This window comes from Saccoglossus kowalevskii, chromosome 21 (genome assembly GCF_978046115.1).
Source record: "Saccoglossus kowalevskii chromosome 21, keSacKowa6.1, whole genome shotgun sequence".
NCBI classification, from domain to species: Eukaryota; Metazoa; Hemichordata; class Enteropneusta; family Harrimaniidae; genus Saccoglossus; species Saccoglossus kowalevskii.
The window spans coordinates 17,213,917-17,286,005 of record NC_140661.1 but is presented as its reverse complement, the minus strand read 5'-3'; the positions used below and the strand labels follow the sequence as shown (position 1 = coordinate 17,286,005).

Sequence of the window (72,089 nt, the reverse complement as noted above, 5' to 3'; positions counted from 1 at the left end):
ACAAAGTTTAAATTAAATTAATTTATTTTAACGTGATCTACCCAGACTAGAGAAAGGCTACATAGTTATTAAATTTAATTCAGAAGGATTAGTTGAGCTAATTATAATTGAGGTGCACCACTTTTTCGAAGCCAGTAAGTCTTGGTATGGAACAGTGATTGAATTGTCAAACAGACTAATACAGTCAAGAGATGTTTCAGTGAAACGATTACAATATCTCAAATGGAACTGCCACCACAGTGTCTATATGACGGAATATACAATATAAAGTGAAAGTATATCAATTACTGAATCATACTATTGGACCACCATTTCACACATTTATGACCCATCGAATATCACACATGATGGCTCTGAACAAAGGCTGGAACTTGTGAAGTGAATCAAACCTTTTGTTAAAACTTATATTAATCCTGCTGATGTATTTTCGAATGGGTAGCCAATTGGTACATTTCTGTAAATTGTAATTTCGTCGTTTTCGTTATGAGTGATGGACATTTTTGAATAAGATTCGAGTTGGTAAAACCTACAATAGAGAAATAGAATGAGCCTACAGGTCTAATCAGCAATATAGATATATATATATATATATATATATATATATATATATATATATATATATATATATATATATATATATATATATATATATATATATATATATATATTTAAAAAGAATCCATACTAAAGGTAGCAATGCAGCTTAATCTATCTAATTCCAGACGAGTAAAACATCCTGCAATTCTATCCAGGGAAGGGACGGATTTCCTTGCTCACTCTTTGTGAAATTTATGATTAGGCCAACACAATGCCGTTTTAAGTCACAAAGAAGATAGTGTACAGTCAGTGACAATAGAAGCAGTATAGAGAGGCAAGTTGGACAACAGAAGATGGTGCACCATTTTTCTGTGTGGTTATGGATTATTTTTGATCCGTATATGTGAAACAGAGACAAATCATTGTCAAATGGTATGATGTTTTTGTTCACGCTCTCTGGCATACAGGCAGTCAACATCGACAATGAGATTTTCTTGAACATAAATTTTTATGGTAATGCTTTAGAATGGTTTACACCTCAGAAAAAAAAAGTTTTGCGGGAAATGAACAAGTACAATGGCGGTAACTTTGTTTTGGTCAAGGCATGTCCATAGAGAACAATCAGACGAGGTTCAACTCACTATCAGGTGTCTTTTAATGGCTTCCACCCGACCTAAAACATACAAATCTGGCAGGTGATTACAAGACAGCTGCTATCGACAGAACAGAACTTGGACACCTATGCTGCTGACCATAAAAGGTTTCACCAGATAAGTATCAGGTGATGAATGAACAGGTGTCGTGGGATAATTAATAATGTTATTTAAAAACTTAGAAATCGTGGTTGTGGTTGTTGCTGAAGACCAACAAAAGATCTTCACGCTTCACATGATGCTTCAATTCATGAACAGTTACTAGCTACCTAAAATTCACTGGGCAACGATGCCAACTGATATATTTCGACGCACGTCGGGAATCATCAGGTACCGAACATTCCGACAGACAATCAGGTTATTATACTAAGCTGTTAATTTATAGAATTGTTATTCTTCTGGCCGGTTTATTTGTTTATTTATGTACTTGTCAAAAGGTCGTTACCAACCTTGCTGTGGTGTATGCCGTGCGTAATTTTGTAGCCCTTCGGATATTCGCGTTGGTGCGTGGTGAGGACCGCGTTTAGCGCTGAATTGTTGCAGGTGTTGACAATACTGCTAGAAAAGAGAACTATTTCAAGCATATAATACGTGTACCTGATAAACTATGGTTTCACGTAATTAATGCGTGGCGTTCGTTCAACTGGTTGGAGTACATTCTTGTTTCTCATATATATGCATATAATTTCATTAAACTGTACTGGTGACCATCAGTCTAAAGTATCCATGCGTTGGTCATAAACCCGAACACAAGGCGGTAAACATATTGAATCTTATTGGGTGCTTTGGGGGTTAATATTTGACTCGTGCGTGTTGGCGATCCATACGATTATTTTATGCTGATAATTGTAGTTTCTACCCAATATATGTCTATTACCCACAAATGAACCATTACATGGCATAAAGTCACAACCTGAAATGGGTGACTTTTTGACCTGGGATGATCTACTTGCAAGACATCAAAACTATGACATGTAACAGAAGGTTTCGTAGATCTGCTTCTACGTATTTGTGCTCACTTTTCAGGATTATCAACATGCATATGGAATGGTAACTGGATGGTATCAAATTCTGGTCGGGTCAAACTAACCAAAATAGAAATATATCTCACTGTGTATAGTTGCTACACATAATACTCAGGGCAACATTCAAAGTAGTTTGTTTTTATATAATGTTAATATCATATCAGTTTAATATACTTGTCAAATAAATGATTAGATTGTAATGTCGGATTACATTCAAAGCAAAAATACGAAGTCAAACAAAGTCCGACTACTTAACATGACTGTGCTTGTTTCCTAATTACAAAGTTGTTTCGACAGCGCGATAGAGTTTATTAAAATTAAAATAGTAAATAGTCCAAAAAGTGAAGGTTTTAACAAAATCAACAAATAGTGTCTTTTCATGCTGAATTCGGGCACTTTGTTGATAAAACATATATAACTGAAACATATATGAACTAAACAATTGTGTTTCTAAGGGTTTTCAATTGCAAACACAAATGGCACTGAAAACTAAATTATAGAATTATTATTATTTTGTAAATTTTTAACTTACAATAACACAATGGCATGCGCAGTCATTTGAACTCATGGGATGCAGCTAATGCACATACATCAAATACCGATCTTACTTGATCCGACTATACATTCCGATTACATTTAATCAGCAATGTTTCTGCTATAGCGTTGACGTGTTACCATGTTGTTTTGTGTCACAGCGGATATAGACTTTATATCTCAATGATTGTGTTAAACATGTTAATACCTCATTATGTCATGTTTCATTCTCAGACTTCGTGACTGTCATTTCGGTTTGCCCAGCAACGGCGTACACTACCGCATAATATATACGAACAAAATTTGCAACTGAAGCATTTACTTTTATGCGATGTCACAGAATTTACCAGGTGAATTGCAGGTAAATATCATGATTTATATTTTATCGGAAATTGAAAGAGGATTGGTGTATGACTGTTACTAATACAGTTAGAGAGTGCGTCATTACGTTAACACAATTACATACACAACTTTGGCGCTTATATCAATCACACCAATTATAATTGCTACTGTTATATGGAGAAGAAATGAAATACTACATGAAATCGACAATTCGCGTTTCGTACCGTAATTCGAAGTCGTGATAGAAAGGGGTCTTCTGTACGGTGTAGTTAGTACGTGACGTTTCTTTGGTTATTTGAATGTATACATTTCCAGTAATTTCAATTAGGCTTTCACGAATCACATACTGCTATTTTTCTGAAGTTTGCCGTCTGCCGATTATACTGTCGATGTTCCAGCCCTTGCGCGGTAACCGATAAGATATCGTTTTTATGGCTAGTGACCATTAATTGATCCTTCAATCCTAACACTAATCTTTGAGCTAAACGGCAGTCAGTGACGCGCAACGTCAGTTAACATGCCTATAACTACCCTTAGCATCTTCCGTATTATTTTCCGTAGATTGACGAAGTAATTCTGCGAATTTGTCGAGATTCAGGTGTTTTTGTCACAAGTTGGGTGTTGTCGCAGCCTAAGTGTGTTACGCAACTCCTTTTGCAGAAATGGATAATGGGTCAATGTAAAAATTGCACATGATCCATGTACATATCATATGTACATATTCGTTTGTGTTTAATGATACAGCCCAGTTAAGTGATTTCTTTTCTGAAAACTTTTGGAAAAAAACGAACACATAATAATTGTCTCAATAACAAGTTTGCTCTTCTGAATACATTACAAAAAACACCTTTTTAAAATTTGTAACGGTTGTATAAAAACGAAAAATAGTGCAATTTGGCTCCCACCAACAACGTCTCTCCTGTCAATCGACCTGACATGACATCTACTGAATGCACACAAGTTTGGACTAAATAACACAATAAATGATCAATAATATTCACATACTGTCACGAACTATTGCACAATGAGTTTGCGCATATTTACCCATGATCAATGTTGTTGACTACAAAGAAACTAAACGGGTACAGGTTGGGACAAAGAAGTTTTTTAGTTTTAATTAGTTTTTTTGTAGTTAGTAGTTTTTAGTAAATACCGAACAAAACCATCCGCTATCGAAAGTTAGCGATTTGTTTTTGGACTAATGAGCGATGTTGTGTGTGCAGTTAGTGATGACATTGCTTGAACTGTAAAGTAAAAGCAATGCCATACATTGCGACAGTTTATTTAGATTCGTACATAGAGTGCGATTACTAGTACAAATCATGCCCACAAGCGTGCAATGGTGTGTGACTGTAAATCTAGAACTTAAACTTACTATGTAAGCCGTGTATGAAGAGGAAGATAAACTGACAGTGTTAAAAATATCGTGAGGTCAAACTGAATTCACAGTTACTTAGTAGACACTGTGGAGTGTTTGGAAGCATATGTAAGTAACACGACATGTCGGGATGGTCTAGCCTTAGCTCTTAACGGGTGCCAATAACGCACAGAATACAGTACCACGGGACGAAATAAATGAACAGCAGAATACAATAAATTATTCAACGTCATGTCTTCAGTGTAGCCGCACAAGTTTTTGATTTATTCATTTGTTTATTGAGTTTTACTGTGAATTAAACATGTTATACAGAATACCATATTATTTATGTTCCCGGCCTTATTGTTTTATTTATATTTTTTCTTGACATTGTCTTGGAGACACAATTGGCATGATACAGGGACCATTTATTCTTAATGGCTATGCTAATCAATAGGAACCTCGTATCAGTTTGCTAGTTTGTTTCTTAAGGTTGCATCGTCGACTTTTTTTTACTTTCACCATTTCATTTTTATTCCCGTTCACATCTGTAAAAGTATAACAAATCCTTCGCAAAAAAAATTGTTAACTTTTGAGAAGTCTACACCAAATTTGATAATTGAAGGGGTTACGTTCAGTGACTTTAGTAACTCCACAGTAAATTGTTTGGTATTGCATACAAACAAGCCGATGGTTAACTGTAATCAGTGTCACCAACAAGATGTGTAAACACTAAACACCGTTTAATATGACAAGTACAGACACCCACACACCAATATTAAACCTGAAATGATCTCGAACGTAAATCGCCTCGTTTTGGGAGTACACAATTATGCATATCTTTACTGTCCTTTGTCTGTACAAGCCGGTGATGAAAAGCCCCTACGTTTTTTCCCCATTTCCGCAATTGAATTCACGAATTTAAGCGTTAACTAGTAATTCAGTTTCAATAGTCCGTCATCATTAACAGTACAAATGCAGTCACTCTAAATTTTACCGAATGAATCAAATAAGTTTTAACCAGATTAAGACAATTCAAGCTATATTATTCTACTTCATCGACCCGTAACTATTAAGGCCGGTGCAAATATATTACTCGTGCTAAGACTGCGTGTTAGGTCGATCAGGTGTGTACTAATTTACCTTTATCTGATCTCACTATCCCCCGTATAACATAATTTAATTCACGGACGATGTACATGCTACAGGCAAATTTCGAGTGTTAACTTTTCTATTGAGCAATGAGCTGGATACATTTTCACGTGCGATGTATATAAGTACATGTAATACTAAACCATTAAACATGATCTACGGAAAATGCATACATTGTCAATAGTCTATACAATGAAAATTCTTATATATATATGACAGTTGATGACATAGTAGTGACTAGAAACTGGACAATGTATCTAAAAATGATTATTCAATTAGTTAAATAATAATAGTCATGTGACTAATACAATTTAAGGTAAGTTGAGCAGTCACATCTATTATGGAAGGCATCAGTAGATGTAAACCTGAAAGATAAATTGAGAAAAAATGAAATGATTAGATGCAATTTAGTTTAATTGTCCTTACTGAGCAAGCCTTTTGGTAAGCCGGTTGACAGTTGACTGACTTAAATCCCGCATAAAATTACCCCGCTTTGTCTAGTTGTTAATAAAAATAATTTGAAAAATTAAAAATTATATTAGTTCATTGTATAATCATCAACAAATATGCAAATACACTCATTCTACCACCTCGTATGAATGCTTAGTAAATACTACCTTATTTAAACATGCGTGAAATTAAATTTGAATATACTCGTATGTGGTAAAATGATTATACAGGTAAACACGCAACAGAAAATTCCATCTAGCACACACGAAACAGCGCCTAGTCACTGCAGACTGACGTGTTAACCATTCAACCATACTAACTGACAAAGAATGTTACGTTGAAATGGATATCAGTAAACTCACCCCATTGTGACTAGATGGAGATATACAATCTGTATATAAATGTGCTATGTTCGTTTACACAAACATCACAAACATCACAAACACACATTTCACATCACGTTGATTTATAAATATTAATTCCATAAATATCCCTAAAATGATAACAAAAATAGTTAGAGTGACACAGTTGTCTTGCTTCAAACATCTTATTCGACGATGTATGGCATACAGAACGAGGATGACAAAGTGTTACGACTTTGGCCATTTGAGAACAGTATGATTTATATATATCGATATACATCTTTATTGAATATAACATGTAATAATATAAATAACCCATATTTGTGCAAAAAATACATATTTTTTTAAATACTGAGCGAACCGAGATAATGTACTTTCAGCTCAACTGTGAAATTATTGATGATGAATATATTATAATTTACAAAGTGCTCAAAACGTGTTATATATGGTAATGGCCCAATTATGGAGACATGGTGTTACAACTGTAAACTTGTATTTTCATTTTAATTTCTGTTTTGAATTAAGTTTTATTTTATGTTCATTTTAATTGCTGAATTAAGATGTGATACGTGGAAGGCGTTTATAATGTATTTCAATTACTAGCAAATGCTGTGGAGTATAACCATGTATATGTCAGAAGGAAATTCACAACATTTAGTACACTACACTACACTACACTACGTTACACTACGCTATACTACACTACACTACACTACACTGCACTACACTACACTACACTACACTACACTACACTACACTACAATACACTACACTACACTACACTACACTACACTACACTACACTACACTACACGAGATGGCAATTTATATACATAGTTACATAGAAATAAACAATAGTGTTTGTTCACAGTCTCTTGTATCAACTCATCATGAAATTTGCTGTTGTATGTTTTGATACCAGTAACCTGTGTGACGTTTGATCCATTCGCCGCCCGAGTGTAAATCAATAGTTACTTAGTAAAAGTAACCATACATGCTCAAACAGGGTGAATTATAACACAGCATTAAATAAATAAATAATAAATAATACAACTCTGGTCCCTAACACTTTGGAAGGTATAATCAACAAATATAATGTCTATGAATAAAATTAAGTATGGTTTTTTACGTATACAAACGTATAGTTTGTGCATTTATTGTCGTTGCCTTGAGGAAATTTTGATGCAATACAGATAATTAGTCTACAAATCGCCTAAAGTTAAATTTTCAATTCAAAATTGCTTTCGCGTGCACTCATCAATAATGGAGTACTTATGTAAAAACATTTTGGTTATAGACGCCACGTATTATTAGCATAATATTGTTTAACCGATGTGACTATGGAGGCTTGTAGTAAAGCTTTTGCAAAATCACAACTAAGGCGGCAAGATGGCAGGTGAACCTTATTTCTTCATTCGCAAAATCCTACCTAATCCTTTTTTCATTTGCATTGTCATTTACTTTATATAATATTTCACGCAGTCATGAAGTGAAATGTTTTTAAGTTTGTTCAGGTATACTCATTTTATTCAATTAAGTTTTTTCAGGAGAAATCTGGGAATTAGACGCTTTTTATATTATAAAAAAATTGCCTCTTTTCTGCGTTTTTCATGTTGTCGTGGTCGAAATATAATAACATGTACTATTCGAACAAAGTGGGCAACTTTATTGACGTTCTGCCCAAATATTACAATACAATGATATTTGGCTTCGGTTACATTTTCAAATCAAACACATCCGTAAATTTGACGGATTAAATGACATGCATTGAGAATTCATATTACGCTACACTACTTCCTTACTTAGATCACGCTTAGATTAATATCTCAGACAGCCACTCAATTTATTTTGGTTGTTGTAGACGGCGAAATACTATTTCTGTGAAATAATACAGTTACAGTATTGCTATTGCTAGGATCATAAGGGTGTTTCGTTTGTTTACAAATTAATAACAATGCAAATAGTGCCATGTCAGTTGCCCCTCTGCTGGACGTTTTCTTCCGAATATTGGTGTACGTATGTAGGTTTTACGTATATATACATATATATTCGTTTTGTTTGAGCAAGGCTAGAATTGCAAAGTCTGGACTTATTTTTTGTTTAATGTGAGGTAAATATTTATTCGCGTACATGTATATTTAGCATTGTGATCCAGTTGTCTCTTTCTGTGCAGTCGCAAATAACATGTAGTCCAGCATGTTAATACCCTGCACAAATAATTAATTTACTATTAAGTCACCTAGCTAAACGCATAAAGCTCCAAGCTACAAACAAACTTCAAAATAACATACTAAAAAGAACCGTTCTGTACACATACAGTAGTGTGGTGGTAAATGCCTACAGATATTTTACAGAAAATAACTGCATAAAAATTCCGGAATGATGGGTGGCTAAACCACTTCAAAATCAATTTCTATCCAACTCTGATCCTCTTCGATTTATAACAGACATATCGCAATATACATACCTTCATACACAGTTCTGATTTTTTTAGTAGTTCAAGTATTACAATGTAAATGTTATAGGTTGGTTGTATTTGAAATAAAAATTTCTGTGACTATTACAATGAGCATTTTGTTTATGTTCGAGCTGAACTCCATGCCAAATGACATTGCTTACATCATCAAAACATTGCATACATAAACAACCTAGATGTTGAACAAACAGCTCAGGATTAACGCTTAGATTGTGTATAAACCCCTGATTGACGTTCATTTTGAGTGCGCGACTTGATTTCTTGTTGTTTTAGGCAGCGCCACAATTGTGTTCTTAACATAATTCTTATTGTGTACAAAGAAAATACGTACCGCACTCTTTCTGATTGTCGAAACCGGCGATTTTGTGGAGCACCACAAATCAATGTATCACGCCTGAACTTCATTTCATACCGATTGAACCGAAGTTTACTCATTTCCAACACAAGTAGGCGTGACATCAACTCAATCAACCAGTTGTTTACAACACAATAAGTTGTACTGCACATCTCTGCTAATTATTCTGAACATTGCGTGTTGTAATCAATCTTCTAATTGAAATTGATTATTACATAGGGTTCAGCTTGGCTGATGTCACTTACACGTAGAGATACCAGATTCGACCCAAATGAATACACATAAGTTCGTTACGCGAGGTAACCCCTCGCTGCACCGTTCCCTCGTTCTCCCCCTCTTACAAAGGCTACAATCTCTCTATAATAAAAGTCAAATCACTAAAGCGTGGCGGAGTAAACATGTGATCAACCAATCGTTGCAGTCGTTGGCACGATCACGTGATTACCAGGAATGTGTATCACGGTAAAAGCCTTGCAAGTTGTCATTACTAAATACAATAAGTAAACAATCTATTAATAAAATTCCTAAAATGTATGTTTATAATCTCCACATTAAATATGCAAGTTGTTGATTCTAAACAATAGTCTAACAGCGTGTGAACCGAATGTGCGAACGTGAAGTCGCTATCATAACAGTAGAATGGATATCAAAGCCAAATGTTTCCTAGCAACTAATAATAAATCATCAATAATTGTGTTAATGATCTGTGTAAACTTGTTTGCAAGGTATGTACTGTTTTGATTCACTTGCGCTGATGATAGATTGAAATTTAATTAAAATCATCACGGACATCGACTGAAAAGATATTAATCATATGTAAGGTGAATCGTGAGAAATAAGAAAAAAACAACATTTTCATCTTAGTGATTAAGTGTCTGATGATATAACATTTACTTTGTAATTATTTGTAATTATTTGTAAGTGGCGCTAAATTATTTCTTGTGAATATCTCCTATTGGTTGATGTAACGCAGAATGCTGGGGAAAATTCCATATTAATTAACTATAGTGGAGAAAAAGGATTATAAAGAATTTAGCATACAATACAAATTAAATTAGTGTGTAACAATAACAATAGTAATTTGAAGGCACACTCACATCATTCACTGCTGATTGTCTCGAGTTTAAATCAAAATAGAAAGCACACAAAACATGCTTAAATGTCATAAATTGTCTAAACGAGTACGATAAAAAAAATCAATGGAAATGTTAACGAATATTCATTCGTACTTTATTCAGTACAGTTGCCAGTGTTCCAAATAACAGGTGATCTTTATATCCTATGTATACATTACATTTAATTGTGTATACGTACTCCAGTTGTATTGTATTTTAAAATGATCAACGTTTGGGTGCGCTAATTCTACTCTTTTCTGATGAGAAATTGTGTTCGTGTGTTGATATACTATACAGAGCATTGCCTAGTGAATATCGGATGATGTGAAATGAATACTAATTCCAGATACAGTGCGCCTTAAGTATTTAAACCTCATGTGTTATCTCATGTCATGGAGGACATATAGTTTCCAGGTTATCTATTTGCTGGGAAATATTATCTACAAACCCGAACCAAATGATAAATCTTGTTGGGGGTTTTAAACAAATCTCGAATACATATGACCTTTAATGTTAATATGTTATATGTATTGTGTTTAACGTAATTAGTAAGTACATGCACATATATAAACACGTACTTTATGGTATTCGAGTAATTAAGTAATACAAACTAAAATCGCGATTATTCTCAGTCAAAACCTTTAATGTCAAGCGGAACACATATAATAATCAGGTAATATTTTTGTAAAAGAATCATTGAAGTAGATTGCAATTTCAATAACTAATTTGGAGTAGCTAACTAACAGGCAATATCGACATACCATGGCCCTTAATGTTATCCACATATCTTGAAAAGTAGATTTAACATCATTCATTACGTAAACAACGAATATTGTAACTTGTGCGTTTGTGCAATGTTGATTCATTAAAACGTGTTCAAACAATTAAGTAAACAATTGTCACAATTACAATACGATTATTGATGGTTAACAATTGGTTATCAATTGTCTTTCCATAGGTTCTAATGTGTTTGTGCAAGATGACTACATCTGGAAGTGCATCTGCTTTTCAGACATTAATATCCTGATACAGATCAGTCGTATTGGGACCCATTTTTCATCTGACTGAATACAAAGATGGATTAAAAGATGTTATTAAACGTGTTCTCCATTTGTCATACTATTAAATAACTTCATTTATTTTGTTTATTTCAAATGTTCCCAAATAGTTCAAACCTAACAACCTAATGTTGTTAAATGCTATACCATGTTAACAATACGCATCAGACTATCATTCTTTAGAACAATAAAAAAAAATGCACAATAATAGTCAAAATATGTCTTGTTGTCATGGACACAACATGTTCTACACTTAAACATAATTTGCGTATTTAATTTATTTATAGTATTTAAATAACAGAGAATGGTTAAAGATGATGAAAAAACCCTCCCCTGCAAACATCCGATCAAGGGTTTGTTATTTATATTCCCGAAGCCTTAAACAAGCAAATCAACATATAATATCCCATTAAATGCTTGTTCTTGTGCATGTTTATTTGTTTCTGAAAAAACGAAAACAAATTAAAAACATATTGTTTCCGTTTTTAAAATGTGTGTCTGATTCCCTTCGTGGGTCTGTGATTATAGACAGATACTAGAAACGCTGCTCAACCAAGACGTCATCGTATCCTTGACAACAGTTATGACTACACTAGCCATGCGCGTAGTAAAGGAAATGGAAAATATCCAGTGCTGACTCACAAATCCTAGAGCTGATGTTACCGACTCGCACTTCTCTACAGGTAAAAACGGTGAACGTTGTTATGCGTTTTCATATAATGAAACCGCTTTTTGGAAGAGACTGGAGAGAAATGCAAGTGACCATCGTGACTTTAACAGGCACTTGGTCTGGAGATGTGTGCATGATCCGAACTTGCGTTTGAAATCGTCAACAAGGTAAGCCGGCCGTCTAATGTTGAATGGGTATATGGCTCCGTTCCATAACTATTCAGTGCAGATTGCATTATTGTTCAGTGTAATTTTACTATGCTCCATTTAACTATATTCCAATGCTTTAAGTTATATTATAAATTCCCAGTGATTGTGTTAACAGATTCATGAAAACGGAGTTATAATTTTCCAGCAACAAGGAATCAATAATTATGTTTGTTGTTTCGTGGCACGTTATTGTTATTATAAATTTACACTTTCAATTAAGATTATAAAATCAAAAAATAGTCATGCTTTAAAAAATATATTTCAGCATGCATTTTGTTTTAAAATGAAAATCGAATTTGATAGCTTACATATTTAACGATACAATACAAAGTAATTGACATTTTGTAACAAAATCATGTATAATCCGCGGTGATTGTCGCGTCTCCTTGACAATTAATTTACATTAGTCGGAATAATGAGTGAATCTCACACTTAATTGAAATGAATCATGCGAAGCTAGCGTTTTTAAATACCCAAAATCTTAGGTCTCGTATATTGTGACTGACGGAATCGAACACATGTATGAATTCACTTGAAAAGGTCTTGCAATGAGTAACTGTCGTATAAGCGAATTCTTACTCTTTTTAACATGCATTGACGTCAGCGTTGTGTATCGCGGGAAACAATTTAAATTCTCCTTGTGTAAATTTAACCCACTTATAGAGCAAGCAAACTCTATTTATATTTGTTGATACCCATTTCCTTTAGTTTTCAATAGGTCAATAGGAGAATATAATACAGTTGACATATTTGATGTTGCCCCGGGGTTGCAGTTTGTGGTTATCGAATTTGCAAACGTATGTAATTGATCACCTAAATAAAATCGTGGACGGAATAATGAGTCATTAAAACAATAATATACGACCCTTTTGATGTAAATGGTCAGTCGCTTAAATTTTTCTTGCGCTACAGTTATCGCCAGTGAAGATACCCTGGGTGAAGTACACAATTATATTCATGTCGCGTTGTTTACAAAAGTCAGAGCTTTTTTATGTCCGACTATGTGATCCATACAATACGGTAATAGGAATATTACTCACAAATGCTGTCGCATATGAACCATGAACCACACGTCTACGTATATGTACCTTGAATCAAGTGCGACGAGTAATGCATGACATCTCGCGTCGTATGATACTGTCAAGTTCATTCATTCATTCATGGGGGCACATGCCAGGGTGGCACCTTGCTGCGCCCACCCTCCACGCCCACTCCTTCAGCCTCCGAGCAAGTGTCCAAGCCTGGGTACAGCCTATGCCGCATACCTCGTCGAGAAACACGCTCATATGCCTCAGCCACGATGCTCTCGGTCTCCCCACAGGTCGTCCCCACCGGCCAGGGTTCCGTGCAGACAGAATTTGGCCGGCAGGGTCGTTCCCCGGAAAGCGAGCAACGTGCCTGAAGAAGCGCAGCTGGCGATCACGAATCAAGCAGGTGACCCTCACCATGCCGGCCTCCCTGAGTACTCTGCTGTTGGACACATGGTCCTACCAGCGGTACCCAAGGATTCGCCGCATGGAGGTTGTCACAAAGATGTTTAGTCTTTGCCCCAGCCCCTTAGTAAGTGTCCAGGTCTCACAATACAATACATATATCAATATATTTCTATTTTCGTTTTATGAATGGTGAAAAAAAATATTTCAATTATACGTTCGAGATTGTTGCTGTACTTAAGCGATCTTAACTCGTTAACTTCAATATTTAGCAGTTGCATTTGACTGCCTGAGACGTAATCGTCGACAGTAACGTATTGTAAGAGTAGTAAAATGTGCAATGTAACTTGTACTCGTACGTTGAGGTTCTAATACGTGCATGTACCGGTCACTGGTAGCTTTCCTTAGGCTGAACATCAAAAGGGTCGACTCCTACCCTGGGTGAGTGTGCCAAAGACTCAATGGGAAGGCCTATTCCACTGGCCGAGATTCATTCAGTCACGAATGCAACTTTGGGGAGGGGCTTGTTTAAGGTCCGCAGGTGCTTGTGTTCGACCGAGCCTGGTTGACGCCAGGATAGCGGATTAAAATTGCCATTTGATAGAGAGATGGCCACACAGCCCTGTCATGTAGTCCCAAACATGAATATGACTTCTGTGGCCAAAATGCACTATGTGTCAACACTAGCACTTGTGATTTGGACATACAAAAAAAAGTGGCGTTCAATGTCCTGAACTGTCGCCTGGCACAAAATAAAAATAAAAATAAAAAACAAAACAATACAAAACAAACAAACATTGCATGTATTAAATTACAATTTCAGAGGCGAGCGTCGTCGCGCTGCGCATGTGCAACATTTGTATTGATAAACATTGATTACCCACAATCGAATGCGCTCTTATAATGGAAATCACAAGTTTGACCTGGGGGTGACTTGCACTAATTTCCGCCGGTGATACATTCAATCACATAAAAAATACCTAATTAAAGCTTGGTAGCATCTCAGTTTGTACTCGTTGATCTGCGCATCTGTTGATCTACTTCAGTCGAAGTCGCCATCTTTATTTATATGAAACCCATATATCTCGCGCATGCGTGGGGCGACCGACCATTCAATGCCGGAGAGCATATAATACTATTATGAATATTATCCACCATTACACAGACAATTTTACCCCACGACTCATATTATATTTCACAGCAATAACAGCACCGACGATAGTAACATACTTTGTACGGATGTGTGATTGAAATCTATTCTCCACTTCTTTAAAGCACGACGAAACATATGATGTCATGTGTTTTAGTTCACAGACGGTGCAACACAACATACACACAATGTAGTTTAATCTGTTGAAAACTAAACGCGCCAAGCAAAGAGATGGAATCAGCGCATTGTTTACGATAACGATTACTTGCTAGGATTAAGGCATGACAGTTCATTCGGTATTATTCATCTTATATAAATTTCTCCATTCGTGACCCAGATTTATATCATAACTGTTTGAGCCAATAAATAATAATAAATGAAATATCTGCTAATTTATAAATGAAATGAAATGTAAACTAATCACAACGTTATAAAACGACTTAATAATAGTTGCTTTCGAGTTCAAGTAGTGCGGTGAATCGTGCTTCTGTCTGAGAAGTCTAGCTAATTGCGTGACTATTGTACCACTCACATGAAGAATATATTGGCACGATACAATCTCTTGTTTCAATGAATACATAACAGCGAAATGCCTGATATGAAGTGGTTTGATTTACACTTACTTCGTGCTATTTATAGGATGTTCTCATTTGTTAACTGTGTTGAATAACCTAATAATAATTTTATTATGACATATACAAGCGCAGGTACCAACTCTTTTTGTAAGAGTATATAACAATGAATAATATACATTATAGAATTAGTTATCAAATAATTATTTGTTTATATTCATTCCAAAAAGTCGTTAAACGTATAATATATTTTGAAAAAGAGTATATGTATAGATAGACCACTTTAAAACCACTATGAAAACTGCCACAGTGTTAGTGAGTGGCGCAAGCAATATATAATAATTATCGTGTATGTTTTTACACTCACGCAGAAGACGGAAGATTAAAACATGAAATCAAAAGCTAGTAAGGTGTTTAACTAGAATAACACATAGACGAACGTTGTAAATTACATATTTGCATTTTACATTTTCCAGATTAGTATAATTTGCTAAATAATTGTTATTACAGCGTTAGTTGGCAACCATGGCTAGCAACGTGGGATAATGTACATCCCATCACTGTTTATGGGAATCAATGGTTTGATTTAATAACACTCTCAGTGTTCACAGTTATAATTAAGAATTATAAAATACAACAAAAACAAAACAACAATAATATACTGTTAAATATAAACTGATACAAACTGGTTTATATAAACTTCAGTTGATATTATTATCATTGTCAATGATGTATATTGTAAATAATTTCCTAGTAGTATTTCGTACTATGCCGGTGATCTAAAAAAAATGATTTTCATGTCTTGTCAATGTATATTTCGAAGTTTAAACTGGAATCGCAATCTAATTAGAACATGCGAGTATAAATATGGAATTAATAAGAAATGATATTGGCTCTTATTTTAAAGGGATTTACGGCTTGTAATTTGAGACTCTGTAATCAATAAACGGATATTGTTATAGGCGTCATCTATTTATCTAGTTCTCGCAGCGTCAAATAGACTTCGGAGTCACCAATGGTTACGCTTATCGACCAATAACTGTTATGTATGTTATAAATCTTCCTTGATCAGAATGTTTTCTATATAATAGCACTAATTTTGCAAATGCATTATATATCATGTTACTTATTTAGTAATTAGTTTTCCACTAATTGATCCGTGTTTCACACCAGACTACTACAATTGGCTGTTGGTGCAGCTGATAATATCAGATTAGAAATTGCAATTATCAGTTATACGTAATGGCTGCGCTCAACAAATTGCCTCATTAGGGTCATGTTACTATAGCAACCGCAATTTAATTTGCCTTGAATCTCTGCATGTCGAAAGATATAAATATATATATATGAATGGTTAGGAGATTTTATTGGCCTGAAATGTCATATTTCCATTGTGCTGATCTTGAAACATCAAGTGCTGGTACTTGAACTCGGTGGAGGATATTGAGGTACTTATATCAGTATGGCGTCGGCGTTTGTGTAGTCATTCTGAAGTAGAAAGTCACATTAAATTACACTCAACGTATTTACGAATTATCAGGAAATAAATTGATATTATTGTAATGTGTATATTTGACCTGAATCGTGATCTTAGAGTAATAAAAACTAATCAAATGTAAATTGCCAGATAAGATGTCATCACGTTGTCAATACAAGTTTACAATGAAATGAAATCATTAATGTATATTCAGTTCGGATTATCTGCAAACTAACTTTATATCCTAAGAGCGCCCCTTTTCTCAAGGACACAGTTTTATTCAGTTTTAAGGTGTTTAAAAAATGGCCGCCGTTTTCAAGGATAACCGCATGTAGAAGAAAACAAAAATACAAATATCTGAACTTAGAAGTATTTGTACACTCTGAAAACTTTAGAATAACAAAAAAAAAATAGTAGGTGCAAGAAACTTAAAACTATTACTACACTATCAATAACTGTAAAACAGCTCAATATTCAATATGTTGTAAGTTTTTTGAGACAAAACAGTCAATGATTGATGATAAACAAAATATTAACATCAGTGTGTGTATCCATAGGGGCCTCATTCCTCGATGGTTGATGGTCACGTGACATGTAAATATGGTCATAAATTAAGAAATATTTCACTATTCGATAACTAAATTTCTTTTTCTCCTTCAAACTCAAGTCGCCAGTGTGAGCCCAGTAGTGGGTAAAACAACATATTCTTAGACTCTTTGTCCCTGTATGTACCTCCTTACGTGAATCAATCGTTGCATAATAATACATCTTATCTAATCATTGAACATGCCTATTCGCTTCTACAACATTGACATTGAAGTCAGTGATTTACTTCAAATTAATTCTATATTTGAAAATTTAAAAGGTTTCTAAATATACATAATTATGTGGACTCAAGGTTTAATATCACTATGTTAATTTATGCTATGAAATGGACCAAACTATGGAAGGTTTAGGTAGATGCACTCTCAGGTTGATTAACATAATGTAGTGTAATATATGCATCAGTAGACGTCCCTGGTCTGTAGATAGTGATAAACTCAATTGTATGCCTTATCCGATCTCCACGACACATATGTTGTTTTCCCCACTGACAAGGCTTCCAGCCATAGCGCGTGTACATGTAAAATCTATTACATACATTATTAAAAAATGCTTACAGGGGAATAAATTAACGCTACTCGAACATAGTCTAAATGTATTAATCTATTTTCCCAGGCTTATAAATGCGATTGTGATCTTGATCAGTTTATGACGATATTTCTTCCAGTTAATAATTTTATAATTTTTGTAAAGTCGGGCGGAAGCATGTATTCAAAGGAAATGTATAACATAATCCAATACGCGTCAATCACAAGTGTACAAGCATCAAAAGTTCACCAGTCCAAGATTAAATATGTTAATCGCCGATAATATTCCGTATACTTCTCTACACACCGGGTGTGAACCATATGCCCAGTGGTGGATGAATAATACCCATCTATCATGTCATTTAGATTAATATGAATGAATTACTCTTCAAATTCAAGGCTAGGGAACTGAACTGAACCATTCATCGAGCAACAAAGAATGTTGTAATCATAAACCATTTAACTACTTATAGCCATACGCATCACATGGAGACGTGCACAGAGCAACATTTAAACGTGCTCGTTATATCACGCTTGTTAACATGGCAACGCTATCAACACTGGATGCACACATGCTAGCTTATGGTTGTTGCATATGTTAATGAACCCTTTATCAATTGACATTATATTACATTACATTAATAGTATACATGTGTATTTCATTTACAATAAACAAAACAAATCCTGGCAGAAGCTGTTTAGTTCAGAAACTGTTTAGGTCCCATCACTGATACGTTGCAAACAAGCAAAATATTTTTTTTTCGCTCTATATGGAACATAACACTCTGGGAAATGTAGTCATCTGCAATCGGATGCCGGATTTGTCGCCTAATAAAACTATTTGAAAGACACTTACTCTAAAATGTTGATTGACTACATTCGTAAATGTTGCTGTCACTGCTGGTGGGTGTGTACTTGCCCCCGATGGCAATCGTAAATGCAAATGTTATACTGAATACTTCTGGCTTTCTTCGGTAGTGGTCGTCAGTGATATCAATGATTCGGCCTGCGCATTTTCATATAGTTGCTGAAGGTTGGCGTTCAGTACACTGTATTATTGGGGTGTTTAGTGTGGCACACTGATTGCAGCGGCGAGGTTCTTTGCTGTGGTCGTGAGCTCAAATCCAATGTTGCGTGTTGGTATTTTTTTGGTAGTTATATTGAATATTGTTTGAAAGAAGAATAAATATATATCAATATGACCGAACGTTTCAGGGGAATATTGACACGCAAATCAATATACTATATAATTTAAGATGAATTCAGTTTTTGTATTTATTTTATTACATAATCTTAATCTGTTGTTTAATTCCATTAAAGTAATTTTAAGAATTGTCCACACATATTTATGTCAATGTCTATTTAGTCTGGCGTAAACTATGTGTTTAAACACAGACTATTTGATTTTTAATCAGATTGATATATGACCGTTGTCACCAGCGTTTCAGGATATGCTCACCTTTTCCATACACCTGAAATAACTTCCTGATTCATACATTTTCCTGTCATTGATTTGACAATGTATTACAGCGTACATGTATGTGTTGCCGATTATTTGTCAGTTTATGTTTTGTGTTCCCGACTTTTAAATTATTCTCATTAACTATGGATACCGATTTGTACATATGAAAATGCGCATTAATTGTTTGTGATGGCAGTGAGAAACATACATGTATAAAGTTTCAGGGATTTAAATATATTCATATTCAAAAACACGTCATTATTGCAATGTTTATAATTCCAGAAAGCTATGATAATGCTGAATACATCATTTAGTGTAAACATATATTGTCATATTGGATGCCGCAATATTTGGTTCACCATGACGGGTGCCAGCTCAGCGAAACTGAATGGGATATCAAGTACAGAAACCGATATGTACACAGCATGTTGGTGTTATTTGATGCGAGGCTTAGATTTTGAAAGCAAATTACAATACATACACTAAAGCGAATCGATGTTTTTGTGAGTCTCGAGTCTATGTATGATACAAAGAACATAATAAGAACCGACTGGACGATTTCCTTACATTTATGGTGATGGGGAATGTATACATGTCAATATACTAGCTACTTTGTATCCATAAGTCGGAAGTTACGAAAACACGCGTCTGTATAATAGGCTCAACGGGAGTATGCCAATCCGTGTACCGAGTGCAAATCAGCTACTTTTCAATTACATTCACTTACATTTCAGGCTATATATTTCAAAATGTTATTATTAGAAAGCCTATATGCATGCTGTATTAAAATTGAATGCTGATCAATTTCTTGTTTATTCATTATTTGGTATTAATATACTTTATTTAATCCTGACGCCAACTTAAATACGTAAATCGACTCAGCAAAAATAAATAAATAAATATTTATACGTTTATAAATGACGATCACGATTAAAAACAGTTTAATATTTTGAAAGAATTACATTCTAAATAGAACGTTAATCTTAAAAAAAAAATTCTTCGCTATATCAACCCGTAAATCGGCGATGTCCACTGTTTATATGTATTTCTAGCTGTCCATTACAAAACCACAATAGTGTAAGACAAAGAAGCAAATACATATTAATAGAATGACGCCTAGTAACGTTTTATGAATTCTAGACAGGAAGCACGCATTTCAAAAATTCCGGTAAGTATTACGCATATATACTAGGAATGTCATGCATGATTGCTATCTGTAAAGCAAAGTAAGACGCACATACAGCTTAACATGTATTCACAGTAACACTCAGAACAAACGTATTGTTTTAAGATAGTATTGGCGACAATGTGTTAACGTCCCCTCATTCATACCTACATTCTTTGGTCTACGTTTCCAGTAAACCTAATTGAACACAAAAACAACGTTGGTAATTGCCTTCGTTGCTACGATTATTACTACAAATCACAAACATCTTGTCGGTGTCAATAGTAGAGCATCATTATTTTCATTCGAGCGAAATGGCGGAGATATTGAGATGACATATCCTGCAATAACTAAGCTATTTCGCGTGACGCTTATTATTGATGGGCTTCGAGTTTTCGTTGGGAATCCAGCAAATTATGTGTTTAATCTGAACCTACATGGTTTACTCGATACAAAGTTCCCCTGATTCAATAACGAACAAAGTGAGTAGGTATTTGCTTCTATTCTATTTTTGCGCTATTTTTGAATGAATATGGCGATACGTCTATATACAATACGTATCGCACAGCTATTTCAGTTGAGCCGGTCAATACAGTAATTTCCGAAGTAAATGGTGTTTTTATTATTACGCGTTCGTAAATCTACTCTGTGCGCCATTGTATATTTCAAAACATTTTTCAAAGTGCCGTTATCATTGCCATGACAACGGGTATTCTGGGAATTATTCATTCAAGGGAACTGTGTAGTGCCCATGCGCACATATCAAACAAAGCTTCGGCTTATTAGAATATATACTGGCGCACTGCAACACTTTGCACGTGAGAGTTAGAGGTGGTCGACTGATGAAGATATGAAAAGCCATATTTGATCCACATGCATCGTGATTCCTTTGGAATGGATATTGTATCGGAAATGTGCGAGCTTGCCAGGTAAAAAGTCTACATCAAAACTGTCTTATAAATTGTGACATGTTTACATCAATTGCATCTTTTTTTTATTATAATTTAATTAAACAAATCTGTTTTGTTATGCTGTTGTTACATGCCTGGCTATTCGCTGTAATTTGGCTGTCCTATCTTGTATCTTCAATTTAACATTGAACGGGATTTTACCCAATTTGATGAAATACATACGTTCCAATCAAATGAGAACATAGTTTCATTCCATTTAATCTATGTTACGTCGCGACTGTCTGTATCAAAATTGCATTTACTCTTGATTAGATTTAGTCTTCAGTTGCCAAAACATCACAAAATGTGTGATTGAATACTTGCCTTCATGTGAGATAGCATTTTGAAAGGATTATTTTATCCATCCAGCGTAAATAGTTCAGATAATTTTATGTACAACTAGAGATGAGTGACAGTGTTAATAAAGCTAATGTTTTTAGCATGGATTGGTACAAATATATATCAGCCGCTAGTTTTATATGATTGTAACATCTAGTCCCCAGTGCGACGCGCAGCGCTGTATCGTGGTTAGCCGTTTCGGGTGTCTGTATTCTAGTGGGACACACAAATCGAGTGTAATATTGCAATGTTTTGAGCATGCGCGTCAGTGGTAAGTTGGTGTTCAGAGTTGCTGACATGAATCAAAAATAGTAGTGAATTAGAATCGAAATAGTGTGTACTGTACAGACACACGTTAACTATATTGCAGCGTATATTTGCACGGGGCAATATTTTTTACAGCTCAATTGACCAATTGCGGGTTTAAGTGTCACCTGCTATGTTTTATCATAGTACTACATCAACTAATTTCTTCACCCTCATTCGCAGACATCTTGTTACATATATTAAACGAGTGTTAGATTCAAAACATTACTTCCAATAAATGTTAAAATTGTAGTGAACGGGCCTACAAATAAACGAACAAAAATCTACTCAACAGAAAATAACAAACACTATATTATGATTCAGTTAGGGAAGCGTTTACCAAACATCCTTAGCTGATTTTTTTAATTATTTTTTATGATGAAGATTACACCGGTTTTTTATTGAACTTTTCATTGAATGGAATTGCAATGCTCTAGTAATTGAAAACATACAAGGATTTAGAATATTTCTCTGCAAATTAAAAAAAGCTGTTAAACAGTATTGAGGAGGTTCAAATGAAATTCATAATATTTTTTACAGCGAATGATTCGGGTAATTATGAGACCTTTATTCATCGTTTGGGGGTTTGATAGTGGATATAATACCTCCTAGCACATTTGTCGAGAGATATTAACTGAGCGTTAAAGAGGTAATCATAGTTTGGCCGCAAGCTAAATGGCAATTACAGCAGTATAATATATTAAACTAGAGATGCTAGGAAATGTTCCCATGCGAAGTGAAATTAATAGTATATAATGCTAAGTGGATAACTGATATACATGTACAATCATTTCTATGTACAGCACTAATGGTATATTGTAATACAATCCATTTCACAAAACTGTTAAACGACATAAATGTCACAGTTACCGTATCTGAAAAAGAAATACATGGCCAAAGAATATAGATATGTCTGTATTGTATCACTGAAAATATAAGTTTCATTTAAATAGAAACTGCAAAGTGAAATATATAACTAATTGTAATATTGGATGAGAAACCTACATTGAAATCTGATTTAAAGAAGTATTCTTACCGTCATGTAGAAAACGACAAATTAAATAATATACAATAATAACCCAGTATAATATATCATAACCACTTCGAATGAAACTTGACCAGACACAGAAAAAAACGATGAGAGCATATTGGAACAAACATGTGAAAACAATTATGTTTTGTCTTTGTATCATTTTGTACCTTTTTTGGGTAAAAATGGTCAAGGCATGCCCTGAAGTCTGTCAAGGATAAATACAAATAAAACCAGCATTGCCGTAATTTTGAATCATAACTGGTAATGACGGTCGATGTTGAAATGTTGTTGTTTTTTTAATTAATATGGCCGTCGGTCATATCTATGTTGATGTACATCAAATTTCCCAAAATCTGAAAATACATGCGAGGATCAATTGAACCAAAATATCTTATCTTGTCAGCGTGTTTTTGAGATTCGGGTAGAACGCTTGGCGGTTCATTAGTAAACTAAACTGAAATCAATAAGCTGTATTGAATCAGAACTTAAAACAAATGCACGTTGATATGTGAGACATGATGTATAAAATAGTTGTAAATTGATTGAAATCAATCAAAGCATGTCTTGTGACAACGCTTTAGAATTTCATTTGTTACTGCAAAATTTAAAATATTTTGCACATAATATAATGGTATGATTTATATATAAATATTGAACATGATCGGTCATGGCATGTCAGAGATGTGGCCTAGAGCCACCATTCATCAAACAAAGAGGCGGCCATCAAACGACCAAACAAAATGACGTGTATCGGTAACCATGGTTGACGTAAAAACGACGAACTATCCGGAGCATTTCTGTAGTTACTTTGTAGGATCTAGAAAATAAAGGAGATAACGAAAACTTTTGACGCCATCGCCTAGCCTATAGCGTTACGAACTACCAGTGCAAAACACAAATTCTTGTTACTAGAAGTATTACAATAGTCGGAATAGTCACAAAAGCAGAATAGCCGAAATGGCCTCCGGCATATGCACTAATGTATAATTATATATCTAAGCTTGCAGATAAAGCTGTGGTTGTTATAGTAGAATGTTCGAAAACTTTTTCGTTTTCCCCCGTTGCTATAATAACAAATGCAGATTAATTACAAGTGTTAGAAATTTAACTGCATAGCATAAACACTACGCATATACCCATTTTTAATCTATCTGATCAAGGTTTTGTCAGGTTATCCACAAAACATACGTATAATGCATATTTATTATGCAAATTAGACCATGCATTTTTTTCCAAACTTGTGTAAGACATTTAACTATACAATTATTTTAATCAATTTGATTAAAATATGTTAGGATATTAACAAAACATACGGAAGCTAGTTATTTATTATGCAATTGTTATTTGTAAATTTCTAACAAAATCTACCCAGGTCTGGACTTTATCATAAAGTGTATATGTGCCAAATTGCATTCCAATCCAACTATTGGTTAATGGGTTATGGGTAGCTGACACATTCACACATCAGTATATCAACACGCACATCCATACATTCAGACATTGCCTTTAGCCTTTCTTCATGCAGGACACACAGGAACCATAAAATATAAGCAGATTGTAACAATATGGTTCCAACTATGTTTAAGCAATTTTGAAGCAAGTCCATCGAGTTTTTCTCAACTTTCTGAACGACATAATGAAGAATATTCTCCCTCTCGTTATGGTCTTCGAGTGAGTGCGAGTGTCATTCAGGCAAACTAATTCTTCAATTACATTGTGAAGAGAAATCTTATAACAAAGTACATATCGTGCAGCCACGCATTCTTCGCTTGTCAAAATATACATTCGTTATGGTGTCAGACTCCAGTCGCTATAGTGACAGACTCCAGTCGCTATGGTGACAGACTCCAATTTCATGTATCTTTGTGTATAATTACAGAACTCCACTGATGGATTTAAATGAATCGCATGTACCATTCGATCGAATGGGACTGTTATATCGGTTCAACAACGTTAACTCATACTCGTGCTTCTGAATATGCGGATTCACAACACTCAAATAATTCATTTCAATGTGTGTACATCTGATCTGGCAAATTTTGTACATGTCAACTGGTGTGATTGATGTTGTTAGTCAAATTTTGTTTGATTGAGTACGTCTCTATGTTAACGGCAGTATCAAAAATAAACAATATATCGTTCTAAGTAGTTTTCATATGTGTAGGTGTGAGCAAAACTGTGTTATCATTACAAAATAATCGTGAGTTTATATTAAATATAAATGCATTTCAAGATTTGCTTCCATACCACACGACTGGTCAAGTCCTATATAGTAATACTAGTAACCTCATCCAAGCTGATTGTATATAATGAGTCAATTGCATTGCAGGCCATTATTCATAATGCGTTTTCTGCAATGATGAAATTACTCTTTGAAAATAATTTCTGGATAGAAAATCACCCATGGACACATTTTCTTTCTTCAATGGCGTATATCTTGAGCAGGAAATTAAGATTTAATTAAACGGTGTAATTTCCCTTCCCCAACACAGAATAAGTAAATAATGCTGAAAACCTTCAAAGTGGGTAATTATACATAATAGTGACTATCAAAAACATCTGTCAGATACAAGGAAATTACAATTTCCAGTAGACCTTATTTCACAAATGGCCGCCAAGATATCGTTATGATCGAGAGAGCCACGTGACTTGCCATGGTATTTGAAACAGTCGACACGATGACGTTGAAGAATGCAGATATAGTAACGGGGGTTACTTTACTCGAGGTTGAACATCTACAAAGAATAAGCCTCTGACGTAGTTGAATATGCCATGGACTCATTGGGGAGGTTTAAGCAACTGGACAAGATTTATTTAATAAGAGAAGTGACTTTGGGGAGCAAGTGTTTATATAATCGTCTCACGCAGTTCCAAACAAGGACATGGTTTTCACGACAAAATGTGCTATATGTGCGGGTATAAACAAAACTATTTATGATAGATAACAACGACGTGCAACGCAAATTTCAAAAGAAATTCTGATCTTCAGATGGAATGCCACAAAATTACCGCCAATTTTGTTATACTTGAATAGTTTTGTGGCACTGACTCTCAGTGACACTTTAAAAGGGAAACACTGTGAGCACTGTATACGGCCGAATTCAGCTTGTATTGGTACAATGCTCTGTATTATAAAGCTATATATATATATATATGCCTATACGGCTATAACAGTTAGCGAGACATCAGAAAATATGACGTCAATCACGAAACAAATACATGTTTTCGCAAATAAAGGTGAAGATGCCAATGTCTTACCTTGGATTGATTAACCAGTACATTTCACTTTCTACGCCACGATCTAGTCCTTTGGGTCAAAGTATTCTCAATATCGGAAAATTATGTAAATGGTTTAACTGATCCAATTTGTATAAAGAATCTAAGTTCAGCAAGATGTCGGAAACGAATGAAGCTAAATGCGTTATATTACTTGTACATTCCCTTGTGTAAGGCGAACTAATGGAATTATTGCTGAATTACAAATCGATTGAAAGTTCGTCTCGTGTCGCACAAAATGTTCAAATTAAATTAGGATTGATTTCGACTTCAAGTTTAATTTGCCGGTGGGTGCATTCTCTCGGATTGTTACAATTGACTGTGATACCGGATTTGGTTAAGTCGCGTATAAAGGTGGTACATATACTATTCGTGCATTGTTTTGTATGTACTGTCAGGGGGGGGGGGAATTTTCGTTTGTCTCTATACACGTCTGCTTGAGGTACCGGACCGGGAAAGTCACTTAAACTTTACAGTCAATTAGATGCACACAACGAAACACGTTTCAATAGCTGGTCTTTAGCCACATCGAGAACGCCTCAAGGCAAACTGCCTCGTCCGAGACTCTGCCCAGAACTGACCAAGACTCTCTCGCCTCGTGGAGCTCTCTCTGGGACCAAGGACTTAGACCGTTTATTACGTATCAAAACTTAACCAATTACAAAGAAGTTTAAAGACATAAGGCGTAACCTTCACACATTCAACTTGCACATAGCCAATCACACTAAGTACTGGACACGTCATATCTTTTGATTAATCGTTCACTATATTACTAACTGCAAATACCAAACTGTCAGAAATAGCGGTTCGGATGGCGACGGTTATATCGTAATTAGTTCCAAATCACTGAGTCAAGTTCCGTCCAGGACCACGCATGAGCCTAAATGATGACAGATATAACACAGCCATTCACTAGTAATCAGCTGACCCAGTCGGTCAACAGATACGCGAAAACTAATTCATGACAGTACGCTTATTTTAGCGCATACAAATAATTATAGCAAACGATCGTGTTATATGTCGCCGATACATTTTAGTGCTTGCAGTTGAAACAAATAAACTTAAGATTTCAACATTGAGAAACCATTTTGAATAACAAAATGGGTGGTGATATAATTATAATTGTCCTAACAACGCGATGTATCGTTCATGACCACATTTGTGCATTTTATTTCTTGTACCTTGTACTTGGTATCGCGTAACCCCCGGGGGGCTACTTCTACCTTAAGTGGCTAAGGCCACCTCTCGTAAACCATACTCACTTCTAAACCATTTTTTTCTATTTATATACCCACTTCTAAACACAAGTGTTTTCAGCAAAAAAAAAACACCCAGCTCACAACTTTCGCAACCAGTGAGCGCATCCGGGCAATGCATTTTATTCAGCCTTTTCCGGTATTTGGCTTTGAATATAAGGACCTGTGAAAAAGTAAATACACACTTCTAAACCAAACCATTGATAAATGATCAACCACTTCTAAACAAAATAACGTGAAATTGCACCCCAGTCGGGCGGCACATACCCGTATTGCACTTCTATGCAAGTAGCCCCCCGGGCGCGTAACTTGACTGGAATTGTATAGTGTTATTATATTTTCATCCACTCGATGCTAACTATTAAAATAAATATCAATACGTTCTGCATACGTTTTGACGTGGAGTTTGCGTGTAATTAGTGAAATGTATGATATTAGCGCGGCTATCAAAAGTGTACACATCGAGACGACCACAAAACAATATAAAGCATTGACCCACATTTTAAACGTTTCGCGCAGTTCCCCTTGACACGGAACTAAAGACTGAGAACAACCTATATTACCAGTAAAATTTGTGTGTTTTTTCAGACATTACATCCACATCATCGTCCAGCTAAAAACGATTACGAGGAACATAAACGAGAATGTTACTGGTAAATTTGAAGGCATGCATGATAGCTTGTTACCATGATTGTAAATCATTCTTGCGACAACAGGCCAAATTTAGTAAACGAGACTCAGTGAAAATGAGATAGTGAATAAATTGATTAAAACATATTATATTACCCACTATAAAAAATACAATTCATTGCACGGGGCATTTTTTTTCCGTGTACTTTAAATTGACTGCTACTGGTCATGAATCCTCTGAATTGGAGTCAAATGGTCACGTATGAATGTCTTATTTATGGCTCATTCATTTAGTTCATCGTACAGTAAACCTCGAAGGCAAGCCGTTAATTTCGCCACTTTTTGTCTTGACACTACAGAATATTCGTGTTCAGTTGTAAAATTATATGTGTAAACCACCGGCTAACGTTTCCCGATTACATGAATAAATTCACTGCAGAAAATGCTCACCCGGCCCGGTTCGGTCACCGACGCTTTCACACTGAAATAGTTAGTAAAAAATGATTCTGTATACTGTATCGAATGGTATTATTTCTTTCCTTGTTATGATTTTAGAAAAAAATATGACACAATATGAATCACCCTGTGTTGGTTCATGCTTAATGAGATTATATTTTGCACTATTTCGGCTTGTCAAAGTCTTCGCTTTTCGCTAATCGCTATTCAGTAACCATGTATGTTCTATAATAAAGCCATTTTTTAATCATTTAAGCGATGTATTAAATCGCGCGGCCTGTGTTGTACGCTGTGGGCAATCTCAAAAATTGATTGAGTAATGAACTTGAAAATGAAAATTGATATATGTGTCAGATAATTAAATTTCGACAACACCATTATCGCTGTAAAATGATTGGTTTTGGCGCCCTCCCGCGTCTTAATGGGTTATATTTGAAGATCACGTATTGCTTGGGTATAATTGTCATAGCGTCATGGCCAGCAAATCCAGGCATGATACTATGATACATGTGATAATGATTATGTCATTACGCGTATATTTGAGGGGTGTCATAATCAGTATGGCTGGACATTTGCGCAAATGCCTATCCAGTGCACGAAGAAGCCATTTATGGATGCGCTGCTTTTAAATGAATAAATTTCATTACTGGAATGACAATGGTATGTTCTTCGGGTAATTACTTGACTCGTTTCTTCGCATATCCTATGTCTAGTAGACTGTACTTCCTGCATGCACCTCGCAGATACGCTGATCGCCTTTTGTATTTAGGATTGCTGGATGGCTATTATTTTGTATTTTTTGTATTACGTCGTTGTTCAAGATTGTAATTTTTACTCTTGTAACCGTTATTGTGGCGAGATGGTTTTCTCTGTAAAACAACTACCCGGATTTCCTACTTAGTAAGAACCGGTTCCATTCATTTCCTTTGAAGTGTATTAACGGAAGATACATTTTATCGTTTCAGGTAAGCTGAACATGAACGTCAGTGGTAACGACACAGACACCGGCGCCGACGATACCGAGCCGAGGCCGTCCACTCCCTTTGAGATCGCGCTTATGGTAATCATTATGTTAACAACGATTGTGGGAAACGCATGTGTCTGTTGGATTATCTTCACTAATCACAAACTTCGCACTGTGCCGAACAAATTAGTAATGAACTTGGCCTGGTGCGATCTGCTGACCGCCGTCGTCAATGGGCCAGTCACGTTGGTTGTGTTGTATAACGGCGAGTGGGTGATGGGGGAAACAATGTGTCAGATAAATGGTTTTACAACAACTTTGTTCGGCATTGCCTCGGTGTTGACTTTGGCCGTTATATCGCTCAACAGATGTTGCATGATTGTCTATTCCACCAAGTACAGTTTTTACTTTTCCTATGTTAAGACAAACATTATGATAAGCGGTAAGTTTCCAATACCTAATTTGCATAAACATTATTTTTTTCACATATCATCTTTGTTGTTGTTGTTCATATTGTTGTTTGTCTATATGTCTTAAACACTATTTGGGAAAATTGTATACATACTCAGTGAAAAAAGTGACGCGGAAAATCTAGGTAATGTTGAAAAAAAACGTCCTACCTATTCGTTCCAACAGACTAGATACAATCAATGACCTGCATCGCTGTACATACCTAGCTAACAACCCACTTACCTAGTTACCTATTTGTGTGTATGTATATTTCATTGTGTACATTTTGATCAGACGCCGATTGGAACAGCACAAACGTCACGTGTGAGAGAGCAGAGCCTCCATTCTGAGACTAACAACTGCAACCACGTGCACTTTATGTATATATGTTAAGAAATCATTTCAGTATCGCTATCACGCGCTTCCCGTCAAACACGTATCGTCAAAGACGATATTTATTAATATTCAGTCTGAATGGAATTATATAACAATATACGATTAGCGTACGGAGACAATTCTTTCCCGAGGGTTTCATTGTTCAATGAATGCATATATCCTCCTTGATGACGTATGTGAGTTCGGTCTGTGAGTTACAGCGCATGCGTAGAACATGTTAACCAGAATTTGACGTCCGTGAATGATTTCGTGAAATGGCACGTAAAGAGCTGGAGGGTATACGATAGAAATTAACTTCAATGTGTAAAGTTCTACGATGTAGATTTAAATGTCACTCCAGTTCAGTCACCGGGCAAGTATCATTACCTTGAAAACGCAATTATAAATAAGTTCATAGTCATAAACATTCAACGTCAACGTGTCCTATTTTCGTTTATCGCTCTGCCTTTATTTTTCGCACACTGCATTCGCCGAGATATCAATTCGTTTATAGGCAAAGAAAATGACGCCTGAAAAAACATCTTATTCCACTGAATATACCAAAATTACAGTTTTTTAAAATGCACTTCGTGTGCACATTATTTGTCACAGAACCAGATAGAGTTTAAAGCAAAGTGCGCTACTTGCAGTTTACGTTGGCAGGGTAACGATTTTTCACATCCTGGCTGTAGAAAATTAAAACGCGAGTTATATAAGATTCAGCATTATTTAGTGTTTCTAACGAATGCAGCGAATCGGTTAAAGATCAAAGGTGCCTGGAGCTTGCCGTATCACTCTGTGGACGGTGCTCAGTGAGCAGGAAGTATTACATAGCGCTGTCTTTGAAGATACGCGATTATGTTATTCAAGTGTTGATCAAATAGGAACGGAAGACGCTTCCGCGAATTCAATCTCTTATCCGTCATTCGCGTCATTATGTCTTGATGAAGATGATTGAATGATGACGTAACACTATTCATGGTAGCTAGTCTTTTAAATCAGTTCACACTATATGCATGGGGTTAAATGTGGACAACTATGACATATGACATGCTAACAAGAAAAAAAGAACGATAGTTTCAGGAGATAAGTCTTGGTCAGTGTGACAAACCTGCAAATGTGAACTGGAACTATGATGCCTGTTTTGTTCGAAACTGTAAATCAATACACACGTCGCGCAACGTGACGTGATTGTAATATTTTTAAAACAAAGTATGGAGGATTTGTTTTGTATTTGTGGTGCATCGTTAACAAACAAAACGTCATGTCTGTTGGCCACACACAATAGCGTATTTGATGAAATACAGAAACAAAATAAGGTACATTAACATACTGTCAACTACCATTTAAAGCTGGGGAGTCGTCACCTGCGCATGATGGCATGATAGCGTGTGTTGTTATCGTCGCTTGGAATTCAACTCCCGCGCGTGCGCAGGTGACAACCAACCCGCTTTGAACAAGGACTCTGTATTACATATAAAATGGCACCAAAGTCGCCAGGTTGTGCATGTATTTCACACATGATATATGTTGTATGCTTTGGTGGAAATTTGTTTTTTACATCTACAAAAACATCATACTAATCATGTCCAATCAAATTCTGCTCACACATGTTCACACATTTATGAATATAAATAACTATCAAAATATTTGATCACACAGTCACCGCATCCACAAATATCTAGTTTCCCTAATTGCAAATCGTGGTTTATCGCATCAGATTCCTTACGCTCACCAACAACAATTGTCCAGCCAATTACCGATTTCCACGGCGTAAGTATATCGGTACATCAGTTAAACACGTGTTCCCCAGCCTCCCATGTCGGTTGAATACAATTATGTTCCTTATAGAAAAACGAGAGAGTCGACCACAGTGCGCGCACCAATTGCACGAATATAATTTGACACGTATTGAACGTGTAACGTATACTTCGATTGGAACCGACGAACACGATCACAGCTCGAAACAACATCTGGGACGACTTGGTCGTTCTTTAAAGCGGGGGAGTCGTTACCTGCGCATGCGTCAGCTGGCCATAGCGTGTCATTGTTTACAAACAAGCTTCCACCAATGAGCCTTCGCGTTTTTAGCGTGTGATGTTATCGTCGCTTGGGACTCAATTCCCTCGCGTGCGCAGGTGACGACCCTCCCGATTTAAAGAATACTGATATGTTCGTGGTAGTCACAACGTTTTCGTTTAAAGTAAATCCCTGTGTTATTCGTATTGTACTAAATGAGCTAATATGATTTATTTTCTTGCAGCAATTTGGATATTCTCATCTCTGTGTGCCTTTCCTCCGATGGTCGGGTGGTCTAATTACGTGTACATTCCAGGGAAAGCTATATGTACTCTGCTCTGGTCGACAAATATATCCTACACGTTATTCGTGTTAACACTTGGAATAATACTGCCTTTCTTTGTCATGATAGTGTCTTATTATAAGATATTTAAAGTCGTACAAAGCAATTCCAGGAGGATACAGTCTCATTTTGAACGAGCAAGCGTCCCACCATCGCCAGTGTTCGGCGAACGCTCGGGAAGGAAACTTAACGTACCTTCTACCAAATCAAGTACAGACGACACACAGCCGGCGACTAGAGGTCATGAGTACCGAGTGAATCAAGGTCACGCTGTCAGACTCAATGGCTTGTTTCAAACTCCCCTCGATGGTGGGAGCCGTCGGGGGTCCGAAATCAGCATTACCTCAAGAGCACCGAGTTTGCTTGATCAGGTTTACGGGCCGCTTGGTCGGCGTGGATCGACGCTCTCTATAGACCCAGTGACAATGGATCGCCCAACGTCGGCAATAAGTGGTCGCCTAGCAATGGGAGGGTCGTCAAGGCAACTGCCAAGACAGGGACCTCGAATAGAGGATGTGAAAATAACGAAGACAGTTTTAATTGTGCTTCTTGCATTCGTTGTTTGCTGGTCTCCGATTAGTGTTGTCAATTTCTTGGAAACATTTTTCAACTACACCATTCCAATGGCGCTGGATTTATTCACTGTGTACATGGTGTTTTTAAACTGCGCCCTCAACCCTATCATTTATGGATTAATGAACCGGAACTTTCGCAAAGGTTTCAAGAAAATCTTTTGTTTCTGCAAAACAGGCGCACTTCGAAAACAGAGATCTGTTGGCGCTGTGATCGCTATTCACTCCGCCGGGGAGTCTGCATCTCGTGCTGTAACAGTGAATAGGAACATCGACTCATAAACCCAGGGGTACTAAAAAAAGAAGGAGATCTGCCACAGTCAGCTGGCGTACAAGTGATAATAAAATAAATGCGATAATAATTTACCAACAGTTACTATATGGGTAAGCCATCTTGGATAAAGCTTGAAACAAAATAAATGTGTGTTTTTTTCTCAGTTTCCCATAAATCAAAGGAAATAAAACTTTCATGCCAAACGATCCGTTGGGGTGATAGTAATAAATAAATAATTCATAACTACATTAGTCGTTTTTGCGTGGAAAATCCGTCGCTTGCACACACTTTCCCAGGGTATTTGAAACCAAACTTAATATCATTTGTACGCCAGCATTCGCAATATAAAGCATGTTCTAGTAAAATTTTGGTCTGTTAACAAAACTGAAAAGATTTCTACAAACGAAACAGTGACTTATTTTGGCGGTAAATCATGTTAACCTTTTCTACGTGACTAACGCCATGCTGTTAAAAGACCATAATAGTCGCACATCGCGTGCTCGAATTTCGTTTTCATTTTTAAAAAGTAACGAACCTTTGTCAGCTTAACGTTGCATTGTTTCATATTCCAGGGTATATTAACTTTATTTACGATAATATTATATGGTGTTATTCACAAAAGCGACACAATTTACGTTAGCAAAGATTACGATAACTTGCTTATGAAACGTAGAATTGTCTCAGGTAATATGGTTGTGTCCGATTACCAGGCTGGAGTTTTAGTAGTGTGCGATTATACATAAGCCTTCTAACCCGGTGAACGTGTAGCAATATTTGCTTTTATCTAGGTGATCAGGTGGGGAGAAGAATATGAATATTATCATATTGGGAAAAGGCTTTTTAATTAGATGGAGATCACACGATTCACACCCACGTTACGAACCCCAAACAAGCCAAATAGCAAAAAAAAACTTGCTTGTTTGCTCCGTTGGTTTAAATCGAGCTTGTATAAACGCTTCTTGGAGTACATGACCCCCTAGCTATGTGTTTATTTATTGCTTTGGCAAGTCACGTGATAAGATGCAGACGTATTCCTACAATTGTAGCAGTAAGATGGGCGGTCGTTGTAAACATACACATTGGTGTAAGCAAACAATGCATTATACACAGGTTATGTAAGTCGAATGGAATTCGTTGGGATAGCAACCGGCATTTGATATTATACATTTCTTAATATCAATAACGATTTTTTTGCGAACAAATTGTGTATTTTTTACAATGATGTTTATAATATATACTAGGGAATGTAATATATAAACTGACCTGTGATCGGTCACTATGAATAATAAATATTTATTCCCTGTATATCACTCTGCAAGCTGTTACAGCGCCATCCCCGATTTTTTTTAAATATTCCACAAGCTTTAGAATATCGTTGAGGGCGTCAGTCATTTTATTTCAGCTAAACTATTGATCGTGTATATTGTTTTAGGTCAACCATTGCTGCGCTGAACGAAAAGACCGATGAAACGAAAACAGATTTAGACAGAGCAGCTTTGTGCGGGTTTTTTTCTCATCACTACACTACGTACTATTTGGGTCGGTCAGTGTCGTTGAATCTTAAATGCCATTGTTATTCAATCGTCTTCAATCTATCACAGATTGTTTCTGTTAAATATGACACTGGAAGTCAATTACACTATAATGCCGATCAAACTGAATGCCCATCGGGACATTTTAAAGTCATTCGTTAAATGCTACAGTACCACGGCGTGCTGGTTGCGATTGGAGCTGCATCGACGCTTTCTATTTCTAGTCTTTTTACCAGTTTTTCATCCTTATTTTGCCTATGCTTTGCCATACTATTAGTCTTGATTAAATCATATATGATCAGCGCCGTCGTTGATTGCATGTACTCACGAAGGATTGATGCGTATGGAGGAACATAAAAAGGCGATTAGTCAAAATAATGGTGCATGTGAACTAACCTGCCACGATCGGTCCCGTAGCGCATTCAGGCATTTATTTTGTAAACCGAAGATTTACAATGTGGGCAGTTTGATTTAGAATGACAATTCGGCAGCGTGTCTGCCAATATTATAAATTTGTTAACAGTAATATTCGCCTGACATCGGCATTGTTTGGCTGTGGGGGTAATGTTAAAGAAACGCAACAAGTTGAACAATCATAGTTTTCAAAGTGGATTGTTTGTATGCAGGACATTGCCTACCACGATTAAAAGCCACGGCCTTGGTGCAGGAGGCATTCTTTATACACAAGTTTTCAGTCACGTGAATTTATTATACTATAGAGTCTATCATTGCATCAATCTGATTAAAATCTGATGTAGTGTACGGGCTTTAATTATTTTGGCTATAAACTTATTTTAATTTTATTTTTTATTACATTTGTTATTAATGCCCTTTTATTTTATTATTTTACTTTGATTTTGATTTTGTGATATTCTTTAATTCCGCCCTACCTACATCTGAGCCGATGCCTATGTAACGAGATTTCAACGAGACCCACTATCGACGATTTTAGTCAACGAATCACAGACCTCCTTCTATAGCGCACATGATGACGTCACCGGGCAGAGTCAGGTGGCAAACACACTCAAATAAAATGGCGGATTATACCGACGTTAGCGACCGTGAATAACACGGCTTTTCGGTAAGTTTATCATTGTCAAATGCAACGAAAGTCATTTTTATGTTAATATTGTGGCTCGAATGGTTCGACTTTAGATCGTTATTTCGCATAGTTATTCTGGGAGTGACGATTTTGTTTCCACCGGTTCGACCGAACACCAGTGTCTTTTTCCAGTCGCCTGCCCTGGAGACGGGTGATGTTTTGTTGACGATCGGGCCAAAATCGTCTACGGTATTGAAGCTGTAAAAATTCATCAAATTGTATCAACATTTTGTACATTATACAATAATTCTTTATTAAAGTAATTGAGCTGATTTGGACTGGAATAAAATATTTTTTATTTGGAACACATCGCAATTGATCAGGAAATATTTGTTTGCTCCAATTTTCTGCGTCGATGCCGTGGGCCGGTGTCCGTTATACAATTTAAAATCAGTTTGCATTGTTTACTATAGCTGTTTACAGTGTTCTAATCATTACGATTTACTTATTTTTTTGCTTCCATTCTAGATACTTATGCTCAGTGATGTAAAATTGAAGCGATGACTGAATGAACGAACCTTGGCTGGCGAAGATGTATCTGGAAGTGTACACATTTGTTGGAAGTGAAAAAATATTCAATGTAATGACAAAAATTGTAAAATGCTGTGGAATTTTTTTTTGCAAATAAAAATATACTAGCAATTTTCTATTAATGGTTTATTCAAGTGGACAAAATATAATGTACAGAAAGATTGCCCGTATACACTGAAAAGTAAGCAACCGACAGCCTGTATAAAAGGGGGGCTGTGATTGGCTGTTATTTACGCGAGATTTGAACGGGACTTACATAGGCGTCGGATCAGATGTAGGTAGGGCAGAATTAAAAAAAAAATCACAAAATCAAAGTAAAATAATGAAATAAAAGGGCATTAATAACAAAAGTAATAAAAATAAAATTAAAATAAGTTTATAGCCAAAATAATTAAAGCCCGTACACTACATCAGATTTTAATCTGATTGTCATTGCATGTCATGCAATCATTGTTCTAAGTACGTAGTAAGTATAGTTCATTCTCGTTGTTTACAAAAACGCCCATTTCTGACACTTGTATATAGACATGCAAATGAATTAAAACAAAAATGCGCAAAATAGCTACTTTTGACTCTTCCGTAATGTCGGGTTGTTATTAGTGAAGCTGCTTTGTATCTAACACTGGACAGGTGGTCGTTGAAACTAGTGTGAAGTTCTTTTATGTGTTGGATTATCTCACATACAGTTTTCTACATTGTTTACACGTTACTGAATATATAACGTTTTTTGCATGAAATGTGATTGGTTTCATTAGTAATATTGCTGAAGATGTCGGGGTATTTATGGGGTGTCTACATCCGTTACAACAAGGTGATCAACAACAACAACAAAAAAACGTGTGGCGAGTGAGGGAGTTGTACCTAAACTTACTGCGGACTGACGGATAGTTAAATGTGTTATGTTCGGATGCCACGGGTTATTTGTAGAAACGAGTGGAATGCATGAATTACATCTTTTAGTTTTATTCTGAATTGAAGTGTATCTAGATATACTTTTGGCTGGTTCAATTTCATCCGTGATGTGTTTTTCTGGATAGTTTTAAGGGACATAATTAGTTAAACGAGCATCGTGTCAACACATACGAAGTGCAAGGCCATATGGAGTGCAAATATCGACGAGGGGTCGAGCTTTTTGTTTGTTACTCAGTTTCCATATTACCTTGTATATAAATTTGTTCTTTGATATCAAGAAGGAAAAAGCATAGGGTGCCCTCAAGTGGCAGGACACATATTTTGTCAACTTGAGGGCGCTCGTCGTATGCGCAGATTGACATAAACTGTCGTATCTGGTATCACAATGAATGTAAATGGTCATATTTTGTGATAAATTTGTGTGAATTTGGAAAAATATATGATTTATATGTATTCGGTTGACATATTCCAATAGCCAGTGTCTTAACAGCACTCATAACAGGGATATATTGTATTTTGAGGTATAATTTTCGGCAGCTGAAAAAAATATGTGACCATTTTGTTTCCACCCTTGTGATTGATTAGTATAGTGCAGGCTAATCGGTCTTGTATTAGTAATTGGGGGAGGAGGGATCGGAGCGTGTATGATTAAATTTAGTGATATATACTTGCACTACATTACCAAACTGTTTCAATTCTAATATTCCTATTATTTTGAGCAAGAATAAGGTCTTGTGTCGGAACATAGTCGTTCCGCCCAATAGACGTCAATGTATTGACTTCAGCAACTAACCACCCACCATGCCCCGATGGCTGGGTATGTATAGACTTAGACACAGTCTGTTATGTTCATATGTTTTTTTAATGTTTTTTAACATACCTTCAAATATTAAGTATCAATATTATCAAAATTATTCAGAGATTATTACGAGAATATCTCAAAGTATGCACGAAGACAGTACAGTACAGCGCGGCGTACTGTCTTAGTGCATACTTTGAGGTATTCCCATAATAACCTTATTATTATACATTATTTCTTTCCAAGGATAAATCAGGGGAATGCTGAAATCCAAAGTGAACAGAATCAGTCAACTTCTTTGTGTGGAGTCCGGTCAAACTCTGGTGGCAGCCGTTTTTGTTTTTATTATTAGAGGACGCTTACCCGCGTAACAATTCCATATTTCGAATTCGCATTTCCTAATATGGTAGGATGAAAATACCCCCGTAAAATACCGCAGAATTACGGCACACTGTAACTTATGGTGTTGCGGTGACAGATGTATAATAATAACATTTAACCTGTACAAAAATTATATTAATAAAATATATTGAGCTTGACACGGGTGTGGTATTTCAAGAGGTAAGATTGTCCTACAAAATAATGACTCAATATTTTTGCTCATTGTTCTAACTGAATTGTGAACAAACGGCAGTATAAACTGTAACTCCTGCGGAAAACAAATATTGGCGGAGATAATATTTATTGATATTCCATGTGCAACGCATTCCAGTTTTGCAAACATTTCTTCTCAAATGATAGTTTCTTATTTTGACAATAGAAATGATTTAAATATTTGAATTCGTCTTAGGAACATTCTCTATTTACTTTACTCCAATGGGGTGTGTTTATCGAATGTAACAACTGTATAAAAACTGGTCGGCTACCTTGTCAATGATGTTATGTTATGAGATTCTTTGTTTACACTGGTTTTCTCCGCCGAATCTCAAAAAAAATATCACCTTACCTTATAAGCTAAGGTAAGGTGATACTTAATTGTTTTCTCATTCTTACATATGTATATGTGTGCCAGTTTGAAGAAAACGTGTAGTGTTTTACTATGATCATAGGAAAGGTGTATGGCATTGGATGTATGGAATGTACAAATTGCATGGTGGTTGCTTTTCAAAATATTTATTAGTTCAAAACAAAAACTTGTAATCTCCGTGTGATATCACACCTTGGAATGCAATTACACGAACATGATTCATCCCGAGATGGCGAAATGACAGCCATTTTAGTACTAAAAATTTATCAAAATCGAGAGTTTCTGACATCTTGGAGGAGATCAGTGTCCAACGGCTATTTATGTGCTAACAAACTAATCATTTCTGCCATTCCGGAACTGAATCCAGGCATGTATGAATTGATTTTGCTCAAACTTTGTGAATTCATTGAAAATTATTTACCTCATCTCCGCCAGCCAAGGACGGTTTATTCGACCGCAGTCTCATCATTAACCCTTGGCACGCCCTCAAACGATTATAAGATGCACTTGGGCTCATTTGCATTACCCAGTCAGAGCTCATGATAGAAATGACACATTACTTGTTAAAATTAAAATCTTGGAATATAGAAATCAAGGTGTTACTAGCTTTTTGCATAAAAAAACGCTTATTGCTGTATCCGAAAGAAATGATGTGTTTGTTGCAACAAAACCGGATCGAGCAAGTCGATGTGTCATCAGTTTTGACAGTTAAAGCGCGGTAGTCGTCGCGCTGCGCATGTGCGATATATATGGGTCTCATATAAACAAAGATGGCGACTTTGACTGTTGCGCAGATCAACGAGTACGAACTGACACGTTTCCAAGCTTTAATTAGATAATTTTCATGTGATTGGAAGGTATCGAAGGAGTCACTGGCGGTAATCAATGCAAGTCGCGCCCAGGTCAAACCTCACACTTGTTATTTCCATTTGAAGAGCGCATTAGATTGTGGGAAAATCAATGTTTATCAACACGAATGTCGAACATGCGAAGCGCGACGACTACCGCGCTTTAAATAAAATACGGTTTGCACAAATATTTAGACATTCCACCGCCTCCATTCACTGGCACAAATATGGAAATGTGTAAACAAATATAGACCTTCTGTTCATGACTCCCGTTGAATCAGCGCAAAGCCTACACGCCGCCATTGTTTTAATATTTGATGCCCCAGGCGTTCAGCTCCTTGGCAAGCCCAATCAAATAACTCAATTTAACTGCAGTGAAATACAGATTTTTCTTACACGATTAGCACGGATTCGTGGCCAACCGGAAACAGTGCGATGAAATTACCTTGATTTTGTTTTAATTTCTTGACTGTTGGGCATTTCACGAATGCCATATCTCTGACATGGCATCACTGTTCCCTTTCAAACATTATAGATTTATTTCTTTAAATAATTCACAAGGACTATGCAATTGTTTGTCTTTTAAGAAACGATATTACTAAGCAATAACCAGGAATGCTTGGACTGATCATGTTCAGATCTCTCACATATCTTTTGGTAGACAGTCAAGACGCTCACATGACAGATATTTTTGTCATTCTGAACCGGAATCTCGCCATACATGGAATATGTTGTTCAAAGCGAGATTTGTATTATATCAGTTGCTTTTAATTACGTTTCAGCCAACATTTCTATATACCAAAGTAAAGTTTTGAACTTTGGAGATGTATTTTGAGATGTTTCAAACAAATTTCGCTACTTCTTTACCAACTTTGCAGATTACTATCAGACTTCTTTCTCTCAGCTTCGAATTACTTCCAAAAAAACAAACAAACAAAAAAAACGATATCTTGAACTTTGCAGATCGCCTTCGGAAACTATGCAGATTTTTCACACATTTCCGTCAATTTCCTAAGCGACTATTCGATTTCGTTATATTGCATTTGTGGCACTTCGGAAACCTTTCGAAGTTTGCATTTGTGACTTTTAGACAACTTCCCCACTTCCGAAATAGATTTTGTGAACATTCCAATCCGGTTTGCCACATAGACTTTTCAATCTATTACAAATTGTCTTGGTTTGTCACAGATTTGTGACAAGGAACAGAAGCAAAATAACTCGGCAAATATATATCAGACATAATACATAACGCGTCCCTAAGAAACGCGTCCCTAAGTATCAGATTTTAGGTGGACATTATATCAGGGGTAAAATCTTCTCTCTCTGGGTTCTCCACACTTGTCAGGGGGGAAACTCGTCCCCTTGAGGTACGGGATCGGGAATGTCACTTATACTTTACAGTCAAATAAGACACACACAACGAAATACGTTTCAACTCTCGCCTTAGTCGGTCTGTCGAGCACTCTATAAGACACAGCGCCTTGGGGAAAAATCCCCAAGACTCTCTTAGACTGCGTCAACACTCGCCCCAAGACTCTCTCGGACTGCTCTCTCTCTACTGCCTCTATCGTGCTGTGCTCCCCAAGACCAACTCAAACTCTCTTTATTCATTTTCAAAACTCTAACCAATTACAAAACAGTAAAAAGACTCTAGGGCGTAACCTTCAATCATAAAGCCAATCACACTAAGTACTGAATACGTCATATATTTTGATTAATCGTTCACTACATTAATAACTATGAATATAAACTGTCAGAATGAGTAGTTTAAATAGCGGCGGTTATCTGGTAATTAGTTCCAAATCACTGAGCCAAGTTCCGTCCAAAACTTCATATAGGCCTAAACGATGACAGACATAACACAGCAATTCAGCTAATAATCAACTAATTAAGTCGGTTAACAGATACGCAAAAACAAATTCATGATAATTACCTAAAATATAGAGATTTCCATACATATCAGAGAGGATTTCGTTTTATAAATATTTAAGACAAATTTAAGTAAATTTTGTTAATCATTAGCATGCAATAGCATACATGAAAATAAAAATACTGTAAAACATGTTGAAAAAGCTACATGCAATTTTAGCGAATTGTGATAAAATGACGTAATAGCGAAATGTTGATTTGGCGAATCTCTCTTGTCATTGTTTAATTTCCTGTTTTCACAATACTAGTCTGTCGTGTGCCAAAACAAATGCGCAGTTATCACCTCAATAAAAACAAAGAAAAACTTTCAAGTGATTCTGTTTGCAATTATAAAAAAAAACGGATTCAACGGGGATTTTAAAAAGCGGGTTACATCCAGAATATTGACCTTTTATATTGGGACTCGAAAATTACTAAGTACTACTAATTTCCGTAATAATATATCAGTATCAATTCTTTTATTTATTTTCGTTGAAATAATGACCACAATGAATACGTTTATTGTTTGTATTAATTTGCTTTTCAATAAAGTGTATTTATCATGCTACGTTTTTTGTGTTGTTTACAAAGTATGTGTGTGGGGAAAAAAGACGTTGTTTGGCGGCCGTTTTGAATATATAATAAAGTCATTAGCGACATCTTAAATTAGCGAATCAGCAAAAACACATGTTCGCGAAAAAGACATGTTTTAGAGTAATTGGCGGAAATTGATTACAAAAAAAAATCATTTAATTTGTATTGTGATAGGGATGCTTATTTTGCACCACTTGAATTGTGATTATTTCATATATTCAAAAGCTCCAGACAATTGCATCTATAATGCGGTATTTAAAAAAAATGTCAATGCAAATACCCAGATCCTCAGGTGATAAATTGGGTAAATATTGACTGAAAATAAACAAACTTGTACATATCTCACTCTCGGGGTAATGGTGATTTTAAAACCCGTCTAAAAGATGCCACACCTGCGCCTCATCACTCGATGTATGAGAGGTAGTCATTAACAGAAAACACTGTCAGAGTTATCAAAAGTTGTTATAAATTTCTCAACACAGTTGGTATATACGTTGTAAAAGTTATGTATATGTTCAAAGCAGACTAGTAGTAAGTTATGAATTATTTCCTATCAACTGGATGAGAGTTGGGTTCAATTGTGTTGAAACAAACTCGTTTGCTTATCGCTAGCTGAATGAACAATTAATATGTAAAACGTTATCCTCTTTTAAAAATCCATTAACCTCTTATACAATACATACAAGACATTCACGCTGTCTGGGTTTGTTGAATACATAATATCAGAACCGAGTTCAGTTGTATTTTCACTGCATAATTTACTGTCAGTAAGATAAGACGTTTTACGACCCAAAATATCATGGTAATTCGATCCGACTTTCAAACGCTTTTCCCCGCGGCGACAGAGGTATTTAAAGATTTGTGTGAATAAATGTTCCACGCATTTCCGTACAAACTGATAACATATAATAAGTATGATTTATGTGTTGTAAATAATGAGACATGGCGACAATTGATAATAACGACATCAACAAGTGAATAACCTGTCAACAGTTCCTAAACAATTCGTTAGATTGTAAAACAATATATTCTCATTATTCACATTTCACTGCGAGAATTAAATGATATACAACCGCGGTTAATGCGTCTGTGCAACAAAAAAGTGTAAGCGACAATGATATCACATGCGTAATGTATCGATGGTTAACCTATAGGTTATACGTATTTTCACAATAGCAGCGATTGCAAATGTGTTTTGTTTCTTTATATTAATGCTCTTTTATCTGTTAAATAATAAAATCTAAATTGGTGGTGTATAGAGTATGGAAACACTGCATGTTTCTGTACTCAGATTAGAACTTAGTTGCGGTAATATAAGCAACCAAAGCAAGTTGAGTATAATTCTCTGCGCCTGGTTTTGGATTTCATTGGTTTTGAGACGATGGTCCATGTTAGGATGAGACGAAAACAAGGTGAGCAATATCACACCGTGAGTATTCATTATTTGAAATGCATGTTTGGACATTGTATTTGTTGAAAGAATAGCTGCTGTTGCAATTGTTGCAGTGAACTTCGCTAATGAATTACGAACGGATAAAGTGATTTGGATATTCGGGTGAATAAATATGTGGATAAATGTCAAGGCTGAACTACATGTGCTTTCTACAACACGTTAGGGGATTGGAGTAGCGAAAGTAATGTGGTCACTAATTTTCTGTAACTAGTGCATATTTGTGTTTTTATTGTCATAACGTCACATTTGAAATTCAGATTACTGTTTGTTAGAGACGAAAGTCTGGGTTTTGGTGGCCTTATTGCGTAATGGTGACTGGTTGCTCAAAACTCACGGTATTGCACGTTGAGTGATATGTGCACTTGACTCCAGCGAATGACTCGGGAAGCCGGACACTTGTCTCAGTGGCATGATTAGTAATCCATGGACTATTCGGTGCAGATGACTAAGGTGGCAGTGATTGTGTAGTTGTTGGATTCCGCGTAATGTTAGTGATTGACACACTGTGATTTGTGATTGTATGTAGATGTATTTAAAAAGCGTACTATAATTAAATTATGTTTGTTATCCAGTTAAAAAATATTTACAGTATCACTGTTCCTGATGATATAATAACAGGAGTTATTGTTGTGGTATTGCGTTATACTGCGGGTTAGCATTAATGAAAAATGTTTTATTTAATATATTTTTGTTGTGGCTTTTGGGGCAGGCCAACCGCATCACTGTTGTGCGTACCAGGTCTGTACCGCAGCTAAAATTGTACTGTGACCACATCACAAGACGTCAGTATCAATCCAAACGTGTCAGCACTCGTCCTTGTCATTTGTGAGTGGTTTATTATTGGTCGTGACAATGCAGTTGTTAAATATGTTGTTAAACCTAAATGTTTTGGTTAAATTTAATGATTACCTTCACTAGCTTCGGTAACACCCGCTTATGTCTGCACAAGTGTTTAGAATACACAACAATGCCATCTTGTCTTACATCCAAACTGGTCATGTAGTCCACGTACTTCTCCATAATGCACTAGAACCCACTTTTTTACCTGTCATACTAATACTGAGTTTCAGGTGTACTAAATCCTGTTTTCTCTGTATCCATCTCATTCATATACATCTGCTGTACCCGGATTTCAAGCATATTGTATGAAATTGTATCGCCTTCTTGTCAAAGCATTTGTAAATACATGGAAGATCATATGTATTCATATTGGTACATTTGTTCATCGTCAAGTAGTATATTCACAGCTGTGTGCTTTCATCCTTCTTTGTCTCTATCATAAATTGACTACAATATTGAACTGTAATAAAAAATAACGTCTTTCAGTCTCCTAAACACAATTGTAATGTTTTAAAAGATGACTTCAAAAAGGAGATATTCATATTGCTTATAAAATATACTCTGTGAAATAGACACAGATGCACCAGTATTAATTTCCAGCCTTTCAATATTCAGTTATGTTTGGATGTTACGATACAAACGCAATGCGTGGTTAAACATACGTGTTTGCATTTATTTCACATAACACTTCATGTTCGGTTTATATTGGATTGCAATGGCACATAAATCATCGGGTTGTCAAACCACAATTCACCAGTTACAAACAATACCACCACCACATACAATACAAGATTTGTTTTGGCACCAATTTGATATGAAAATTCAAATAAGAGTTTTTCACGTATCTTATTCATATGCTTAATCACTTAGTTTGTATAATATATAATTATATTGCGAGAACAGCGAGTATACTCATAAAAGCGTAACTAGTCAATACATTACACGTGGTCGTTGCCTGTATGCCGATTAAAGCAACTTTAGTGTTCCACTACGCTAGCAACTTACTTTCCTGCATGATAATCAATGTCTGTGAGATGTACTGATCTAGATAGTGGAGCAAGTGAAAATGATTCGTTTAACTGTTTTCCGACGCCAATTGAAAACAAATAATTATGACATGTAATTCAAGTATTTAGAAATAGGGCGCCGACAACAGAGCAAAATAGTACAATTTCTGTTGCGTCGAGAAGCAATGACATAATAATCTGGAATAGCATAGATTTTTTACGGGATGAATGTGTAAGCATACTGAGCATATGTGTACATAATATGTAGAAAGTCATTAATCGACGTTAATGTTGAGTGCAGCCTTAATACGACAACGACAACGTTAAACAATTAGTGTCATTGTAATGCTATGTTGAGTGAGAGCCTAATAGCTATGCTATGATAATAACTATCGTAACAACTAGACCGTGATAGAACATATATTTTTGTACCACACATACGCAAATTTAAACATAGCTATATAATATACAATGTACAAAATGTAATGTGATTGGTTCTTTCATCTTTTATTTTATATTCTAGTGATACCATATAAGGTAACATAGCCCACCTTTATTTTGATCTGTCAATCTGATGTAGAATGCATCGCACTCTGGAGCTGTGCAATTTCTCACTTTGATTCTGGAATGATGATATCAGACAGGTTTCTCCTCCGGTAGATGGAAGTTATCTAGCCAGTGAGGAAAACTACCAAACTTGTCAACACGTGCAATGGATTGATAAATCAGATTTCCGTCGCTTCAAGCAGGTACTAAATAACTATCTCGCACAAAAATATGACATTGAGATCGACATATGATGTGATGTACTGTACGGAATAAGTAACGAAAACAGGAAACACGTCGCTAAGACAAATTGGTTCATCTCATAATGAATAATACAGTGAATGAAACAGCTTCGACAGTACCGCCGTTTCTGCCATCAAACGATTCCTTGGAAGAAGTCAGAATCGGGCAGATAGTGCTGAAGATAATCTATGCTACATTCGGCTGCCTGGGTATCATTGGAAACCTGCTCGTTTGCGTGGTGTTCATAAAAATCAAAAACATGCAGAAGACGTATACAAACGTCTTTATCTTCAACCAGTCCTTGATAGACTTAAGCAGTTCCGTCATATTTGTCACGTTGAAATTCGGTCCCGTATACGAAGTGACGCCGAACAGTACCTCTGGCGAACTGTTCTGTAAAGTGTGGAGCTCAGAGTACATACTCTGGGGTTTGTTCATTTCATCCACCTTCAACTTGTCGTTCTTATCGCTTGAAAGGTATCTGGCTATTTGTCATCCCGTACTGCATCGAAATAAGGTGACCTTGACGAAAGTGAAAATCATTACTATCATCACCTGGTTTATTGGTTTTATACGTGAATCGTACTGGCCAACGATGAATTTCAACGAGGGCGGCGTATGTAGTGTAAAAGAATGGCCTAACAGCAACATGCAGATACTGGTCGGGTGTATTGTCTTCACCACGGAGTATATTCTCCCACTCACAATCATGGCGTTCTCATATGGTAACATAATTAGAAAGTTGAGACGTCGAACAAAGCATATTAAAATTCAACCAGCTGCTGTCAGTGGACATTGCCCGGCACTACCAAACCAGCCTACACTCCAACTGCAAAATCAAATTAGAGATCAATCAACCATTCAAGCTGCAGTCTTAAACAACACATCTAAAGAAGATTCGATGGGAAGGGCTCCGAAGAATGTGACAAAGGCAATGATAATCGTGCATGTTACGTTTATAATATGTTGGTCACCAATGTCCATATCATTTTTTGTTTACAACCTTGGTGGGCCCCTTGATTACGATGCATTTTATTATTGGGCGATGGTTGTCATGGTGTTCCTTAACATGTGCGTGAATCCCTTTATATACGCAATTAAATACAAGCAGTTCCGAGATGGGGTGAAAACAGTGTTTCGCTGCAATGACAATAGACTAAGTAATATAGAGTAATCCACGTAGTCGGCCATTATATTGCTCTATTACATCTGTATATACACCGAGATATGAAACAAACTACATTACATAGGAAGGCATTTGAAAACGAATACACGTGACTGCAGTACACGAATTCCCATACTTATGTTGTAAAAAGTTCCCAGTTTCTAGCTGTAGTGGTTTTCCCCACATATAGTGCGAATTATGACAAAAAAACGTAGTTATAGGTAAAATACATTTCCCAACCATCGAGTCGTGACTTAAAATTATATAATTATATCTCTGGTCGATTTGAAGTAACGTTCAAGTATGTTTGTATGTACATACGTCATAGTATCTCTTATTAGTAGTTTATGTTATATACGTACAGCTTATGTTTATCAGACAGGTAACTATAATTATAACACTCATACCTGTGAATACTATGTAATAATCTCATTATGAAACCGTCATGAGACTAGTTGCTACTCGATACTTGTAGTATTGTCTATTAATGTCTATCTTCACAGTTCAGAGTGAACAACTATAATATATATTAAAGACCGACTCGACAATTAAAATTTCGTTTAGAGATTGACAGAATAATATTTAATTTACATCACATCATTGCCCAAAAGGGCGAACTTACTGAGAACAAGTGACACGGTGTGGTTACCCACTACTTAAGCATGACTTTTTTAATAACAGACTTGTCTGTGTAGTCACTGATACTACCATAAAAAATAATTAAAATAATTATTCTACTTTTTAATTTCACCAAAATAAGACGCTAATTGTTACTCGATAATTGATTGTTTGAGACAAATAAAAATAAAATCGACATTAAATTATTAACGAATTTCTCACATATGTACTTGTTATACGTTGTACATAAACACATGTTTAGTGTAATAAAAAGAAAATTAGTTAATGTTTCTTCGTTTTTTTTATCAATAAAGTAATTTGTTAGTAAAGGTATGTCAAACTATGGATTTATCCCCCCTTGTGATCAATGGTCTTTCAAGAGGTGTAACTTTATAACGCAATCTGCGCTTTGCATTATAGTATATGTGTGTAATGATAGTTTTATGGCCCGCGCGTTCTCACAAATCCCAACTGATGACGCTGTCAGTTAAACTTACTATATTTGTTAACAACAAATTGTGCGTAAAAGCCAGAGTAGACACCTGCGACATTCAATGTTGATATTGTGAGGCACAGAAAAATTTACAAAAACACTTTAGGCATAGACATTATTTGATGTTTAATTGAAACATGAAATAACAGTTTATGAAGAAAATATAAATGTTTAGACAATCTTGTTCCAAACTTAGTTGCCGACTATACAAACAAGATTTCATACAAACAACAATATATATGTATATAATGTGATGATGAATATCTTATTTTAACATAATACAGTCAGCAGTATATCTCAAAAGTAATTGGATATGATCTCCACAGCATGACTGTATGAAAAAAATGTGCTGGTAACTAGTCGACTGTATAGAAGTAGTTTCATTGAAGCGTGATGTTGCTCCTCGATACTTGTAGTATTGTCTATTGATGTCTATCTTCACAGTTCAGAGTGAACAACTATAATATATATTACAGACCGACCCGACAATTAAAATTTCGTTTAGAGATTGACAGAATAATATTTAATTTACATCACATCATTGCCCAACAGGTTGGACATAATGAGAACAAGTGACACGGTGTGGTTGCCCACTACTAAAGCGTGACTTTTTTAATAACAGACTTGTCTGTGTAGTCACTGATACTACCATAAAAAATAATTAAAATAATTATTCTACTTTTTAATTTCACCAAAATAAGACGCTAATTGTTACTCGATAATTAATTGTTTGAGGAAAATAAAAATAAAATCGACATTCCTTATTAAATTATTAAGGAATTTCTCACATATGTATTTGTTATACCTTATACATAAACACACGTTTAGTGTAATAAAAACAAAATTAGTTAATGTTTCTTTTATCAATAAGTTCATTTTATAAAGTGAATTTGTTAGTAAAGGTATTTCAAACTATTGATTTAGTCCCCCCTTGTAATTTTACACTTAGTAGGAGTATTTGTAAGTGTCTGAAACAAGCGTCGTTCATATAAACATATGTGTTGTCTTCGTTACACATTCTTCCTACATAATACCGCAAAGCCATTAAGGAAACCATCTCACAGCAAAATAATATAATTAATATATTTAATTACCAGCTCAAGGTTGTAATAATAACTTGAATATAAAAATACTCGCAATGAAAACTGCAAGGTTGGTGATGAAAACTGACGAACCCTTAAGCGTATTTAATTATAATCTAGATTTCATGTAATACAAAACGTTATAATGAGTAGGTAGTATCGAGGCTCCCTCACAGGTGCCAAATGTACACATGTGCAATACATTCACATCCGCACTAAGCATTCACTCACCTCGCACAATGAAGAACTTTAGATGTATTAATAATAATACATTTATAGACACGAATCCGTCTTCGGAAAGTGATATAAAGCAAGAACATGTAATTAAAAACAGGAAATAGAAGCAACGTAAAATATTTAAAGCATAAATGCATAAAGTAATTAAATTAATACATTTATATATGCATGTTTTACCAAAATAATTGTTGTTTCGTTATATTTGTGAAATGATGGAGATTATATTTACCTTATTATATTATATTTATTATTAGATACGACATAGATTACAAATGAGTAGTATACAATCACCTGTGCTATTCACATATTTGCCTTCGTAAATTAGAATGTCTACTGGAGATATCGATAATACTTTTACCTCTACATATTCCCTCTGATACTGACATTTATATATATATGATGACCAACTATGTTAGGAGCATGAATAAGAACCGTTTTTTATAAATATAAATACCGTCTAATTTGACTTCAATCTGAATCACATATTTGATGTGATGGGAACAAAAACACGTGAAACAATTCGTCAATGTCTCATACTTTAGAAACATGTATTCTCATTGGCATTTAATTTTATTCTTTTGATGCTTTGAGCAATTTTGTTGGGTTCGGCGTTTACGAAATTGAAAGAAAATAATGAATTCTAGTGTTATTTTGCATGTTCACGTAGATTTAAATGAGCTGTCTTCACCTATCAGCGAAAGTAGCGAAATTACGAACTGGCGAACAATCAATGCATTTACTGTATATTATGTTGAAGATTGGATGATACAAACGTGTTGCACAACATGATCAAAATTACCGAAAAAGGAGAGTCGTCACACATTAAGGTGATACATTAAGTTGCTTGTTTTTATAATAATAAATCGGTATCACGTGACCCACTAAATAATTAATACTAATATATATAACATCTGTAAAGATTGATGTTTTCTACTTATTCATTAATGTGAGGTTATTGTATGATTCACTGTTTTTTTTCACATTGTTTATCTAGCTTGGGCAATAGTGGAAGTTATTATAAGGGGTATTATAATAAAGTCACGAAAGATGAGGACAACGACAATGTCATTATGTTTGATAAAACCCTTGCATCAGATGAGTAGTAAGAAGACATTAGAATGATGGTAGACCCAAAATGATATCGTTTCGCAATTGGGGACGATCTCATTTTAATTTAAGGGTTCCGTATAAGTAATCGCAGATTTTAAGAATATTATTATGACTGTTAACGCCATAATTGTAGTCAGCATCTTGTAAATACATTTAAACGGTGTTTTTTGTATGTTTTGAAAGCGTAGCCGTATAGAGCAAATAAGTGTATGCTAAGCCGAATCGCCAAATCTGATCACACTCTTTGACCATTGGTATTTTATATGCACATTGTGAAAAATGTTCATAAGATAAGATAAGATCTAAGCCATATGATGGGTTACCCAATGGAAATTGTCTGTATATCTCATCACTCGATTATGACGGCATCCATGGTTCGCTTTGGTGAGTATTATTTGCATCGTCATTGCATCACAATGCTCCATGATGATAAATGTTTGAACCAAGTCTGATAAACCACCAAAAATGTTTCAATATGATGTATTTGTGAACTTAAATGTCCGCCATTCGGCATTCCTTAATGCAATTGCAAAACACATACACCTATATATATCTAACATAATATTTATTATTATACATCTGTCACCGTAACGCCATAAGTTACAGCGTGCCGTAATTTTGAGGTATTTTACGGGGTATTTTCACCCTAACATATAAGGAAATGCGAATTCCAAATATGGAATGATTACGCGCGTAAGCGTCCTCCAATAAAACAAACATGGCTGCCACTAGGGTTCGACCGAACTCTACACAAAGACGTTCGCTAATTCTGTATTGTCGTAATAACGTCATATTAATTCTGATAGCAGTGGCCTAAATAGTGTCCAAATTAGTCATAATGTATATGTGTACTCCTTTACAGTATTTTGAAATGTCCCATCATAGAAATTGTAAATCCAAGTTACTCTTTATTAATACACCATACTGATATTACAGTTTTCTAGAATTCGAGTTTTCAGTGTTGCAATTAAATTCCTCTTCATCAATTGTATTTCATGTATTTCGAATTCAGTCAGGATAATTTGAACACTTTCGTATTCTGTAGCATAAATCACTAAATAGTTACACTTGCAAGTTCTCTCGTAAGTCACTGTAGTGCTAATAGCGGTCCTGATATGTTGAGATCACTTCTATTTCGGCCACCTTTTGCACCAACGAAAACTACGCCACAAACGAGTGCAAAACATGTATATGTGGGTTTGCAACAGCGCAAACCAATCCCGACGGGAATAAACAATGGGTTTTCCATGTAGTAGGCAAATATTTTTTATTCAAAGATTGAGAGGTATTGTGAAATACTTGATTTCGCATATTTGATGTGTTTGTACTCGCTATTTGTATTTCAAATTCACTGTTTGACAAGTGTTTGTATGATACAAACTAGCGCTATACGGATATTTTCTGCTATTTCAATTGATTTACGAACGTGAGAGATTATACGGCGCAGGTGCAGAATATCAATATATTGTACTGTAACTGTGATCTTAGAATATGAGTATACACTGATTATCAATTACCCTCGATCACCAAATCCGGCACAAACTGAACATTCTCTTTCTATGGGTGTCTAGTTATTTTAAAGATATAATGTTGATCGTACACAAAAAACGAAGTCGAATAAAATGTTATCAATATGATATGCTATTTTAGAGGGAATACATAATATCTACTATTTTACCTCTGTAGTTGAAACTTGTGGCGTTCTGACCATTGATCGTTCTGTTGTGGCTCCGTGACTACTAAAGGTTTCTGGGAATCGTGGGTATGTTCGCAATTGCAATCACAATTGACATAGGCCTTATGAACCATATATGTACTCCATGTATATATATATATATGATAGATTATAAAATTACAGCACACAGACACCGTGTGTTGCGGAGCAGATGTGTAAGCGTGCAAAAGCAAATCAAAACATGCACAAATCTTTTTTGTGCCACATTTTTCACCACCCTAGAGTATTGACTGCTTCTTGATGGTCCCTGGATCCGTTCTAATATATAGTTATCAGAAAGTTCAAGAATTTAAATCCCAATGATTTACTTCACTACCATTGCTAGCAAATGCTGTACGGTGAATGTCATATTTATAATTGAACAGGTACACCGGCCATATGACTTACTCGTGTTTTTTTTTGCTAATAATCGGATTTACATTACATATTTAAACAATCCATTTAAATATATCTAACTACCAAATTTTCTATTCACGGGCGGGGCTACGTCACAGAACGTTCTACTTTGCTAAGATTAGCACTACTGCACCATGCATTTGTATGGGGCTATGTGCATGCTGCCTGTGGAACGCCAGTTCAAGAGCTACTGAAAACAGCACAAATTCAAATTCAGCATAGTCTAAACAGCTAGCCGAAAAAATGCCTTTTTTGCCGCATGTGTTAAATGATAATAAAATCTATCAGAGTCCGTGAAATTGTGGCGCCTTTTAGTCTCTGGATATGGATACTTTGTTGTAATATTTTGCTTTTGCTTGTATAACTGATAAGCAATATGCCATGTATAATATTTTGTTAGCAAAAAACATATTAAAATTACACAGCGGACTATTCACGCGATGACAAATAAAACGGAGAGGTCGTTACAGGAATTGACTCTTAAGCGACGATAACCACAAACGCTAAAATTGCAAAAGCTCATGTGTGTAAACATCTGCCGTAAGCACAAGTGGTGGCATCCCCCGTTTTTAATGACAAAAGTATAGGTCATCGTATTCGATTTTCCATGCAACGTGGGGAATACGCTTTGCATTTACTCGGGATCGTGGTTTCAATGAAAAGTTTCAACTTGTATCCAATAGACCCAATAGATAATTTTGGAAGTAAAGTATGAAGCAATGATATTATTTTCTACACTTACGACTAATTAGCTAAAAGTATCTATCGGCGACTTTGTTGTCTGATCTAAATAATTTTTCCTGTTTACTTAATATTCACGAAGAGTAATTTGTTTTTAACAGCTAGTAACACGAAACTAGTAAATTAACAGGATATTCATAATTGGAACCAATAAAACTCAGTCAGTTTGTGAATTTCAGTACGTTGATTAATGTATCTAATTAGTATAATGTGAATTTTATTCAGAACCTCGAACACATCAACTTCCTGGCCTTTGTATAAATTGAAAATTAAAGTATGAATCAATGATATTATTTTCTACACTTATGACTAATTAGCTATTAGTATCTATCGGCGTCTTTCTTGTCTGGACAAACTTTTCAAACAAACCTGCGGCGAAATTAAAAACATTGAATATGATTTTTTTTTCAAATCTCATTTTCGGGTTGATCCTTTACGTTCAACGTATCATAATTCCCTGTAAGTCTATTTGTTGTAATGAAAATCTAATAAACAAAAGACCATCAATTACGCCCTTGGGGGCTTTGATTGCAAAAGTGTAAATGTGTGTTTTGTTGCAATAAATAAAACAGCAACATTTTGATGTTTTAAAAAACCTCTGCATCGTTTTCAACATTTGGAATTTGACACGTTGCCCTTATCTCAAGTTCATTAACGCATTATACAATAAAATAAACGCATGGCCATCATATGCCACGGATTTGCATGCATGTGGCATTGTATTAGTTTACAAAATGTTTGTCACAATTTTTAAATGTTCAATATATTTATATATTGTTATGTGAAAGGTAACATTGTTTTATGGTGAGTTCTGCGACAATGACGTGTAATAAAATATTCTTTTAAATTTGATCTAGATAATTTTCCTGTTTCCTGTTTAATATTCAAAAAGAGTAATTTGTTTTAACAGCTCGTAACACAAAACTAGTAAATTAATAGGATATTAATAATTGGAACCAATAAAACTCAGTCAGTTTGTGAATTTTAGTACGTTGATTAATGTATTTAATTAATATAATGTGAATTATTTTTCAAAACCTCGAACACACCAACTTCCTAGCCTTTGTATAAGCTGAAAATGCACTTACACATTCCAGATATCATCTAAAAAGTTGAATACAATCTATATCGCCAATTTTAAAAATTCAAAGCTATCATCGTTCTGGTGTCCGATGGCCTATAAATTGAAATAATCTTTCGGCAGCTGTATAGTAACCAGCATGTGTTTCCGTATAACACATTATTTTTAATTAAATCGGAATAAGACAAAAATGCACGAGAATATAATAGAATATTCTTTTGAGGGGTTAATGAGGTTAATTATTATATTGCTTGCCGTCTTAGACTGCGAATAATTATTTTACATGGACTTAAATTTGGAGACTCCAACTAATTCATAACAAAATCACGATGGGAATGGATTATCACAAACAAATGCCTCACATATAACCCCATGTGAAAATGTTATCTTGAATAAACCTGTCAATTTGTAATCGACTTGGAAATGTGTATTTTGCAAGAAAAAAAACGGGTTCGATAAAGTAATAATAATAAAAACAGCTATTATCATAAAACAGGTAATCACCATTTCTACAGGATATTAATATTTGGAACTAATAATTTGTGCATTGTTTTATGTTAATGTATGTATGTCGCCAAGACAGTACGGTTAATGTCATATTGTAATACAATTTTTTAAATACATTTTCTACAAGATTAAATTTGTTTCGATAGAATTATTGTTAGTTCTGTAATGTGTTATTGTAGATATTCAAATAATTAGTTGCCTATATTAAATATTACAATGTTCTTTTAGCATGAGTACTGCATGAATTTCCACTAATAAACATCATTTGGTAAGTTTGTATTTCCTGTCAACTATGTTTTACTACTAATTGATATTAACAGCTATTAACATGAAACAGGTAAATCATCTTTACAGAGGATATTGATATTTGGTACTAATAATACTCAAAGGAAATTTGGCACATAATTTTGCATATAGCGGCCTTTAAATAGGAGTACGCTGCATCTCTGTGTAACCCTTCCCGCACTTAACTCGTTCCACATTTCTGGTCTTCTGTCGTACGGAAAGCAAGCATCGTTAGGTAAGTGTAAATATGCAAGTATGTGTGCATGACACAGCATGGATTGTGTTTTTGCTGTGATAAATAGTCTATTTCTAGATGTTAAGTTCACCTTTCTTTGAAGATGGTAGTTAATTCAATTGCTATGAATTTGTGCATTTAACTAGCGCATTAAACTTCTAGTTTGTTGGCGTGAATTAAATGAAAATGTTAGCACTAAATTATATAATATCACATTAAGTATAATACATGTTTACATAAAGCTTGCTCAGAATTAGAACAAACATTTACTGCAATTTGTATTCGCCCTTGAAAATTTGTTTTGATAAATAAAAGAATAAAATACAAATGTATTATTATTTTAGGTGTCCAAATAAATAAACTTGTTATTTTGCTATGTGTTTACTAGGAAGGTGATGACATTCCCACTAATAAATACGATTTTAAAATCTAACAAAATTTGTTTTCCGCTCCACAAATATTTACAAAGAGTAATTGTAATTTGCTTTAACAAGTAACTTGAAACTAATTATTCGTTAGTTTGTCAGCGTGGAACTATTGACACTAATAACAGAATAGTCTTATTAAAGTAATTGCTTCACATCAATTTTATTAGTCTATCGTATGCGGACTAATTCAAAGAAACCGGTTATTTTTTCATGTCCTACCTATTTCAGGCGGAGAAGTAATCTAATATACGTTAACCATCACAACGTGGACACATTTATTGTATTCGTGGTATTCTGTCTTGTATGTTTTTTAATAACAGTTAAACCTGAATTGTCCTACGTAGCTAGTCACAGTACAATTGATTTTCATCTACCGAGCATGTCACAATAACCTAACTGACATATGAGAATCCTGTGTTTGTTTTTTGCTGCATTTAGGTAATCACAGTTAGAATTTCGTATTACCTTCATGGTATGTTCATCAATTTTGACAATATACATATAAAAAACATTTCTTTGTCTGCTCAAAATGTTAAAACCATTCACACTGGCTGCTTCGTCATAAGTGCTTGCCGTATTCGACGTAGATTACGACATATAGTAATTTCGGAAAAAGTTACAGCATGATATTCTCGTTTGTTGACGTCATACACGGGCGGTGTATTGTTCAACTATTCGTCTTGCAGTGGTATACTCCTCTGCAAATGCTATTAAATAAAACGTCGAATTGATACATTTGAAAATCAAATGTCACATTTCTGTAAGGCTATACGGTGTTAAAATTGATTTTAGTTTCCTAGTTTCCTAAATTTTTACAATTTAGTTGTTCTATCTATGACGTATTTGTAACCACATTGCGTCATATAACGACTACGTATATACTTTTCATTGTGCTAAGCTATGATCATATAGCTTAGCTATGGAAAAAACATTAAAATATGCCTGCACATCATCTAGCAAATATTATCTTATTGAATTATAATTATTATCTTATTGAATATCGCGACCATCGCAAAAAAAAAAACGACAATAACAAATTTTACATATCACATAACACAAACTCTAGGCTTTTGAGTGTTATTGATGTAAACGCGAATACGCTCCTTTATCCCCTTTTTGTCATAGGGAAAGTTAAATAATATTTCGTTGCAAAGACGCATTTAACCAAGCAGTAGAAGACGTAACAAACGCTCGCCAAATAGGATCCACGAATATTCGATATTACGTATCACGTGACACCTAAACAGCTTTGCCCGTTAGATAGATAGATACGCGCGGCGATATATATTCTAACAGGGATTGACCATTAAAAACTCGGAGTTGATTTTTCAAAAAATATTGCAGTGCAAAATTTATTTAACAAATTTGAAAAAAAGATTCACGGAATTCATAAAAGAAATCAATATCAACCTGAAAGAAAATTTAACTCAAAACTGAAGAACAAAGTAAATTTACATTTTTCACCTTCTTGTCGCATAAACATTGGAGAAACCCATCAGGTTTTAGTCCAATAACTTGGACAGTCAAATGGATGCGTCAAAACCTTGTTTCAAAAACAAGCATGTATGGAAAAAATTGCGATCATTTTAAAATTGCTTGGTTCTTATTTCCCACAACGCCATATAAGCCATGATGCTGTGATCCATTTCTGTTTAATACAAGATCTGTCTTTCAATTCAAATGTTCAATCATTTCAATTGACACCACCCACTTCTACGTCTGTAGAAGTACTGTACTGGCCGTCAAAATATTTCTGGATTGATAACTACACCTGAATCCCAGCAGCCTGTCATTTTCGAAAATTTTTATATTAAACAAAACATCCACTGTAAAATGTAGTTTACCTACCCCGTACAATCCTTTTTTTCGTTCCCTCACAGGATTATCTCAAAATTTGTGAAATAATGTAAACATCCGAACTACGGCGCGGAGCCAAGATGTGTCTTTGAAAAAAAAAACACGAAAAGCACAGTCGATGAAGCAAAAATATTTGCAAAATATATTTTAAAATAAATATAAATATTTGCAAAATAATCAGAATACATCATGAGGCGACCCCTAGTTGTGTCTTGGTCAATAGTTTAGGGCGCAGAAACCATACAAAAAGGAATAATATTTGATCATGAATTAGGATAGATAGAAGAAGTCAACGGGTGCATATTGATGTTTTACCGATGTTTACTGAGGGGCGTCATGCTATATTTGATATCATTCGATTTTTTGCAGCAATATTTATTACTACAGTTTTGTAGTTATTCACTAATCAGTTCATGATTTTGTTGAAACAAATCGCGTTGAATGAATTCATTCTATTCTCAAATTGCAATAGCGTGTGATGCGTTTAATAGTTGTTCATTAAATAATATAATCAATTGTTTTCATTCCAGAATTCTGCATCATGAAGTTTTCTGGATTACTGGTTATCTATGTAGGGATCATCTTTGTAAGTTTTCATCTCAAGTTGATTCAGCTATATTATTAAATGATACGTTATATTTCACAAGTTTCGTGTGGAAATTTTTAGAGGCGACTTAATTACCCGTTACAACATCTTATTTTATTGTATGCAACCTACTTAAACTGTTGTATTAATTTTTGTGACAATTGTTATGGTATTTAGTTACTTTTCCAAAGTGTTGACTGCATTGGGATCTGGTTTACAATAGATTGTTTTCTTTATCTTGTAATGACGTAATGTATCCAACGCCTATTTCAGTAATCTATTAATCATATTTTATCGTATATGTATTTTTGTTAAGTTTCGCGTGAAAATGCCAAATCACAATTACACGACACCTTTTGAATGGTTAAATGTATATTTCGCACTATGTTATTTGAATAGAAGTTTGATGGAAAAAAATACTTTCAATCCTGGTATTAAGGAATTCTTCAATGTATCAATTAATAATGTGTATTTTTATTTTCTCCTCATGCAAGCAGACCAATTTACTCGGTACCATTGTTACTGCTGAACCTGGTGAGTTTGTGTATTTAAACATTGATAAGAAAAGTATAATCAATGATTTCCAAATTCGCATGACATATTTTAAAGACTTAAATAGCTTTAAGAAAACCAGGCCATTTCGAGTACCACCTTCCCCGTTCCCGATACATTCCTTGCCTGGTTTACCAAAATACACCCATTTATACAACAAAATATCGTTTCCCTTAATACTTAACATGAGTAAAATGTTGTTCAGATTTCATGATTCGTTAATATACATCCGCGTTTCAAAGTGACTGTATCCCACTTAAAGTGGCTAAAACGTGCATTTTTTTTAAATGTATAAGTGTAACCTAGGGACTAAAGTAAAATCGTATTTTTAAACAAAATATAACCAAAATACAATACTCATCAGCAATTAATATATGATTTCGCAAATTACAATGTTGTAGAATAAGTTACTGCATGTGCATAAAATAACAATATATGCATTTTACACACAGAGTGTACTGGACTCGGTCAATGGACTCGGTGGTTCGATTACGACAACCCTGATGGTTTGGGCGATTACGAGAAAAAATCCTCATTTGTAAAACACCTAGGAAATTATATGTGTTCTAATCCTACTATTATACAAGCGAGAACCAAAGATGGCATTCCGGCAGAAGATACTGGTGAAATATTCATATACTATTCGCCTGAAGTAGGATTTGTTTGCCGAATAGAAGATCAACCAGATAACGAATGTCTTGACTATGAAGTCAGATTCTGCTGCCCAGGTAATTATTGAAAATACGATAAAAGCGAAATATGAATTTAACTAATCGTATATAAAGCCCATTTTATAACGTTTCTTCCAGTCATTTTTAACATTAACAAATTTTGAATTTGAACGCATAACATGTGAACTATAACTACGAATTTAGCCGATACGCCCGATCACGTTTCTGTTGTATATTAACGTATTTTCACCTACGATTTGTAAGGGACTAACAAATCCCGGGGTCATGGGATAAAACTTACCCTATGTCTTCGGTTGTGTTTGATTAATCTATTAAACGTTTATTTATTTTTTTGTTTAACTATATCATACTGTAAGCCTAACATAACAACCAACTATAGGTTTAAAGAAGGTTAACCAGATTTAATTTAAGTATATCCTAAAACAGAAATGATTATATATTCTTTGATATAGAGATAAAAAAAACAACCATTTACCATTCTTTTTAACTTTGGTCGTTGTATCCATTACTTGATCTTGGTCAAAATAGATTCTCATGGGAGAATAATAAGAACATTTACAACGGATGAGTGTTAAAAATATCTACTTCATAACTTAACCGTATACGAACAACAAAGAATGCACTATTATATTTTGCATAAACGTAGTAGCATGATAATTGATGTAATACATAATAAAATGTGGTTGTTATTGCCGTGTACATAAACGAAAAGAAATTACAGTCAGAACAGGCATTTTTCATTTTCAATAATAACATTATATTATGTTCACTTTTATAGATGGTAAGTTGACACAATAAGGGTGCCTTGAAACACATCAAGACAGACGTTCTATACCAGCTACAATGAAAAAGCAAGACAATTAAAATCATCATATCTTCATAATTATTACACTTTCTGTATCATCAACAATCTTTTCAACTGTCAACCCAATATCTCAACATATACGCACTAAATCTGAGCAGTATTGTTTGTCATTATGTAACAAATAAAGTAGAATGTGCAATAATTGTTGTTTTTATTTGATGAAAAAGACGAAGAATGTATGCAATGTATGCAATATCGCGCAGTTAGCGGTGATCATCATATTCTTCTATTCAACAGCAGACCTAATTTTCTTTTTCGTTGGTACATGTGCTAGGGTAAGAAGATTAGTTCACTGAACAAATGAATTGTGCTGAGTTTAATGCATTGACAGACATGACACTGTACGTTTAATGCAACACTCCAACTGCTATAATGGTGAATCAGAATTAACCACAGTGAACTATGTGGACCTGAAAATATCGCAGAACAATCTCGCAAAGCTCTATTTTTACGAACGGGAATACCATACCATATTGCCCGGCCGCTAAATATCCCCGCACTCCATAATGCAACACTGAAGGTCAAACCAAGGCACACATTCAAATAACTAGGTTCAAAAATTGTACTGTGCAGTTTCACCTTCGCATTGATGTTTTTATAAAAGAAAAAAATACAGTTCATTCATTTAACATGATTGTTCTATTGTCGACACAGTTCATGCGAACATATTAGTGATATAATATTATATCTTGATGATGTAATATGCGCAAACCCAAACAACTTTTCGATTACAATCGCGGCACTCATGGTTGGGAGTTGCGAATGTCCAAAAAGTAACTCACTCAAGTCCGTTTCGTACATTCTGTTATCCTGAAAAATAACAATCGATCAATTATTAAATTTAATATAAGTTGTGACTCGATAATATTCAGGATGCTGTTAAAAAACCTCTGGATTGACTCTTGTTGTCTGATTTTGTTTACTGCGGTATACTAAGGTCAATTGATATCGACAAATCGTAGCGTACCCATGTCAAAATAGACACGAACGTTTGTGAAGTCGATATGCAATGACTGGAATAAAATTATCAGACTTAAACATGCCGGCACAAAACTAGCAATTATGTTTTATTTTATCGTAAAATGCTCTAATTATTTCGATTTAAAACTGCTAATTTACTGTTTTGTCGCAATATTTGTTTCTTTTTTTAAATAACAAATGTCAATCAGACACAGTTGTTTATGATGAACAAAATACTGTTATTTTGATATATTTTTGTCTCTTTATAGACAGTCGATATCTGTTTAGTAGCTCGTCGAAAGGGTGCGTTATTATATGCATATTTACCATACACGCGCTCCAAACGACGCTAAAATTATCCGTTGAATTGTCAGATTAGTGAACAATTTTGAATTGTATTTTTGTAATGAATATTAGTGTTGATCAGATACCTGAATATTGATGAAGCCCATTCGAGAGTACGTGCTCAACAATTATCTTACTTAACATAAAATGAATATAATTGGGCTCTTCTAATTAACTGTTTATTAGAACAAGAGTTGTGCCTAAAATGTTAATTTCGAACATTACATTATACCTATGACAACTTTCTGCATACGTAGATTTTGATGCTATATTATGCATGTAAGTAGACCGCAAAACGTATTTAAATCGACCCAATTGTTTTTATTAAGTTAAGTTCAGGAATAGCTCAGATGAAATAAGAAAGATAACTCCTCATATAACAAATTGGGTTAATTTATAATTCAGGTATATCGATAGACTACTTTCCACCAACATCCCTAAATTTAGTGAACGTACTACCATGTTATATCTAGCTGGTCTTAAAATAAGAAGACTACAGAAAATGTCTCATATTGGGCCTTGAATGTGGTTCACGTATCGGTTTACAAGTGTGAAGCAACACATTAGCGATACCACGCGACGTATCAAACGCACATACACATTAATCCGATTAGTAATGAAAACGTATTGTTTGATTTTAAAGACTAAGGAATCTATTCAGTTTCAGATCTGCTTGTATGTCCCCTGTCAAATTAACGTCAGAATCTCATTCAACCGTTCCAAAGGCATAATTAGGAGTAGTAGTATAATAATGAGATCAAAAACGTGATTAGAAAAACAGTGACTTTATGGGCATGCCATATTGTACTCTAAATTCTCAGTGTTTGAATCAACTGTCATGGCGCGTACATAACGTCACAATCCTAATACAATATGTTTACAAAAGCGATGATAGGGGGAGGCGCGGACCTAGTTTTTTTAAAAGTATGTTAAATTCCACCAAATTACACGTTAATACCTGTGATGCAATAGTAAAATAAAATTCGTCCAACATTTTGAATTAACAGGATACAAAAGTAGTTGTACCGAAAACAATATTTTCTAGTTCAACAATCAACTAAGAACATTTAAAGTATATATATTTCATTTTAATAATTCCTGGACTACATTTAATTACCTCTCATATAACATGTATTACGTGTATTACGAAGCAGACTAGTCGGCTCACCAAGCATCCACAACCGTCTCAACTGTGGAACTGGCTCACCATGATGTCATGGATGACTTTTTAACCAGCGCGGCAAGGCTCCGAGGTTAAAAACAACTCATATGATTGCACGACCATCCAAATGGTGATTATTACTTTCTATAGTTTTAATTTTTATCATGAGGATTGTTTATGTATAATTATATACATACGTTCCCCTTACTATCAGAACCCTTAATCATATATTGAATGTGTTCAATATACAATTAGCGCCTGCTATGTAATGCCAATGCATTGCGTTTCGAAAAAAAATAACAGACGTCAATCAGACTGTTTATAATGAAAAAATACTGGTAATTTTTGTTCTATTATTGTCTCGTTTGTGACAGTGCATATTAGTTATCAGTATCTCAATGAATGAGTACTTTATTATATTCATCTTCACTGTACACGCGACCCGGTTCTTGTCAACACGACTCATTGACAGCACAGATTATAATCGTGTAAATGTGTGAACGATTTTAAGTCGTTGATATAACAATTCATCACATTAGAACTGTACTTGTAAACATTCGTTTTGTTGATCACATACCAATATGATGCTAAAGCATATCCTATTCTATGAGTTTAAAACGCTATTGACAATGAATGTGCTTGTTAATTGGAATGAAAGAAATAAAAAACATTACGGGTCGGTTATAGAAATTAAAATCATGCTGAGAACATAGCAACGAGTAAAAGAGTGGTATGATTGCTAGTTAAAGAACTAGCCTGTTTCCTGTCTCTGTTTTAGTATACGTCGACCCGTGGTTAATAATTACTAGGAAAGTGCTCTGCTATAGTTGGAAACAGTACCCATTTACACAAGAGAATAACGTTTCCTGCACTATTTGAAAATGATACATTTTTTAAGCAGAAACACCATGGAAATCGAACTAACGATTTTCCGATTGATGAGTAGCGTGAATAAATGGTCAAACTACTGAATGAGCTAAGCAGATTGTCTGGGGTTGGAACAACACACATTTGACTATGAAATGTACATGCACCAGGTGCAATTATTGCTTACTTCGACTACGCTATTCAATGTTCTCTTCTTGCGATATGACCTGTCAAGATACTCGGTCAGTTCCGTTTATGTTGTTAATGCACCGAATCTATTTAACCACAACTACAATTGTTATATTTTTTTCCCAGAGCTCTCTGAATACCATCACAATTAAAATGATTTTTGTAATTATAGCTATTTACAATGAATACATTTCTTTTCACGTGTCATGGAAACGAATAATGCCAATCATAAAGGATTTATTTCATAAACATATGGATGACCGTAAATTGTTTCTCAGTTGTTTCTCTTTTCCATTGTCCACGCACGCAATCTTACAAAAACCTGGTATGTCAAAGACAATATAAGTACGGTGTGATGTTTAGTTCGAACATTTTGTTGTTGCTGACTAGTAGATAGACGTTCGCTTGAGTTCCTTGATCAGTGAGTAATAATTTCGTTCTTCCGTGTTCTGTATATCCGTCACATTAAATTTGATTTTGTTGTTGTGTTTCTTGTAGAAATTGTTTCTAATATTTCTTCGTTTCGCTGTAGATCGTTTTTATTGCCAGTAGAATATTTTTTTCCGCACTGGGGTGATCGCGAAATTTACACCACGATGTACAGTATAACCCCACAATTCGTTTTATTGACATGGTAGTGCGTAAACTGCAACTATCTTCAGTATTACGCAGCAGGTAATCACGGTACAACCTCGCACCCTATGGACAAGCAACATATTCATTTCTGCCTATACTACGTACCGTAAAAATTCGTTGACAACCTTGTCGATGTGACATATGCTACAATTGACGCATCCATATCATTTGTACGGGAGGAAGAATTGTTAATACAGATATCAGATCAGATATGCAGTATTCTGTATATACCAACAACTGTGTCCAGTCAAGCAAACAATCGTCGAAATGTGTATATTGCCAGAAAATAGATATGTAGGTCATAAATGAAACATGAGTATCCTAGCATTTATTGACACAAACATGACATTTGTGTTTTACAGCATAATTGATGTTTGTAGCAATATTCAGTGGTGCTGTTATATTCGCAGTTGATATATATACAAATACTATGATGAATAAGTTCAATTCACTAATGACGGATTCTTGTGATATTTATTGTTTTCTAAACAGTATGTCTAATTTCAAAATGAATAATTGATTTTGTTACTTATACATTTTTGTGTTTTTATTCCAGAATTTGACATCATGAATTTCGCTGGAGTACTTGTTATCTACGTAGCCATCATCTGTGTAAGTACCCGGATGTGACATGGTTCGACGATCTTATATTATATTACGATATGTAACATTTGTTTCTACAGATTGTTCTTTATAAAAAAATGAGAGTTATACCCGGAGTGTCCGTCAAATTTCCAATGTAGTGACACATTTACAAATTGTAATTCATTCTCATTGAGTTTATAATATAAACTAACTTTCCTATCTTAGTTGATGTCATTACTATAATGTTATAACGCGGTGCCGTTTACACTTTCAATTAAATGTTATTTAATGCTTAAGTTAATCATGTGTATTTCTGTATTTCTCCATATACAAGCAAACCCATTTACTGGGTACTTCTGCTCAAGATGGTGAGTTTATATAAACGCTGGGAAACGATTGTTTTTGTTTTTTAAAGCTATTTAAGTAATAAGGGAGAGTAATAAGTTTGAATACGATTGTTATATATAGGTGCAGTACATGTTTTATCAGAACCATCCTAATTGTGCAATGTGGTCACCCCTTTCTGAAGCCTTTTATTGGTAAATTACACAGCCCTGGATGTCTACTCAAAACAACAATAATAGTAATGTTCTATCTTCATGAGTATGTACACTTCTGTCCTCGAATTAATGTATTCCATCAGTAGTGATTTAATGTGTAATTACATTGTGTAACGCTTGCTTCGTTACCTCACACAGTATGTCCGGGTTGGTGGACTCGGTGGTTTGATTACGATGACCCAAGTGGTAAGGGCGATTATGAAAAAGCATCAATTTTTATAGCTCGTCTTGGAAACAATATGTGTTCTGCTCCTACTATTGTACAAGCGCGGACTGTAGATGATGGTGTTCCAGCAGAAGATACTGGTGAACTATTTTCAGAATATTCGCCTTCTGTTGGATTCGTTTGTTTACAGGCAGATCAACCAAATAAACAATGCCGTGACTATGAAGTCAGATTCTGCTGCCCAGGTAATAAAACGCAAAACAACAACAATCTAACATGATTTATCTAATTATATGTAAAGCCAGACCATTAATTGCTAGAATGGCCATAATTGAATAACCTGTAACATTATTTAGGTTTAGAATTGTGCCGGATTTTAAGGGTTTTTTTGCAAAGAAAGAAAAAAGAATTTATCGATTAATCAGAAGTTGTATGTTGCACCCTAACTCGGAGAACTTATTAATCATTCTTTTTTTATTTCTACAGCTAAGGGCTCTAAAGGTTAGACACGTAAAGCAGTTGCATGGGAACATATATTCACTATAATGGAATTTCATGAACTCCTTAGTTATATTGCACACCATATGTAAAAACATGCAACAAATAAAATAAGCTTCACCACGTGATAACGTTTGTTTTTGTTTGATGCGAGATGAGGTCAATATTGTATGTAATATAATATAAGCAATACCCCCCTCTCCCTCGCCAAAGTCGGGTATACCAGTAAATATTGCACAATTCACTCTCCATATTATATTATAAAAATAAAAAAAATATTTTATTTAGCGTGAAAAATATTTTACATATCCACAGTGAATAGAACAACGTAAAGACGAAAAATGACATAACAAATAACAATAATATTTAGCATAATATTTGACGTTCAGTGGTACTTGACCGAAGTATGATTCGACCGAAGTTTGAGATATGACGGTACGCGGTCGTGTATCATGTGGTGACCGGCACGGCGATCTCAGACCCAGCATCTGACCTGGATACATCTTTGGTATAACCAAGGATTTTTTGACCAGTATGCCTGACAAATTTTGTTGTTGTATTGTGGTATGTTTGTTGCTGTAAGATCGGGTGCTCGTCCCGTTGTTGTGACAGAACACGTACATGGTATGCCTTGTCTCAACTCCCGCCTAATCAAGGACTGTGCAAGCTATCGCTCTAATACAGTGGTTGGTGTACACACGGGACTATTAAATCAACAGCTTTCAAAATTATTTTCATCATCTTGCCAAATATATTTATCCCTAGTGGAGTTGTCACAGTGTAAGGTCTGTTTATCGCAATTGAGAGGGCCACCCACAAAACACTGGACAGAGGGTTCTTTCACTGCTAGAATGGGGTAGAAAAGACAATAGTACTAGAAATGAAATACACATACACCAAAATATAAAGTTAAAGCCTTTGGCCTTCCAGACCTGTCAGTTACCTTTATGACAGTTATCACACGGCAATACACACCGTTTCTTCCCATGATTCCATGCGCACTTCTATATGCAGGGTTTGAGGTAATATAACAAAAACATAGAATAAAGGATGCTAAAAGGAATATTAAACTAACACATATCGTCGTCAAATACTGCGTTATCTCGTGGTCTTTATAAAAGAAGGCAATTTCCCGGTTGTTATTCATTTTGCCTGTTCCTTGTAGTTTTTTTTTTCGGATTTTGTTTGTCCTTCAATCCCCCAATCGCAAGTAGTTCGTCACCAGTTAAATTTACAAACCGTGTTTTCTTTGTTTGAGGTTCACAAACCATTTCAAAGTCACAACATGGAGGACCAGACATGTTTTACCAGCAAACACAGCGTTCTGGCGTTCGTTTAGGTTTCCGTGGCGAGTGAACACTAAAAACTTAGCTCCGTCAATATTGCAATATTGTGGTTGTATTAGTTTTCAGATGCTTTTAATTTGGTGGTTTTTCCAAAAGTTCCAAAACGATTTTTTCAACTATATTTCCTTAAAAAAATAATTACTACTGGCTTGATGAATTGCCGCATCACCTGTAGTCAATTCATGTTTCTGGGCCACTTTGTTTAGCGTAAGTGTGAATTATCAAACAATATACTCTTAATTGGATATGTATATTTTGTGTTTGGACCAATCAAGTCGACGGATTAACATCATCGATTTACTGGTATAATATAATATTCAGTACTTGTCATATACTTCAAGTCAACAGTATATCTTTTTCCCTTGTCTTAACTTGCATAAATGAAATTACCAATAAGGCAAATCGGTTATGTCATAAAAAATTAATTGTTTGATCAGGTAATGATTTGTTTCTGATGGGCCTGAAGCACCCTCTATCGACTGGAATGCATCAATATCGGGGCAAATCATCAGTCTATGTATTCCACACAGGTATTTTAAAAGGCTAGCCTGGAGAGAAAAGTACTATGCTCTGGCCGCCTGCCATATAGCTAGCTACAAATCACACTCAATGAAAGTATTCGGATATTAATAACTTTATCGTCAATATGTAATTGTTTTGTGAACAGAATCAGTTGAATGTGGTTGACCGATGCAACAAAACAATAAATATTAACAAACAAATATCACTTTTAGTTAGACTCGTATAGAGTGAAAAGGGCATGTTTAATCTAAGAGCATCAAATTCGGGAATGTTGGATGACACAAATATACCGCTAGCACTACAGTCCCTGGGTCGACCAAGGAATAAACGGAAATGCACTATTATACGCAACACGCAGGTCATAAACCAAAGCTGAAACAATACATGTTATAACAAAAGGTTATTTAGCAATGTAATTTTAACATTACTACTACTATTAATGTAATCAGACGATACACTTCAGACGTACATCGTTCTGACATTGAACTTTACGTTTCTTTCTACGGCTTTAATGTCGTTCAATATCTGAACTATTACACTTCAACTAAGAGTCTGATATCGTTAATTAATGAATTGTCGGAACGTAGAGCATAGCACCGCATATCCTTACTTGGCAGCGGCCCAGAAACTGAATTACTACAGCGTCCGGTTCGGCGTTCTCTAGCAAAGTAATACGAATTTGGCCCTGAATGGTCGTTTTCCTCCTCTACGCTCAGGTGTCACGGGTAGTAGCAGGCTGTGTCTCTGTGTCTGCTGTGTTTGATCGTAGCCATTTTGAAACAAAATGACATTGTCTCGTTGTGATATTATTGTTCATCACTTTAGTTACTGTACCATATGTGCCTGTCGCATTCGGCGAAAATTACAATAATGTGTATATTTCTAGAAACATACACAGCACATTATAGTGTCCTAAGTCACTACTAATTAACTAATATCCGTGTACGATTGGTTATGTTTCATTGCCGTCAAATTATATCAAATGTATTGGTTCATATTCGTTTGTTTTTTTGTTTTGTTTTTATAATTCAATTTCAAATGTGCCTATGTATATATATTATCTCTAATAAATTGCTGTCACCCATCATGCATTTGTCGTGTTTGATGTAAAAGAATTATTTACGATATCCAGGTAATGTGTCTATTTTTGAAACAGGTGGATGAACATACATGTGACTTAGTTGTTTGTGATGAATAATATACTGGTATTTTTATTGATATTATTGGCTTTTGTGGTCAACATTTTCGTGTCTTGTTGATGTTTCTATTACCTACATACCGTCAGTAATAATGTCAGATATGCGGATAATGCCAGTTAATATAGCTCAGATGCGATATGACGCTTGCTTACTAAACTACAGTAACAGAAACATTTTGCTAACAATACACATTAACATATTCAAGTCAATTTTTATTTGTTATCGAAAGAACAAAAGGACAGATATAGGACTTTTACTAACAAATTATTACTCATATAACTTTGAATGCGCACAATGAATCCAAAACCTCTTTACATTATGGTTTTAATGTTGATCGTTATTAAAATAAATTATATAGACACGGAATTTGTCGAGCAAAGAAGACTAAGAAACATGAAATCGGCGATGCTTCAGCCATTTAACATTGGTTGCTATGTGGAAAAGGTGTTTTCATACCTGTTAATATCGTTTGGTTACATACCGTGAAAAATAGATTCTGGAGAATACTATTTACTATTCATGAAAAACTAATGTAAAAAAGCAGCCACAGAACGTACACATCTTCAAATGACAAAAGTCCAAGTGTGGAGTTACGAAAATAAACACACGATCATAACAATAAATAATATAAACAAAAGTGGTATAATTATAGGACACACCACGGGAAAGAAGGATGGTGTGAGGGCGAGCTGTTAGCTGCTTATACACTGGCCGATTTAATTAAATCGAAGTCTATCTTCTGTTGACACTGACAAATCACTGATTTATATATCTGCATTATGTCATCAACCCACTGACATTTTTAGCCCAGCTGTTTTGCAGTGGCAATTATTGGCACTATGTTCATGGCAACACGAGCAAATCGCACTGACGATTATATCAGCACGAACATTTACACAAAGAAAAGTAAATGCATCGATGGATGAAACTGTAATTCTACAAGGTATTACACTGAAGAAATTCTGCCGAGGTATATACTATAATGGGAAACGTCGGTAATAATGATAGAAATATAAAATGAAGCATAACTTAGATAAAATGAAATCAAGCATGAAATAATGATAAAAACAACATATACTCTCTTTATTATGTTCATCATAATAAAGTACATATGTGTTTAATACATGAATGTATTGAATACGCATGAATATATCCAAATATACAGTACACATTCTTGTGAA

The 72,089-nt window shown here is 35.0% G+C and overlaps 4 protein-coding genes and 1 long non-coding RNA gene across 5 annotated transcripts; all 5 read left to right on the top strand.

Moving 5' to 3' along the window:
• The first annotated feature begins 29,905 nt into the window (after nt 1-29,905).
• Nucleotides 29,906-34,132, top strand: LOC100369497 (putative G protein-coupled receptor No18). The gene is made up of 2 exons (XM_002741936.3): nt 29,906-30,335; nt 32,982-34,132. The coding sequence occupies exons 1-2, from the start codon at nt 29,906-29,908 to the stop codon at nt 33,932-33,934; spliced, it is 1,383 nt and encodes a 460-aa protein (XP_002741982.2). The 3' UTR covers nt 33,935-34,132.
• Nucleotides 34,133-36,352: 2,220 nt separating this feature from the next.
• LOC146729669 (uncharacterized) lies at nt 36,353-37,161 on the top strand. The gene is made up of 2 exons (XR_014928070.1): nt 36,353-36,539; nt 37,029-37,161. It is a non-coding gene; the product is annotated as an uncharacterized LOC146729669 (long non-coding RNA).
• A 10,129-nt stretch (nt 37,162-47,290) lies between these two features.
• LOC102803441 (galanin receptor 2b-like) lies at nt 47,291-48,382 on the top strand. The gene has a single exon (XM_006825471.1). It carries the CDS (start codon nt 47,291-47,293, stop codon nt 48,380-48,382), a length of 1,092 nt encoding a protein of 363 aa, XP_006825534.1.
• An 8,430-nt stretch (nt 48,383-56,812) lies between these two features.
• On the top strand, nt 56,813-62,015 carry LOC144343696 (cartilage intermediate layer protein 1-like). Its single transcript, XM_078006120.2, has 5 exons — nt 56,813-56,893; nt 59,709-59,764; nt 60,262-60,298; nt 60,769-61,044; nt 61,787-62,015. The coding sequence occupies exons 2-5, from the start codon at nt 59,720-59,722 to the stop codon at nt 61,804-61,806; spliced, it is 378 nt and encodes a 125-aa protein (XP_077862246.2). The 5' UTR covers nt 56,813-56,893; nt 59,709-59,719; the 3' UTR covers nt 61,807-62,015.
• Nucleotides 62,016-65,737: 3,722 nt separating this feature from the next.
• LOC102803332 (cartilage intermediate layer protein 1-like) lies at nt 65,738-67,972 on the top strand. The gene is made up of 5 exons (XM_078006119.1): nt 65,738-65,817; nt 66,589-66,644; nt 66,952-66,985; nt 67,316-67,588; nt 67,830-67,972. The coding sequence occupies exons 2-5, from the start codon at nt 66,600-66,602 to the stop codon at nt 67,847-67,849; spliced, it is 372 nt and encodes a 123-aa protein (XP_077862245.1). The 5' UTR covers nt 65,738-65,817; nt 66,589-66,599; the 3' UTR covers nt 67,850-67,972.
• The last annotated feature ends 4,117 nt before the right edge of the window (nt 67,973-72,089 follow it).

Coding starts and splice junctions, on each gene's coding strand:
- LOC100369497 (XM_002741936.3), top strand. CDS start 29,906: ATGAACGTCAGTGGTAACGACACAGACACCGGCGCCGACGATACCGAG. Junction 30,336..32,981: donor GACAAACATTATGATAAGCG/GTAAGTTTCCAA, acceptor ATTTTCTTGCAG/CAATTTGGATATTCTCATCT.
- LOC102803441 (XM_006825471.1), top strand. CDS start 47,291: ATGAATAATACAGTGAATGAAACAGCTTCGACAGTACCGCCGTTTCTG.
- LOC144343696 (XM_078006120.2), top strand. CDS start 59,720: ATGAAGTTTTCTGGATTACTGGTTATCTATGTAGGGATCATCTTT. Junction 59,765..60,261: donor TCTATGTAGGGATCATCTTT/GTAAGTTTTCAT, acceptor TCATGCAAGCAG/ACCAATTTACTCGGTACCAT. Junction 61,045..61,786: donor AGTCAGATTCTGCTGCCCAG/GTAATTATTGAA, acceptor TCACTTTTATAG/ATGGTAAGTTGACACAATAA.
- LOC102803332 (XM_078006119.1), top strand. CDS start 66,600: ATGAATTTCGCTGGAGTACTTGTTATCTACGTAGCCATCATCTGT. Junction 66,645..66,951: donor TCTACGTAGCCATCATCTGT/GTAAGTACCCGG, acceptor TCCATATACAAG/CAAACCCATTTACTGGGTAC. Junction 66,986..67,315: donor GGGTACTTCTGCTCAAGATG/GTGAGTTTATAT, acceptor TACCTCACACAG/TATGTCCGGGTTGGTGGACT.